Here is a 72,089-nt window from a genome sequence, read left to right as displayed (position 1 = left end):
ACTTGGACTTCAGTTTTGTGCAGGGTGATAAGTATGGATCTATTCTCATTTTTCTACATGTAGACATCCAGTTGGACCAGCACCATTTGTTGAAGATGCTATCTTTTTTCCATTGTATGGTTTTAGCGCCTTTGTCAAAGATCAGGTGTCCATAAGTGTGTGGGTTCATTTCTGGGTCCTCTGTTCAGTTCCATTGATCCACTATTCTGTTATTATGCCAGTACCATGCAGTTTTTAAAACTGTTTCTCCATAGTACAACTTAAGATCAGGGATAGAGATACCTCCAGAAGATCTTTTATTGTAGAGGATTGTTTTAACAATTCTGGGTTTCTTGTTATTCCATATGAAGTTGAGAATTTTTCTTTCCAGGTCTGTAAAGAATTGTGTTGGTAATTTGATGGGAATTGCATTGAATCTGTAGATTGCTTTTGGTAAGATGGCCATTTTTACTATGTTAATCCTGTCAAGCCATGAACATGGGAGATCTTTCCATCTTCTCATATCTTCTTCTAATTCTTTCTTCAGAGACTTGAAATTTTTTTCATACAAGTCTTTGACTTCCTTGGTTAGGGTTACTCCGAGATACCTTATGTCATTTGTGGCTATTGTGAAGGGTGTTGTTTCCCTAATTTCTTTCTCAGCACTTTTGTCTTTTGTATACAGGAGGGCTACTGATTTTTTTGAGTTAATTTTGTATCCGGCCACTTTGCTGAAGGTGTTTATCAGCTGTAGGAGTTCCCTGGTAGAGTTTTTGGGGTCACTCACGTATACTATCATATCATCTGCAAATAGTGATAATTTGACTTCTTCCTTTCCTATTTATATCCCCTGGATCTCCTTCAACTGTCTTCTTGCTCTAGCAAGGACTTCCAGAACTATGTTGAAGAAATATGGAGAGAGTGGGCAGCCTTGTCTTGTCCCTGATTTCAGTGGGATTGCTTTAAGTTTCTCTCAGTTCAGTTTGATGATGGCTATATGTTTGCTGTATATTGCCTTTACTATGTTTAGATATATCCCTGATCTCTCCAATACTTTAAACATGAATGGATGTTGAATTTTGTCAAATGCTTTTTCAGCATCTATGGAGATTATCATGTGGTTTTTTTTCTTTCAGTTTGTTAATATGGTGGATCACATTGATGGATTTCTGTATATTGAACCACCCCTGCATACCTGGGATGAAGCCTACTTGGTCATGGTGGATGATATCTTTTATGTGTTCTTGTATTCGGTTTGCGAGTATTTTGTTGAGTATTTTTGCATCAATGTTCATAAGGGAGATTGGCCTGAAGTTCTCTTTTTTTGTTTTGTCTTTATGAGGTTTAGGTACCAACGTGACTTTGTCTTCATAGAATGAGTTTGGTAATGTTGCTTCTGTTTTGATTTTGTGGAATAGTTTGAAGAGAATTGGAGTTAGCTCTTTTTTGAATGTTTGGTAGAATTCTGCCCTGAAACCATCAGGTCCTGGGCTTTTTTTTTTTTTTGATGGGAGACTTTAGAAGACTGCTTCTATTTTCTTGGGGGATATAGGACTATTTAATTGATTTACCTGGTCCTGATTTAGCTTTGGTAAGTGGAATCGATCAAGAAAATTGTTCATTTCATGTAAGTTTTCAAATTTTGTTGCATATAGACTTTTGAAGCAAGTCCTAATGATTGCTTTGATTTTCTCAGTGTCTGTAGTTATGTCCCCCTTTTCATTTCTGATTTTGTTGATTTGGATGGTGTCTCTCTGCCTTTTAGTTAGCTTGCCTAAGGGTTTGTCTATCTTGTTTATTTTCTCAAAGAACCAGCTCTTGGTTTCATTGATTCTTTGAATTGTTTTATTTGTTTCTAATTGGTTGATTTCAGCCCTGAATTTGATTATTTCCAGCTGTCTGCTCCTTCTTGGTGTGTCTGCTTCTTCTTTTTCTAGGGTTTTTAAATGAGCCATTAAGTTGTTTGAATGCACTGTCTCAAATTTCTTCTTGAAGGCACTAGTGCTATGACCTTTCCTCTTAGCACTGCTTTCATTGTGTCCCACAAGTTTGGGTATGTTGTGTCTTCATTTTCATTGAGTTCTAGTAAGATTTTAATTTCTTTCTTTATTTCTTCCCTGACCCAGCTGTCTTTTAGTAGCAAGTTGTTAAGTTTCCATGTATGTGTAGCATTTTTGCTATTTGTGTTGTTACTGAGGTCCAGCTTTATTCCATGGTGATCAGACAGGATACAAGGGATTATTTCAATCTTCTTGTGTCTGTTGAGGCTTGCTTTGTGACCAACTATGTGGTCTATTTTGGAGAAGGTTCCATGAGGTGCTGAGAAGACGGTAAACTCTTTTGTGTTTGGGTGTAAGGTTCTGTAAATGTCTGTTAGGTCCATTTGATTCATGACCTCTGTGAGAGATATTGTTTCTTTGTTTAATTTCTGTTTTGTTGACCTGTCCTGTGTTGAGAGTGGGGTGTTGAAGTCTTCCACTATTAGTGTGTGTGGATCTATGTGTGGTTTAAATTTTATCAATATTTCTTTCACAAATGTGTGTGCCCTTGTATTTGGGGCACAGATGTTCAGGATTATGATGTCTTCCTGGTGGAATTTTCCCTTGATGACTATGAAGTGTCCTTTCCCATCTCTTTTGATTAATTTTGGTTAAAAGACTATTTTATCAGATATTAGAATGGCTACTCCTGCTTGCTTCTTGCGTTCATTTGCTTGAAAAGCTGTCTTCCATCCCTTTACCCTCAGGTAATGTCTACCTTTGTGACTTAGGTGTGTTTCTTGTATACAACAGATGGCTGGGTTTTGTTTACGCATCCATTCTGTTAGTCTGTGTCTTTTTATTGGAGAATTAAGTCCATTGATATTGAGAGAGATTAATGACGAGTGGCTGTTAGATCCTTTGAATTTGATGTTGGCTGTGGTCATACGGTTGTGTGCTTGGTTGCTTTTTGTTTTACTGTAGTGGGGTTATTTATTTTCTGTGTTTTCTTGAATATAGCTAGCTTTCTTGGGTTGTATTTTCCCTTCCAGTGTCTTCTGTAATGCTGGATTTGTTTGTAGGTATTGAAATTTGTTTTTGTCATTGAATATCTTGTTTTCTCTGTCTATGAGGACTGAGAGTTTTGCTGGGCATAGTATACTGGGCTGACATCTGTGTTCTCTTAGGGTCTGCATGATATCAGTCCAGGCCCTTCTGGCTTTCATAGTCTCTGTTGAAAAGTCAGGTATGATTGTAATGGGTTTGCCGTTATATGTTCCTTGGCCTTTTTCTCTTGAAGCTTTTAGTATTTTTTCTTTGTTCTGTATACTTACGGTTTTGATTATTATGTGGCGGGAGGATTTTCTTTTCTGGTCTAATTTATTGGGTGTTCTATAGGCCTCTTGTATTCTTATTGGTCTCTCCTTTAAGTTGGGAAAATTTTCTTCAATGATTTTGTTGAAAATATTTTCTGGGCCTTGGTGCAGGGAATCTTCTTTTTCCTCTATTCCTATTATTCTTAGGTTTTGTCTTTTTATGTTTTCTTGAATTTCTTGGACGGTTTGTGTCAGGAATTTTTTAGATTTAACATTTTCTTTGACAGATACATCTATTTCTTCCATTGAATCTTCCACACCTGAGATTCTTTCTTCCATCTCTTGTAGCCTATTGGTTATGCTAACCTCTGTAGTTCCTGCTTTCTTTCCTAAGTTCTTCCTCTCCACAATTTCTTCCATTTGTGTTTTTTAAATTTTTCCAATTGTATCTTCAGGTCTTGAGCTATTTTGTTGGTTTCCTTCCCCTGTCTGACTGTAGTTTCATGTTCTTCCCTCAATTCCTTCAGCTGTTTGTTTGAACAATCCACTGTTTCTTTTATTTCATTCAGTGATTTAAGCATTTCCTCTCTAAAGGCCACAGACTGCTTGGCTGCATCTTCCTCTATTTCTTTTCATATTTTATTTGTTTCCTCTGTTATCTTCTTCATGAGCATAGATGTTATGTCATCTCCTTGAATTTCATTTATGCTGGGGTGTCTAGGGCTATTTGCCCCTGGATATCTGGGTTCTGGAGATGTCATATTGTTCTGGCTTTTGTTGGTTGAACTTTTACGCTGTCCTCTACCCATTGGGCTATCTTAGTTGTTTGAATTTAGTTTCTGGTTGTTCCTGGACTCTTGTAGTGGAGGGAATCCCTTTGGCAGGAAGATGTTTTTTTTCTGAAGGAAGCCTTCCCAGCTTTTTGGGTATAGTCACTGGATGTCCAGTGTTTTTCAGGAGTTGCTACAGCTCACCTCAGTCATAGAGACCTGGGTAGTAACTGTGGTCCTGATTAGTTGAGAGGGCTCTCCTCTCACTGGGAAAAGTCCTGGAGACAGCTGCCCTCATTCTGGGTTTCTTGCTGTAAATTTAGTAATCAACTGCTGTAACCTGTGTGTCCCGTGGTTTGGTCGGTTTTGTTAGGGATAACTGGTTGCCCCTTGGAGCAGTATCTGGGCGTTGATATCAGAGTTCCTGGTCTTTTGTAGGTCTGAGGTTGGGGCTGTGTGCCCCAGAACCCAAGAGGTAATCTGTGGCAGGTGAGTACTGCTCTGTTGTCTTGGGACGCACAGTTCTGCCTGTAAGGTGTAGTTGGTACAAAGCAGGCCTCTGGACTGGTGGAGCGTGCGCCCACCTGCTAGTCTGCGGGAGCTGAGTTTCCAATCACTCTGTGCTCCCTGTTTGGGCCCAGGTCTGTGATGGCTTGGCGTATTCACCTGTTTGCGATCTGCAGGCTTCTAGACTTTCCCTAGGTGACCCCAGCAGCACGGTTTCTTCCTTCACTCTGTGGTCCTCTCTGGACAGGGGTTCCCAGTCCCTGTTGTACTGGGGCGCGCAGCTTGTCTGTACTACTGAGCTGAACGCACAGCTCTCTGCTTGTCAGGAGCTCAGTTGTGTTGGCGGTGGGTACCTGCAGTCCTAGAGACCTTCCGGGGAAAGACTGGATGACCCATGATCAGACTGGCAACTTTGCTTCCCCGTGGGGTTTTCTTGCGACTTGGACTCCCAGTCTCAGGTACCCTTGTGCCCAGGGATCAGCCTGGGAAAGTGATTGGCCACGCACGCTTGCGGCTCCAGCCTGGAGACACAAAGCCCGTGTTACCCGGGATTTCTTCCGGGTTCTGGCTGGGTAGCCGTGAGTGGACCCGACCAAATCCCACACCGTGGGAGCCTCCCCTCACCTGGGAAACACCATTGATGTAGTTTCAGGGCCCAGAGTTCAGTCTCCTGGTCTCTGCACGGAGAGTGCTGTCCTGCTTCTCAAACACGGTGCTCTCCCGGCGCCGCCATCTTGGCTCCCCCTAATTATTTTCTTATATATTTGTATTTTTAGTTAATTAAGGCTTCATGTGTTCGGGTGTAAGATTTCATAATTCCACAATTGGTCAAATCATGTAAATCATTAGTTTAATGATATCCCAACTCCAGAGCTTTATATATATACATAGGTGCTTGCCACTGAGCTCTACATGCAGTACGATGTTTATTATGCAAGCAACTGACAAACTTCAATGAAGTTTTGGCTTGAGTGTCATTGCTATATTTATTTTTTTAATTAAATTTTTATGTTTTATATTAATTACAGGTTATTTATTTTGTGTCCCAGCTGTAGCCCCCTCTCTAAGTCCACTGATAGGGGAGGTCCTCCTCCCCTTCCATCTGATCCAGCTTATCAGGTCTCATCAGGACTGGCTGCAATGTCTTCCTCTGTGGCATAACAAGGCTGCTCCTCCCTCAGGGTGTGGGACGGGAGGTCAAAGAGCCAGGCATTGAGTTCATGTCAGAAACAGTCCCTGTTCCCCTTACTAGGAAACATACTTGGAGACTGAGCTGCAGTCTTGTGGGGGGTGGTCATGGGGTTATCCTGTACAAGGAAGCTGGCAAGGGGACCTTTGCATCTACTGTTTTTATCTAAACTCCAATCATTTGTCAATATCCATAATCAGACTAAGGGAAAGCTTTGTCACTCTCATGAGTCTGACACAGAGAAGGCCCTGCCATTATTGTGATTCTGAAGCTTTGGTATTTTTCATGGTTCCATTGCTATATTTATATTTGACAACCTGATGCAGCCTAACCTTATACTCTGTCCCCATTCCCATCAGATCATGCAGACATACAGCCTTTCTCTACCACCCATCCTTTTATCATAGCCACAAACTCCTGTAGCTACTACCTGGGAACACATCAACCATGCTGTCCATGGAAACACATATAGTATATGCACTCTCACTTTTCTCTTCCAATTCCCATCCCCAAATATTACCCTCAGATTTGTAGTAGAACTCTTGCTGTGGTCTCTTATTTTTAACATATCCCCAAGGGCCTATACAGATCCTGTAGGTATATTAAGTTTTCCTCCTACCTATTGACCCTCTATCCCCTCCCCATTTCTTAGTGTCAATGCCCAATACTGAGAAATATTATGTACCTAGTCACCACATCTATTAGGATCCCAGCCAAAAAATATTTTATAACCAAGCAACACACACCAATAACTTATCATTTACTGTTTATGTATTGAGTTTGTCTGCTTCTTATTTGTCAGGAAAATGACTAGAGTCTAGCAGGAGAATTTTAACAATTTTACACTCTATGTAAAAAAAAGGGCAACCGAAACCAAGAGACAAAACAGATACTCAATCAACACAATACCAGATATCATTATCTAAAAATATAATCATTCCAAACTGATGCCTAGTGCAACAAATGACAGTGTAAAATCAAAATCAATAGCAAGCATGACAGTAAGTCCAACAACCCTGTTACCAGAGGCCCTGAGAAATGCAATAAAGACAAAACACAAGGATTGCAAAATAGCTACTACGCTCAACCATCTTAAAAAAGTTAGGAATATATCTATTAATGAAATCTATGAAAACACAAGCAAAAAGTATAATGAAAAGAACAAAAACTCAAAACACAAAGGTAGGAAATAATTAAAAAGAAGAAGAAAAAAACTTAAGGAGAACGGGTAATAAAAATTTAGGAACTTGAGCAAGACCCTCAGAGGCAAGCCTCACCAACAGAATACAAGAGATGAAAAGTAGAATCTTGAGCATTGAATACAAGATAGAAGAAACTGGTACTTTTGGCAAAGAAAATATTAATCTAAAACAGTTCAAACATAAACAATCTGTGGAGTTTGTGGAGACAGTACATTAGAGTTCTGGAGAACAATATAGTTCTGTGTTGTTCATTTGAGTGGATTTGAGTTCCTGGAATTCACTTCAAGGAGTTCAAGAGGCAGTTTTTTCAAGCAGAGTAATTCAGTGAGAAGGAAAGAGAAGGCAGTTTGAATCACTCATCTTCTAGAGGAGTTTTGAGTCAGAACAGTGTTGAACGAGGCAGCCAGAGTTAAGAAAGGACTAGAAAGGGGAAATTTATTTAGCAATATGTATGGGAGGCTGAAAGCATTGTAGGCCAAAGTTAGCAGACAAAACCTTTCAGGTCTGGTCTTTAGAAGATTATGTTGTACAAAGGCTAGAAGCTTCCAGACCTAGGGATAAGAATAGTTAAATAGAAATGCTGTAGACTTAGTCCAAGATATGTATTAGGAAAGCTTGGATATGGTTCTCATCTCATGCCCTCATCAGAGGAAATAAAAACAAAATTTACACCTTTAGATATGAATCCTCAATTGCCTGAAAATACCCTTTAGTATGGAATTAAAAATTTGATAATTAATCTAATCTTTAATCCCTTCTACCTCCTGATATGGTATTAAGAGAAGCTATGAAAAATGCTAACTTTGCAACCTAAACAATCTAAGACACAGCAGGGAAAAGGAATTTGTTTACTAATTCCTCCTTAGCCTCACAAAGCATGGATGGTATTTCCAATGCATTAACCAATATATTTAGAATTTTAGAAGAATATTGAACAGTCCTTCAGTATTATCTTGAGAGCCAAGAAAACTACAGCTGTTTTAATCCACATTAAAATAGGCATTTGAGTGTCAAGTAGATTCTTTTTTTTTTCCTTTAAATTTACTTACTTTTCACACTAAATTGTCTCCTACAGGTATAACACAAAGGGATAAACCTAGGGAATGAAATGATTTACACCATAGGGGCCAGGAAATAATAACTTCTTACCTCACTCTTTTTCAACTAGTAAATCAAGGACGGGCCTGATGTCAACAATTATATGGATTAGACCATTGTTGTATTACATTTAACATAATCAGTTTATAAGAATGTTAAAAAACTCTATGAATTTTCAAATTTTCTTTGCAGATTTTTTGATTACAAAAATTGTTCGACCTTCCCTCATTCCAAAGGCAGATACTTATTTTATTGATGGCCTATTCAATAGTATAGGACAGACTAATGGTTGAAGTATTCATGAATATCTTAACACTTCTTTTTCTTTAGATCAACAGGTAGAATTGGCTGTTTTAATTATCTATTATGGTTAATTCATGAATCCTTAAATATCATTTCAGATTTTACTGATGTTGTAGGATCATGTCCAGCAATAGACTCAAGAACAGTACAATGGCCCAGGTTTTATTACAGAAGGAAATAAACAAGCTGATGCATTAACTTTCCCTATTTTTACCTCTCAGAAGAAATTGAAAAAGTATATGTGTCTGTCATTGAAGATGTAGCCACTGAGACATTCTAGGTCCATTTTCAGCTGCTCAGGACCTGGACCATCAAAAATAACAGTGTAGGGTAAATAAACAGTGGTAGTCTCCAGAAAGATAGCAAATATCCAGCTAAAGTGCAAAGGGAGATATTAATCATATCATCAGAAGTCAAATCTGCCTACCTAGAGCAAACATAAGGCCCTGTGCACTAAGGGAGAAGTTATACTACAAATCACACAGAACGCTATGTCACCTGAGATTTCTTTTTTTATTCTAGTGATATTAGCTGTGCATCTGCAGTGAGTGCCTCTGAGTACTACTTTTCATTTTATGTTCCTTATCCTGCTTTGTTTTAACTTGTAGATTGAATGTACTGAGCTGTTATTATCTCTATGTTTATGCCTGGACCTTGGGACCTTCGGACCTTCTTCATTTGCCTGAAGAAGGCCTGTTTTTGAGTTTTCCTTAGAATTTAAATTATTTCCTAATTGTATCAGACATCATAACATTTATACTACTATTTTGGGGGTGAGGATAAACTATTCAAATGGCCAAAATTTATTGAGCTATCTCATTCAAACCACCATGGTTATAGTCATTCATCACAGCAACAGAAAACTACTAGTAATAGAGAATATAGAAAAATATAGAATATAGAAAATAGTATAGAAATATAGAAAAAAATAGTAAAATATGATAGAGCAATATTAAAATAAATCAATAATAAGAAACACAAATATTAAATTATTGAGGTTATATAAATACAAACAACAGTAAGTAAACTCACCAGATTGCATTTATATATTTATATTATTATTAAAGGCAAATATTGGCTAACATGGTATAAGATATCAGAATTACTAATAATACGGGTGCTTTATCAAGATGTTCTCTAGATTTTCTGATCAATGCAATAATGTAACCAATAGTACTAAGCAGAATTTTGATTCTGGTGCCACAGATTGTCTTGTTTCAGAGTATTTACACATAACCCTTTTACTTCTCTAATATTATTATGTTTATGCCTTTGCTTACATATAGCTTTTAGGTTTACCTATGACATTTTAAATGAAAACCACTCCAGATATCCTGCTGTTTAAAATTTTTAAAAAGGGGGTGAGATACTGAAATACTGTCTAAGAATGAAGTCATATAAGGAGATGTCTGAATATTTGTGAGAAATTACCAAGCCAAGCATCCTATGACCTCAGTTTCTTCCAAACACATAATTGTTCTTAGAATGTGTTTTCATGCCATGTCTCATGTGTAGTAGATAAGAGGATAACACCTACAAATCAAGTGCTGATCCCATTCAGCCTGTTGCAAATGTTCATGGACTCAGGAGACTTGTTTCTCTGGGCCCTCTTGGACTGCACACTTCTACCTTAGCTTGCGTGGCTGATATAGAGGTCTGTTTGTTGTGTGAAAAGTTTTGGTGGGGGGGAATTTAAAACACAAACTGGGTGGAAATATTAACTGTCTCCTTAGTTCCTTGGTATTCACTGTGCTCGGCCTGCACATTTCATTGTGGCTATCTCTGTATAGCCTACTGCATTAGCCTAAAAAAATGTTATTTTATAACTTTTTGCACTATTGTTTAGTCTGGATTTGTAATACATACAGTTTTTAAAAAAATTCATGCTTAAAAAAATGGGATACAGAGATAAACAGATAATTCTCAGGAGAAGAATATCCAATGGCAGAGAAGCACTGAAAGAAATGATCAATGTCCTTAGTCATCAGGAAAAACAAATCAAAATGACTGAAAGTCCATCTTAATTGCTTCAAAATAGTTAAGATATCCATAGATGGTCCTTGGTTGACTTCTGCTCGGATATGGCTCATGGTAGCTCAGTAACCAAGTAGTTTTTCAAAGTAAGGGGAACAAGGACTATTTCTAACAGGATCTCAAGGGCAGGCTCTTTGACTCCCCACCCCCAGGGGAGGAGAAGTCCTTTTAGGCCACAGAGGAGGACTTTGCAACCAGCCCTGAAGATACCTGATAAAACAGGGTCAAATGAAAGGGGAGGAGGTCCTCCCCTGTCAGTGGACTTGGAAAGGGGCAGGGAGGAGACCAGGGAGGGAGTGTGGGGCTGGGGAGGGAATGAGGGAGCAGAATACAGCTGGGACACAGTGTTAACAAAATGTAAATAAAAAGAAAAATAAAATTAAAAAAAATAGTTAAGATAAAAAAACTCAAGTGACAGCACATGCTAGTAAGGTTGTGGATAAAGGGGAACATTCCTCCATTGCTGGTGGGAGTGAAAACTTGGACAACCACTTTGGAACTCAATCTGGTACTTCCTCAGAAAATTGAGAACAGCTCTACCTCTCCTGGGCATATACTCAAAAGATATTCCATCATATAAAAAGAACATTTTCTCAATTTTATTCATAGCAGCTTTATTTGTAATAGCCCCAAACTGGAAACAACTCAGCTGTTCCTCAACTGAAGAATGGATCAAGAAACTGTGATACATCTACACAATAGAATATTACTCAACTGTTAAAAAGGGGATATCATGAAAATTTCAAGAAATGAGTAGATCTGGAAAAGATCATCCTGAGTGAGGTAACCCAGACCCAGAAAGACATACATGGTATGGACCGACTTATAAGTAGATATTAGCCATACAATACAGGATAACCATGCTACAATTCACAGGCATAAAGAAGCTAAGTAATAAGAAGGACTCTGAGGAGGATATTTAATTCTCGTTCACAAGAGCAAATAATACAAACACTGGGCATGCTTTAAGAGAGGGAATATGTTGGAGGAGTTCCATAGACATCCTCTGAAAAACTCTACCCAACAGGGAATGGAAACAGATCTTCAGACTGCCCAAACTTTGGGCACAGACAACGAATCTTATGGAGGAACTGTAGAGGGATAGAAGACCTAGATAGGACAGAAGCTCCACAAAAAAACCAAAAGAGTCAATAATAATAAAAATTGTCCCAGGGGTACCAGCTACCAGCTGCAACTGATGCACCAGCCAGAGCTCACACATGGACTTAACCCAGGATCCCTGCTCAGATATAGCCTATAGACAGTTCAGTCACTAAGCAGGTCACCTAATAAGGGGACAAAGGGTTGTCTCTGACATGAAATCTGTTGTTTGTTTTTTGATCATCTCCCCTGGCCTGAAAAGACTTGATAATCTGGAGTTAGTTAGTCCTCTTTCTGAGGACTAGAGGACAGGGATAAGGGAGAAGAGGGAGGGAGTGTGGGACTGGAACTCCTTCCAGACCAGTGGGAGGAAAATATGATTAGGATGTAAAATTAATAAATTAAAATTTTAAAAGGACTAGAAAAAAAGAATGCGCTTATTTTCGGGTTATTCATTACAAACTGGCAATTGTTATGTGTTTGTAGGCCTTTATGGAAAAGCTTGTTTCTGCCATGTATGGGATGTGTGCCACATGCCTTTGTTATTGTTCACTTTACTCATGTGTCTCTCTTTAACCCTCATAATATAAATTGTGTGGGAGAATTGACTCAGTTCTTCCAGTTTCTACCATCTCTAGACAGCTCATATTTATTAAAAAATTAACACTTTCATAGAAGAACATACCTTTTTCTCAACACCTCAAAGGAAACAATAGAAAGCTTATGAACTCATGGAAAACAAACAGTCCACTACTAAATGAGAAATTGACCAAGCCAGAAATTAAGAAATTACAAACGTTTTAGAATTGAATAAAAATGAAAACACAACATACCATAACTTATGATTCATAAAGAAGGCAGTTCTAAAAGACAAGTTCATAGCACTAAGTACATTTAGAAAGAAGAAGAGAGCTAGAGAGCTCTCATATTAGTAACATAACTGTACGTAGGAGAACTCTAGTACAAAAATAAAAAATAACACCCAAAAGACTATAAGGCAGTAATAATCAAGCTCAGTGCAGAAATCAATAAAATTGAAACAAGGAAAGAAGGAAATAGAAACAATAAAAAGAATCAAGGTAACAAAATTGGTTCTTTGAGAAAATTATTCGGACTGACAAATCTTTAGCCAAGTTACCTAATAAGCAGAGCAAACACATAAAATTTCAAAGTTAGAGGTGAAATGGGAGACATAAAAACAGACACCAGGGAAAGCCAGAGCATCATAAGGACATATGTTAAAACCTGAACTATTTCAAATTGGAAATTTTCAAAGAAACTGATTATTTTCTAAAACCTTTCATTTATTTTAATTTTAATTCTTTTATTTATTACAACTTATTCATTTTTTATCACAGCTCTATCCCCCTCTCTAATACCCTCCAAATCACAACTTCTGTCCTTCTTCCTTCCCATACTTCTTTCCCAGTCCACTGATAGTATAGGTCCTCTTCCCCTTCCATCTGACCCTAGACCATCCCGTGTCATGAAGACTGGCTGAATTCTCTTCCTCTGTTGCCTGGTAAAGCAGCCTACTCCCCTCAAGAGCAGGTGATCAAAGAACCACCCACTGAGTTCATGTCAAAGACAATCCCTGTTCCCCTTACTAGGGTACCCATTTGGAGACTGTGCAGGGGTTCTAGGTTGTCTGTATGAATAGTCTTTGGTTAGAGTATCAGTCTGAGAAGAGACCCCTGGGTCCAGATTTTCTGTTTCTGTTGCTCTCCTTGTGCAGCTCCTTTCCCCTCCAGGAATTTCTGTCTGCCCCTTCTTTCATAAGATTCCCTGCACTTTGTCCAAAATTTGGCTATAAGTCTCAGCATCTGCTTCAATACCATGCTGCTTAGAGTCTTTCAGAGGCCCTCTGTGGTAGGCTCCTGTCCTGTTCCCTGTTTTCTCCATCTTGTGAGGTCTATCCCATCTGCCTTTTTGAATGAGGATTGAGTATCTTACTCAGGATTCTCCTTCTTGATAAGCTTCTTGAGGTATACAGATTTTAGAATGATTATCCTATATTATATGGCTAATATCTACTTGAAAGTGAGCATATACCATGTGTGTCTTTCTGCTTTTGGGATGCCTCAGTCAGGATTATCTTTTCTAGTTCCCACCATTTGCCTGCAAATCATGATTTCATTGTTTTTAATTGCTGAGTAGTGTTCCATTGTGTAAATGTACAACAATTTCTATATCTGTTCCTCAACTGAGGGACATCTGGGTTGTTTCCAGATTCTGGATATTATGAATAAAGTTGCCCCAAACATGATTGAGCAAAAGTCCTTGTTGTGCATTTGAGCATCTTTTTGATATTTGCCTAAGAGTGGTATAGCTGGTTCTTGAAGTAACACTATTCTTAATTTTCTGAGAAAGCACCAGACAGGTTTCCACAGTGGTTGTACAAGTTTACATTTGCACCAGCAATGGAGGAGAGCTTCCCTTTCTCCACAACCTCTTCAGTATGTGCTGTCATTTGAGTTTTTGATCTTAGTCGTTCTGATGGGTGTAAGATGGAATCTCATGGTCGTTTTGATTTGCATTTAGCTGATGACTAGCTAAGGATGAAACAGACTGGTGGATCAATGGAATCGAACAGAAGACCCAGAAATAAACTCACACACCTGATTTTTAACAAAGATGTCAAAACCATACAATGGAAAAAAAGATAGCATCTTCCACAAATGGTGCTGGTCTAACTGGATGTCTACATATAGAAAAATGCAAATGGATTTATACTTATCACCTTTCAAAAAACTAAAATCCAAGTGGATCAAAGACCTCAAAATAAAACCAGACACACTAAACCTGTTGGAAGAAAAAGTGGGGAAGAGCCTTGAACTAATTGGCACAGGAGACAACTTCCTAAACAGAACACCAACAGCACAGGCTCTAAGAGCAACAATCAATAAATGGGACCTCATGAAAATGAAAATCTTCTGTATAGCAAAGGACACTGTCAACAGAACAAAACTACAGCCTACATACTGTGAAAATATCTTTAGCAACCCTGTATCTGATAGAGGGCTAATATCCAGAATACATAAAAAATTAATGAAGTTAAACACCAAAAAAAAATCAAGTAATCCAATTAAAAAATGGTGTACAGAGCTAAACAGAATTCTCATTAGAGAAATATCAAGCGGCAGAGAAACACTTAAACAAACTGATTTTTTTTTTCTGCTCAACTCAAGGTTCAGTTATTTATTCTCAATTTCATGTAGGATACTCATTTTTTTAATTAATTGCACTTTATTCACTTTGTATCCCCCATAAGCCCCTCTCTCCTCCCCTCCCAGTCTCACCCTCCCTCCCCCTTCTTCATGCATGCCCCTCCCCAAGTCCACTGATAGGGGAGGTCCTTCTCTCCTTCCTTCTGATTTTTAGTCTATCAGCTCTCATCAGGACTGGCTGCATTGTCATCTTCTGTGGCCTGGTAAGGCTGCTCCCCACTCAGAGGGAGGTGATCAAAGAGCAGGCCAATTAGATTATGTCAGAGCAATGAAAAATAAGGAAATCATGAAATTTGCAGGTATATGGTGGGACCTGGAAAGGATCCTGAGTGAGCTCTCCCAGAAGCAGAAAGACACGGTATATACTCACTCATATAGACATGTACTATAGGATAAACCTACTAAAATATGTACATCTAAAAAACTAATCAAGAGAGATGACCCTGAAAATGCTCAATCCCCATCCCAAAAGGCAAAGAGGAAGGACATCAGAAGAAGAAGAAAAAAGCAAACAAGTTAGGAACCTGCCACAGAGGACCTCTGAAAAGCTCTGCCCAGCAGACTATCAAAGCAGACACTGAGACTTATGGCCAACTGTTGGGCAGTGTGCATGGAATCTTATGAAAGAAGTGGGAAATAGTAAGATCTGGAGAGGACAGGAACTCTACAAGGAGAGCAACAGAACCAGAAATTTGAACACAGGGGTCTTCCCAGAGACTCATTTTCCAACCAAGTACCATGCATGGAGATAACCTAGAACCCTTGCACAGATGTACCCAATGGCAGTGTAGTGTCCAAGTGGGTTACATAGTAATGGGAAGAGGGACTGCCTATGAAACAAACCGATTTTTAAAAATATAGTCTGCCTCACAATCAAGATCAGATTAGCAATTTAAACAATTCTATAAACTTTATGGAAATAGAAGTAGTAATTAAAAGTTTACCAACTGTCTTCTCACCCAAGAAAAAGCAAAAGAAGTCCAGGGCGAGATGGTTTTAGAATAGAATTCAGAATTCTACCAGGCATTTAAAAAAGAATGAGCACCAATACTTCCCAAATTATTCCACAAAATAGAAAGAGAAAAACATTAGCTATTTTTTATGAGGCCACATTATAATATACCCTAACCACATAAACACTCAACCAAGACAGAAATTTACAGACCAGTTTCTCTTATGAACATAGTAGCAAATATTCCCAGTAAAAATACTTGCAAACAGAATATAAGAACACATCAAAAAGATCATCTACTACAATCAATTAGGCTTCACCCCAGAGACTTACTAATGTTCAGTGTATCTAAATCACTAAATATGGTCTACCATGAATACAGACTGAAAGAAAAATAATACACGACCATTTTATTAAATGCATAAAAGTCCTTTTATAGATGGTTAACACTCTGTCATGATAAAAGTTCTGAGGAGACAAGAAAAATAAGAAATTTACCTAAAGGGAGAAAATAAAAAGTCATTTACCTCAGACCTACAGCAAACCTCAACCCAAATGGAGAGGTTTGGAGATTACCTCAAAGAATTTTGACTAAAATTAGGAATAAGACTTTCAATAAAGTGACTAGCTGGATACTAAATTAATATACCAAAATTAGTATACTTCTTTTATACAAATGACAAACCAAGAAAGAAATTAAGATAATTTTATTATATTGGCCTCAAAATAATACCATGGGATAACTCTAACCAATCAAGTGAAAGACTTGTAGATTAAAAACTTTAACACAGTGAAGAAAGTAATTTAGAAAGATATCAAAAGATAGAACTATCTCCCATGCTCATAGATTGTTAGCATTCATAAAGCAAAAATGGCCATCTTATCAAAATCAATCTACAGATCCAATGCAATCTGTATTAAAATTATAACATAACTTGGATGGACAATTTTTAGCTTCATATAAAACATAAAAAAATAATAGCTAACATAATCTTGAGAAATACAAGAACTTCAAGAGGTATCACTTTCCCTTATTTCAAATATACTGTAGAGAGAGACTCCAAGATGGTGGTGAGCAGAGCACACCGTTTTGTAGAGGCAGAAGACATGAATCTCCGTAATTGGTGAGTGGAGAGTCAATGAAAGCTAGAATTTGGAATTTGGGCTTTCTAAAGGAGAGGGGCCACCACAGAAGCATGGAGTGCTAGTAGATTTAGATCCGGGGAAGACTTCTCTGGGAAGGAAATAGGACGCTTCCCATGTCCAGGCCTCCCGCGGGAAACCCGCACAGAAGCACCAGGCAGCTGAGCACAAAGCTCACATCCAGGAGATCAAGGCAGCAGAGACAGTGCTTCGGGCCCCTTACAGCAGCGGTCTGCTGTAACCACCCATTGAACACCCGTCCCCTCCTTGGACACACTTCCCACTCAGGGCCCTCTGGACCCGCGGAGCGTCCCCTCCATCCCACTGACATCATCCCGAGCTAGACCGCAGCAGGAAGTGCAGCGGAGCTCATGTCCCAAGCGGCCAGAGCGCAATAACCCCAGAAATCTCCTCACAGGAGGAGCACAGGCCCAATCACAGAGCTCCAACTACTAAGCGCTAACCAAAGAGACTCAGATCCACAATACAATTCTTCCTGGATACCAAAGCCGCAAAGCTCAGTGTCTGGGACCCAAGACGGGTGGAGGCAGGGAGGCAGGGCTCCAGACCCCGCTGCTGCAGCAGAGAGCAGTAACGACCTGCTGAACGCCACCACTCAGAGGAGAACACACCCCACCTAGAGCCCTCTCTTGGAGCTCTTGACCCGCGGAACACACTCCCCACTACCAATACCACCCGGCTCTGCAGGAGTGCACGCACCACCGAAACTCCACCCTGCCAGAGCGCACGCCCAATACGGTGCTAGCCATAGAGACTCAAATCCACAGTACAACCCTTCCCAGATCCCAAGTCTGCAAGTGGCAGCACAGACTACACAGGGCTGCCCAGCCAGTGATTGTATGGGCCATCCAACCCCTCAGTGGCAGAAAACCAGCTGAATAGACACCAAAGACCAGCAGACCTGTAAAATCAATACACAAGCACATTCTTTAACAGCGCTTGCGATCCCTTAGCACTTGCAACAACTTCAGTGCCTCTCACACACTGAAGGCCTCTTCATTCACCAACACCCTGTCCCTTAGGACACACCCAGATCAAACACACACTACCCCGCATTTGCCCTTCTGCGCCTGCGAACTTTCCTTCTACAGGTATAGCTGAATAACCAACACACACATTGAAACCACTAGACCTCACTAGACCTTCATTTTCCTGAAGAATTCTCCAGATACCAGAGAAAAACCAGTCTGACCTGCAGAATCCAGGAACAGACAGTAAACAGGACAGATAACCAAATGGTCAGAGGTCGGCGATAAAACACAACCAATGCAAATCAAGATATCATGGCTTCACTGGCAACCTCCAAAATTATTGGACACTCCAACTCAGCAGAAACAGAAAAAGAAAATTATTTTAAAGCTATGATTATTCAGTTATTTGAGGCACATAAAGAGGAAACCAACAAATCTCTCAGAGAAATAGTCATAGAGATTCAAACAGTTAAAGAGGATACAAAAAAAATCCCTTAAAGATTTGGCCACCCAAATAGAAACAAAGAAAAACGAAGTGAACGAAGAAGCTCTTAAAGAAACACATGCAAATATAGCCAAACAATTGGAGGCAGAAGCAGAGGCACTAAGAGAGGAAACAAACAAAAAAATAGAGACCATCTTGGAGACACAGGAATCCACACTCAAACAGATGAAGGAAATGTTGCAAGACATGAAAACAGAATTAGAATCAATAAAGAAAACACAAACTGAGAAAACCCTGGAACTGAAGAACTTAGAGAAAAGAGAAGGAATCACAAAGGTAAGTATCACTAATAGAATATAAGAGATGGAAGAGAGAATCTCCGGTGCTGAAGATACACTCACAGAAATTGATACTTCTCTCAAAGCAAAAATAAAATCAGAAAAATCCCAAACACAAACCATCCAAAAAATCAAGGAAGCCATGAAAAGGCAAAATCTAAGAATAATAGGAATTGAAGAAGAAGAGGAGTCCAGGTAACAAGGTCCAGAAAATATTTTCAAGAAAATCATAGAAGAAAATTTTCCCAACCTAAAGAAAGAGATGTCCACAAACATACAAGAGGCCTACAGAACACCAAATAGACAAGAAACTCCTTACGCCACATCATAGTCAAAACACTTAATCTACAGAACAAAGAAAGATACTAAAAGCAGCAAGGGAAAAAGGCCAAGTAACATATAAAGGCAAACCTATCAGAATCATACGGGACTTCTCATCAGAAACTATGAAAGCCAGAAGAGCCTGGGGAGATATCATGCAGGCCCTAAGGGACTACAGATGCCAACCTAGACTATTTTACCCAGCAAAGCTTTCAATAAACATAGACGGAGAAAATAAAATAAAATATTCCATGCCAAAACTAAATTTAAGCAACATTTGAACAGCAACCCAGCCCTGCAGAAGATACTAGAAGGAAAATTCCAATCCAATGAAAACAAATACACCTAAAAAAACATAGGTTAAAGATAATTTCCAACAAAAATCAAAAGCAAACAAGCAATGATACACAGTAACATCGCCAACTCCACAATAATAGGAAATAACAGTCAATGGTCATTATTATCTATCAATATCAATGGACTCAACTCTCCAATAAAAAGACACAGATTAACAGAATGGGTGCTGAAACAGGAACCAACATTCTGCTGCATCCAAGAGACACAACTACGCAACAAAGATAAACAAGTCAAGATCAGATAGAAAGACTGAATAGCCCTATATCCCCCAAGGAAATTGAAGCAGTCATTAACAGTCTCCTCTCCAAAAAAAGCCCTGGGCTGGATGGTTTCAACGCAGAATTCTACCAGACCTTCAAAGAAGTGCTAATACCAATTCTCCTCAAACTATTCCACAAAATAGAAACAGAAGGAACATTACCAAACTCATTCTATGAAGCCACAGTCACCTTGATACCCAAACCACACAAAAACAAAACAAAAAAAGAGAACTTCAGACCTATCTCTCTTATGAATATTGATGAAAAAAATACTCAATAAAATACTTGCAAACCAAATCCAAGAACACATCAAAGATATCATCCACCATGACCAAGTAGGCTTCATCCCAGGCATGCAAGGGTGGTTCAACATACAGAAATCCATCAATGTAATCCACCACATAAACAAACTGAAGGAGAAATACCACATGATCATCTCCTTGGATGCCGAAAAAGCATTTGACAAAGTCCAACACCCATTCATGTTTAAAGTATTGGAGAGATCATGGATACAAGGCACATACTTAAACATAGTAAAGGCAACATACAGCAAGCCTACAGCCAACATCAAACTGAATGGAGAGAAACTTAAATCAATGTCACTGAAATCAGTGACAAGAAAATGCTGCCCACTCTCTCCATACCTCTTCATCATAGGACTTGAAGTCCTAGCCAGAGCAATAAGACAACTAAAGGAGATCAAGGGGATACAAATCGGAAAGGAAGAGGTCAAAGTGTCACTATTTGCAGATGATATGATAGTATACATGAGTGACCCCAAAAATTCAACCAGAGAACTCCTTTAGCTGATAAACACCTTCAGCAAAGTGGCTGGATACAAAATCAACTCAAAAAAATCAGAAGCCCTCCTGTATACCAAAGACAAAAGGGCCGAGAAAGAAATTAGGGAAACAACACTCTTCACAATAGCCACTAATAACATAAAGTACCTTGGGGTGACACTAACCAAGTAAGTGAAAGACCTGATTGAGAAAAACTTCAAGTCTCTGAAGAAAGAAATTAAAGAAGATCTCAGAAGATGGAAAGATCTCCTGTGCTCATGGATTGGTAGGATTAACATTGTGAAAATGGCCATCCTGCCAAAAGCAATCTACAGATTCAACGTAATTCCCATCAAAATACCAACTCAATTTTTACAGACCTTCAAAAAAAGATTCTCAGCTTCATATGGAGAAACAAAAAACCTAGAATCTCCAAAACAACCCTGTACAACAACAGATCATCTGGAGGTATCTCCATTCCCGATCTCAAGCTGTACTACAGAGCAATAGTAATAAAAACTGCATGGTGTTGGCATAGAAATAGAAAGGAGGATCAATGGAACCGCATAGAAGACCCAGAAATAAACCCACGTACCTATGAATACTCAATTTTTGACAAAGCAGCCAAAACCATTCAATGGAAAAAAGACAGCATCTTCAACAGATGGTGCTGGTCTAATTGGATGTCTACATGCAGAAAAATGAAAATAGATCCACATTTATCACCCTGCACAAAACTGAAGTCTACGTGGATCAAAGACCTCAACATAAAACCAGATACACTAAATCTGTTAGAAGAAAAAGTGGGGAACAGCCTAGAACTCATTGGCACAGGAGACAACTTCCTGAACAGAACTCCAACAGCACAGGCTTTAAGAGCAACAATCAATAAATGGACCTCATGAAACTGAAAAGCTTCTGTAAAGCAAAGGACACTGTCATCAAAACAAAACGACTGCCTACAGATTGGGAAAGAATCTTCACTAACCCTTTATCTGACAGAGGGCTAATATCCAATATATATAAAGAACTAAAGAAGCTGAAAAGCAGCAAACCAAGTAATCCAATCAAAAAATGGGGAACGGAGCTAAACAGAGAATTCTCTGTAGAGGAATATAGAATGGCAGAGAAACACTTAAAGAAATGCTCAACGTCATTAGCCATTAGGGAAATGCAAATCAAAACGACCCTTAGATTTCACCTTATACCCATCAGAATGGCCAAGATGAAAAACTCAAATGACAACACATGTTGGAGAGGTTGTGGAGAAAGGGGAACCCTCCTCCACTGCTGGTGGGAATGTAAACTGGTACAACCACTTTGGAAGTCAATCTGGCGCTTTCTCAGACAATTAGGAATAGTGCTTCCTCAAGACCCAGCTATACAACTGTTAAGCATATACCCAAAATTTGCTCAAGTAAACAATAAGGACATTTGCTCAACCATGTTTGTAGTAGCTTTATTTGTAATAGCCAGAATCTGGAAACAACCCAGTTGTCCATCAACGGAGGAATGGATACAGAAATTGTGGTATTTTTACACAATGGAATACTACTCAGCAATAAAAAAGGAAGAAATCATGAAATTTGCAGGCAAATGGTGGGATCTAGAACAGATCATTCTGAGTGAAGTATCCCAGAAGGAGAAAGATAAACATGGAATATACTCGCTTATATAGACCTAAAAGATAGGATAAACATAATGAAATCTATACACCTAAAGAAGATAATCAAGAAAGCAGACATGGGGTATGATGATCTATCCTCATTTACAAAGACCAATGGGATATGCATTGAATGTATGACAGGAGTCTACCGCAGAAAGCCTCTGAAAGACTCTACCAAGCAGTGTTCCAAAGTAGATACTAAGACTCATAACCAAACCTTCGGCAGAGTGCAGGGAATCATATGAAAGAAGGGGAGTTTGATGTGGAAAGGATAGGAGCTCCACAAGGACCAAACATATCTGGGCACAGGGTCTTTTCTGAGATGGACACTCAACCAAAGACCAGGAGAGGATAAAACCTAGAACCTCTGCTCGGATGTGACCCATGATAGCTCAGTAATCAATTGGTTTTCCATAGTAAGGGGAACAAGGACTATTTCTCACAGGAACTCAATGACTGGCTCTTTGACCTCCCCACCTCCCAAGGGAGGAGCAGTACTGTTAGGCCACAGAGGAAGACTTTGCAGCCAGTCCTGAAAATACCTGACAAAAGGGAGTCACATGAAAGGGCAGGAGGTCCTCCCCTATCAGTGGACTTGAAAAGGGGCAGGGAAGAGATGAGGGAGGGAGGGTGGGATTGGGGAGGGGATGAGGGATACAGCTGGCATACAGAATGAACAAAATGTAAGTAATTAGAAACGTAAAATTTAAAAAAAAAGAAAAAAAACAAATATACTGTAGAGCTGATAAAATAATAATAATAAATAATAATAATAAAGGCAGACACATTGACAAATGGTTCAAACTGAAGATCCACACATAAATCCTCATATCTATGGACAGCTTATTTCTTATAAAACAAATCCAGAAATGTGCACTGGAAAAAAGATAGCAACCTCAACAAATGATCAGGTTAGACTAGGTAGATGCATAGAGCATAATCTAAATAAATTCATACTTATCGCCCTGCACAAAAGTCAACTCTGCGTGAATCAAAGACTTCAACCTAAGATCAGAAACACTGAATCTAACTGAAAAGAAAATGGAGAATAGTTTGGAATCACTGGCACAAGAAAATACTTTCTAAATTGAGCACAATTAGTTCAGATACTAAGATGAAATGGGATCTCATGAAACTGAGAAGCTTCTGCATGGCAAAGGCACTGCCATTAAGTATGAAGATGAAGATGAAGATGAAGACAAAGTATGAAGATGAAGAATAGGAAAATATTTTTCTGACTATGTATATGATTAAAAGCTAATGTCTAAGATTTATAAATATATTAATATCTGAACACCAAGAAAACACATAATACAATTAAAAGTGAGCTACAGATATAACCAGAGAAATCTAAAAAAAAAAAAAAAAAACATAAATAGTTGAGAAGTGGTTAAATAAATGCTCATCATCCTTATTCATCAAGTAAATGCAAACCAAAACTACTTTGAGATTTCATCTTACACCATTCAGAATGACCAAGTTTAATAAAACCAATGAAATCCAATGTTGATGAAGTGGCAATGTAAGGTCAACAATCATTCTTTGCTGCTGGGAATGCAAACTTGTACATCCACTGTGGAAATCAGTGTGTCAGTTATTAGGAATCTGGGTATAGGACTACATCAAAATCCTGTTCTACCACTCTTGGGCTTATATCTTGAAGATGCTTTATCCTATTTCAGAGACTTTGCTTAACTATATTCATAATAGTCAGAAATTAGAAACAGCCTAGATGCTCACATCAGATGAATGAATATAAAAGTGTGGAATTATTACTAGAACATTAAGAAAAGAAAATAATGTAATTTGCAGGTAAATGGTTGATACTCTAAAAGTCAGCTTGAATGAGGTGATCTAGATTTAGTAAAACAATTGTGTTTATGCACTACTTTATCTATTAAGTCTCTGGCAACTAATATAATACACACACACAGAGAAGTTAGCTATAAAAGAAATGTATAGTGGAGAGTGACTGAATCTCTGTAAGAAAGAGAAATAGAATAGATAACTGGACATACACTCAACAACTGTGGCAATATGGAGAGGCTCCACACAGGTCTGCACTAATACATCTCAGAACTCAGACTAGAAGTGGACACAAGCCTTCAGCCTAATCCAGAAAGTTATCTCTAGTTAATAGCCACTTGCATATAAAAATAGTCTCACTTTGTGTACAAATCTCTATTAAATTCAGACCCCATGCCCAGCAGTTCATGGCCAACAGAACATGTACTCAATAACAGTTTTTGAGGTTTTATGTTTCCTGTAGCTCTGTTAGAACATTGTTTCACTTTTTCTCTTTATTAACCATGAAGATCCTGTATGCATATTTTATGGCTTCCAGTTTTGTGGAACTGATTCTACTGTGGAAGTGATTCTATTGTGTTCATGTGAAGATGTGTGTCTGCATCTATGTGTTTCTTACACATTTTTGGCTTTTTTCTTCTGTTTGTTTATTTTGTTCTATCCAGTTTGTTCTATAATTTCTTATTTTTTAGTTCTTATAGTGATGATGATAATGATGATGCTTGTTTTCTAAGGTGAGTCTGAAAGGGTGTAGATTCAGATGGGAGATGTGGTGTAGAGGAATTGGGAGTAGTTGGGCGAGGACAAATAGGAGGTAGAATATGTTGTTTGAAAATAATATAATTTCAATATATGAAAATAGAGAAAAGGGAAATTTCTACGTGTGCCAGCTACTAAGGAAAGAAGGAATAAGGAAAGAAGGAAGGTACTTTTTGCACATGATAGATCCTCTCCACACACTTGTCAGGTCATTCTTGGTTCTGCTTTTCAACTTGGAGTAGAGCTGCTAACCTGTAAGTTAGGTTCCCTGACTTAGCTTTGTATACCAGTTTTAATCTTTTATGTTTTGGACCAAAGCAACAAGGAATTTGATAGCAAAAATTCCTCTGAGAGGCTGGCATGATATGTCAAAGGTTGAGAAAGCTTAATGCTTTTCCAGAGGACCTTCGTTGTGCAGGCAATGTCCACAGGGAAGCTTAACAACTGTCTGTAATCCAATTCCAGGGCTCTTATTCGGTCTTCTGGTCTTCATGGGCACGTCATTTGGGTGTAAACAGATATACATGCAGAAAAAGCATCCATGAACATAAAATAATATGTTCAGCATTAAAATTTTTTTGCCTCTGCTATGCCTGTGTAGAGGAGCATAGCATAGCTGTCTGTAGAGAGGCGCCACACAGCAGCAGATCAAAACAGATGCTGACACTGAGACTCATAGCCAAACATTAGGCAGAGTGCTGGCAGCCTTGAAGAGTGAAAGGATAGATTCAGGGAACAGGGTCTCCACAGAAGACCAACAGAGCCAATTAACCAGGGCCACTGGGGCTTGTGGTGCACCAACCAAGAACCTGAACCTTGCATGACCTGAACCTAGGGCCCCAGCATATATGTACATGGTGGACAGCTTAGTCTTTATGAGGGTTCTCTAGCAAGGGGAGCAGGGGTTGACTCCGACAAGGACTTCCTTTAATCCCTTTAGATTACTTTCCTCTGGCTGGGCTGTCTTACTGGGCTACAGTGGTAGAGGATGCCCTCAGTTCTGTTACAATTTGATGCACACTGGGTAAGGTAGGTAGGGTGTCTCCTCTTTCTGAGAGGGAGGAGATGTTGAATACAGAAAAGAGGCAAGGAGGGTGGGATCAGGAGAAGAGGAAGGAGGGTGCTATGATTAGGATATAGAGTGAATAAATAAATAAAAATTTTAAAAATCTCCTGTGTCTAGAATAAGGAGTATGTGGATTAAAGAGATCTATCAGATTGTTTCCTACAAGGAAATGTTTCAAACTGTAAAAAAAACAAAACATAACACATATCTGTCAAACATACATGTGTGATAATAAAAATAAATACATGAATTACTTTTTAAAATAATGAATGATTCCAAATTGGTTATTTTTAAAACATAATTTATCTTTTCTAATTCTACTTTATTGCATCTAATCCTACAGAACAGATATTACATATTTTAGTACTACTTTGTTGATACTACACACAAGAAATATATGAATGTTTATTTCTATATTTCTGGATTTCTTCCACAAATATTTGTAATTTATGGAGGATTAGGTGTCTGATGACTAAGTGGCAAGTGTAATCTGATCACACAATGTACAGTCCAGTGTTGACAGTGAAAAGACAGACTGCAGTGTGGATACATCCCTTCTGCCTTTTGGTCTTGATCTCACCTTATGTTTATATAGATAAACGTGGCAGAGCTGTTGTGACTAAATAAAGACAGTCAACTCAACCTTTACTCACCTTTGGTTTTCCCTGAAAAAGTTATTTCCATGAGGTCTGTACAGCCTGATGAGGCAGTGTCTCTTAGCATACTCTAAAGCTGCTTGTGTATAGGCTTATGTCTCTGTTCTGAATATATGAAACAAAAATTAGATCTACTCTGCCAGTCAATTGAAAAATTGACCCCATCCCTAGTTGTGGAAAAGGTTCATGGCTAATTATTCTGCATCTGTATCTTCAATAAAGTTTTTTATTCTACAACAAAAAATACCTTAGATTTTCTGAACAGCTATTCAGGCACAGCTCAAAATGTTTAATTATTGTTTTAATCCATAATTCAAAGGAGATCAGAGATACTGTCTTGGCTAACTTCAACATTCTTGTAAATCAGCCTTCTTATTAAAAGTTTTAAACCCAAAGGCCTCATACAAACTGTTACTTTAATATCAGTTTTGGAACATTGCTTCCTCTTTCACTAAGCCATCTGAAAAATTGATATTTTTGTTAATCTCAGCTCTGCCTCATTCTTATTGTTCTGAAAGTACATTGAACAGCTCTTTCCTACAGCGTGAAAATTAAAGTAAGATATAGTAACCATCACCTTCCCTTTTATGCCACACATAAACAGTAGATACCAACATGAGACGATGAGGTACATTTAAACAAATGTTTCAGCTAATTGAAAGAAATTTTCTGATATGTACCAATATAAAAATAAATGGATCACTCTATAAATGCACTGTCTTCTAAAATTTTATGTACATAAAGTGAATATGAGACCTATTTGCAAATAACATTACGTTAGTCTATATGAAAATATGGGTTAAATTATGTTTGTTGCATAGAGCAGTTTTCAAATTTTCATCACAATACTATTTTAGAAATAGTATATTTGTGATATCAGATGAATCGTTTATAAATGGTTTTTGTTTATTACCTTATCCTCCTGTCTTTTGGATTTTTAACATTCGTGCTTGCCCAACACCTTTGCTCTAAATAAAACTGTGATATTGAAATTTACCAGATGTGAGCTATTTTATAACCAGTATTACATGAGACTATTCATGATTTTTCTCAGTACAAATTCTCTTGATAATTTGTGGATTGTTTTCAGTCTCTCTTAAAAAAAATTGTGTGTTGTCTATGTGTGTGGAGTGGGAAAACATAGGAGTACTTTGTGAATATATACCACCATTAAGGGGCCAGAGAAATTATTTCCTAAAGGTGGAGAATTTTAAGATTATGTCCTACTCTATTGCATTTATTAACATTAAGGAAGATCCCTGTTTACATGAATTTCTAGTTTATGATTTCTGTCCCCTGACAACATAACTTTTGAGATCTCAGCATTGTTGCATTGACTCAAGGTTTTTTACTCATTAGTTCTTCATTATGATAAACACTGGTTCAAAAATATTTTAATATGGGATGGTGAAATAGATCATTTGACTTGCCTGCAGATTCCTCATACAAAAGCCATGGAAAAAGTAGCTTGTCTGTAATTCTGTGATTGAATAATTCCAATGCTGGGGTCATGAAGACAGATGGATTCTGTACCTCACTGGCCAGCCAACCTAGCTGACTTGACAAGAGAGTGACAGAGTCTTAGAAATGAAAAGGTGGGCTTGTTAGGAATGATAGCAAAAGTCGCCCTCTGACCTACACACACACACACACACACACACACACACACACAAACACACACTATAAAAGGATGCTTCGGACTGCCTGAATAAAAACTATCATCACAACCTTGAAGCCAAGAATTTTTTTTTCTTATGATGGACATACACAAGGATTCTTTATTTTATTTTATTTTTTTATTAGTAAACATTTTATTAACTCTGTATCCCAGCTGTATCCTGCTCCCTTATTCCCTCCCAATCCCATCCTCCCTCTCTCATCTCCTCCCTGCCCCTTTCCAAGTCCACTGATTGGGGAGGACCTCCTCCCTTTTCATCTGACCCTGTTTTATCAGGTATCTTCAGGACTGGCTGCAAAGTCTTCCTCTGTGGCCTAGCAGGACTGCTCTTCCCTTGGGGAGGTCAAAGAGCCTTCCATTGAGTTCCAGTCAGAAATAGTCCTTGTTCCCCTTACTATGGAAAACCAATTGGTCCGAGCAGACATTCTAAGTTATATCCATACATGGTCCTTGGTGGAGTATCAATCTCAGAAAAGACCTCTGTGTCAGATATATTTGGTCCTTGTGGAGCACCTATCCTTTCCATGTCATACTAACTCCCCTTCTTTCATATGATTCCCTGTACTCTGCCAAAGTTTTGGTTATGAGTCTTAGTATCTGCTTTGAAACACTGCTAAGTAGTGTCTTTCAGTTGTCTTCTGCAATAGACTCCTGTCATACATCCAATGCACATCACATCTGTCTTTCTAAATGAGGACTAATCATATTACCCTGTGTCTGTTTTTTTGTTTATCTTCTTTAGGTGTATATATTTCATTATGTTTATCATATCTTGTAGGTATGTATATACTATGTTTGTCTTTCTCCTTCTGGGATACTTCACTCAGAATGATCTTTTCTAGATCCCACCATTTGTCTGCAAATTTCATGATTTCCTCATTTTTGATTGCAAAGTACTATCACATTGTGTAAAAATATGACAATGTCTGTATCCATTCCTCCATTGAGGGACATCTGGGTTGTTTCCAGGGTTTGGCTATTACAAATAAAGCTGCTACAAACATGGTTGAGCAAAAGTCCTTGTTGTGTACTTGAGCAAATTTTGGGTATATACCTAGCAGTGGTATAGCTGGCTCTTGATGAAGCACTATTCCTAACTGTCAGAGAAAGCGCCAGATTGACTTCCAAAGTGGTTCTACGAGTTTACATTCCCACCAGCAGTGGATGAGTGTTTTCCTTTCTCCACAACCTCTCCAGCATGTGTTGTCACTTGAGTTTTTCATCTTGGCCATTCTGATGGGTGTAAGATGAAATATCAAGGTCGTTTTGATTTGCGTTTCCCTAATTGCTAATAAGGTTGAGTATTTCTTTAAGTGTTTCTCGGCCATTCGATGTTCCTCTACAGAGAATTCTCTGTTTAGCTTTGTTCCCCATGTTCCCCATTTTTTTTATTGGATTGCTTGGTTTGCTGCTTTTCAGCTTCTTTAGTTCTTTGTATATACTGGATATTAGCCCTCTGTCAGATAAAGGGTTGGTGAAGATTCTTTCCCAATTTGTAGGCATTCTTTTTGTTTTGATGATGGTGTCCTTTGCTTTACAGAAGCTTTTCAATTTCATGAGGTCCCATTTATTGATTGTTGCTCTTAGAGCCTGTGCTGTTGGTTTTCTGTTCAGGAAGTTGTCTCCTGTGCCAATGAGTTCTAGGATGTTCCCCACTTTTTCTCCTAAACGATTTAGACTATCTGGTTTTATGTTGAGGTCTTTGATCCACTTGGACTTTAGTTTTGTGCAGGGTGATAAGTATGGATCTATTTTCATTTTTCTGCATGTAGACATCCAGGTGGACCAGCACCATTTGTTGAAGATGCTGTCTTTTTTCCATTGAATGGTTTTGGCCTCTTTGTCAAAAATCAAGTACTCATAGGTGTGTGGGTTTATTTCTGGGTGTTCTATTCGGTATTCCTTTCTGTTTGTATGCCAATACCATGCAGTTTTTATTACTATTTCTCTGTAGTACAGCTTGAGATCGGGGATGGAGATATCTCCAGCTGATCTGTTGTTGTACCGGATCGTTTTGATGCCAAGAATTTTTTAAAATTTATTTTCTGACATTGTCATATCATGTTTATCAGATATGATTAGTTATTTTATGTCCCTAAAAGAACTATGACACAAACAAATAGTTACACTTATTTATCTTCTGTTGATTTATAACTAAAGCATGCCTGGTTTGTATTTTAGCTCCAGATCATTTCTCTAAAAATAAGAATCAAAATCAAAGCCAGTCTAGTCATCAATTTTCTCTTATTGTAACATCATAAATTAACTTCAATCTGTGTATTCTTTTCCATCCCATTTTCAAATTTTGTTTGTTTGTTTTACCTTCTCCTTTCCTCAATAGAAAAGTTAATTACATTCCTTGTGTTTTCTTAGCTTGCTACACAGTGTGAATACACATCAACTTTTGAATAATTGAATTGTGGTTCTTTGGATCCTCTTTGATTGTATAGAGTATAGTTGTCCTTGCAGTCGCTGACAAATTAATGGACTGCAATGGATGCATGGTAGAAATACACATGTATAGTATATACATATACAAATACATATGTATAATGTGTATAATGTGACAACTTTTCCCCTCTATGTTGCTTTTCTATTATCTGGTATTTTAATTTTCCATTAAAATGTTGTAGAACAAGAGCATGTCTGAGTATCACAGTATCTGGGGCGCTGCTGATGAAAAAAATAGGTATAGTCTAAATGCAAAGAAATAGAGAATTATGAAATAAGAAAATCGAGAATTAATTTTGAGTTTTTTATTTTCATTATTTATTATAAAATGTAACAATGTTGTTTTTGATTCAATGGTGAATTTCTATGTGAGTTAATGTTCATTTATTGATTAACCGCTAAATTTTAATGTTAGTGTCTGATTTATGGAAATCTAATGTGAGCTTGTAAGAATGCATAACACCTGCCTGTTCTGGTCACCAATAGAAAGGGGACACGGGTTAACTTTTTTTTAACACATTCTTTTTCTTGTTATTGTTAATATTCTGCCTCTGACAAGTTTAGGCCTATAGAACTGTGAAGTTTGATTGAAGATAAGATTCAAATGCATACCTTAAATACTTAAAATAAACCTTTCCTCAATAACTAAAATGTAAAGGTCTTTGTGCATGCTATTCCTTTTTTTTTTTTTTAATTTTTTTTTTTTTATCAGTTACATTTTATTAACTCTGTATCCCAGCCGTGTCCCGATCCCTCATTCCCTCCCAGTCCCTCCCTCCCTCCCTCCCTCATCTCCACCGTGCCCCTTTCCAAGTCCACTGATGGGGGGGACCTCCTCCCCATTCATCTGATCCTGTTTTATCAGGTATCTTCAGGACTGGCTGCAAAGCCCTCCTTTGTGGCCTAACAGGACTGCTCCTCCCTTCGGGGGTGGGGAGACCAAAGAGCCAGTCATCGAGTTCCTGTTAGAAATAGTCCCTGTTCCCCTCACTTTGGGAAACCAATTGGTTACTGAGCTACCACAGGCTACATCTGAGTGGAGGTTCTAGGTTATATCCATACATGGTCCTTGGTTGAATGTCAGTCTCAGAAAAGACCCTGTGCCCAGATATATTTGGTCCTTGTGGAGCTCCTATCCTTTCCCCATCAGACTAACTCCCCTTCTTTCTTATGATTCCCTGTACTCTGCCAAAGGTTTGGTCATGAGTCTTTGCTTTGAAAACACTGCTAGTTAGAGTCTTTCAGATGCGCTCAGTAGACTCCTGTCATACGTTCAATGCACATCCCATCTGTCTTTCTAAACGAGGATTGATCATCTTACCCCATGTCCGCTCAATTGATTATCTTTTTTAGGTGTATAGATTTCATTATGTTTATCATATCTTATAGGTCTATATAAGTGAGTATATCCCATGTTTGTCTTTCTCCTTCTGGGATATTTCACTCAGAATGATCTTTTCTAGATCCCACCATTTGCCTGCAAATTTCATGATTTCCTCCTTTTTGATTGCTGAGTAGTATTCCATTGTATAAAAATACCACAATTTCTGTACCCATTCCACCGTTGATGGACATCTCGGTTGTTTCCAGGTTCTGGCTATTACAAATAGAGCTGCTATAAACATGGTTGAGCAAGTGTCCTTTTTGTGTACTTGAACAAACTTTGGGTATATACCTAGCAGTGGTATAGCTGGGTCTGGAGGAAGCACTATTCCTATTTGTCTTAGAAAGCGCCAGATAGCTTTCCAGAGTGGTTGTACCAGTTTACATTCCCACCAGCAGTGGAGGAGGGTTCCCCTTTCTCCACAACCTCTCCAGCATGTGTTATCGCTTGAGTTTTTCATCTTGGCCATTCTGATGGGTGTAAGGTGATATCTCAGGGTCGTTTTGATTTGCATTTCCCTGATGGCTAATGAGGATGAGCATTTCTTTAAGTGTTTTTCTGCCATTCGATATTCCTCTGTCGAGAATTCTCTGTTTAGCTCTGTTCCCCATTTTTTAATTGGATTACTTGGATTGCTGCTTTTCAGCTTCTTTAGTTCTTTGTATATACTGGATATTAGACCTCTGTCAGATAAAGGGTTAGTGAAGATTCTTTCCCAATCTGTAGGCAGTCGTTTTGTTTTGATGACGGTATCCTTTGCTTTACAGAAACTTTTCAGTTTCATGAGGTCCCATTTATTGATTGTTGCTCTTAGAGCCTGTGCTGTTGGTGTTCTGTTCAGGAAGTTGTCTCCTGTGCCAATGAGTTCTAGGCTGTTCCCCACTTTTTTTTCCAATTGATTTAGGGTATCTGGTTTTATGTTGAGGTCCTTGATCCACTTTGACTTTAGTTTTGTGCAGGGTGATAAATATGGATCTATTTTCATTTTTCTGCATGTAGACATCCAGTTGGTCCAGCACCATTTGTTGAAGATGCTGTCTTTTTTCCATTGAATGGAATTGGCTTCTTTGTCGAATATCGAGTATTCATAGGTGTGTGGATTTATTTTTGGGTCTTCTATGCGGTTCCATTGATCCTCCTTTCTGTTTCTATGCCAGTACCATGCAGTTTTTATTACTGTTGCCCTGTAGTACAGCTTGAGATCAGGAATGGAGATACCTCCAGATGATCTGTTGTTGTACAGGATCATTTTGGAGATTCTAGGTTTTTTGTTTCTCCATATGAAGCTGAGAATCTTTTTTTCAAGGTCTGTAAAGAATTGAGTTGGTATTTTGATGGGAATTGCATTGAATCTGTAGATTGCTTTTGGCAGTATGGCCATTTTCACAATGTTAATCCTACCAATCCATGAGCACGGGAGATCTTTCCATCTTCTGATATCTTCTTCGATTTCTTTCTTCAGAGACTTGAAGTTTTTCTCAAACAGGTCTTTCACTTGCTTGGTTAGGGTCACACCAAGGTACTTTATGTTATTAGTGGCTATTGTGAAGGGTGTTGTTTCCCTAATTTCTTTCTCAGCCTTTTTGTCTTTGGTATATAGGAGGGCTTCTGATTTTGTTGAGTTGATTTTGTATCCTGCCACTTTGCTGAAGGTGTTTATCAGCTGAAGGAGTTCTCTGGTTGAATTTTTGGGGTTGCTCATGTATACTATCATATCATCTGCAAATAGTGACACTTTGACCTCTTCCTTTCCGATTTGTATCCCCTTGATCTCCTTTAGTTGTCTTATTGCTCTGGCTAGGACTTCAAGTACAATGTTGAAGAGATATGGGGACAATGGACAGCCTTGTCTTGTCCCTGATTTCAGTGGGATTGATTTAAGTTTCTCTCCATTGAGTTTGATGTTAGCTATAGGCTTGCTATATATTGCCTTTACTATGTTTAGGTATGTGCCTTGTATCCCTGATCTCTCCAAGACTTTAAACATGAATGGGTGTTGGACTTTGTCAAATGCTTTTTCGGCGTCTAAGGAGATGATCATGTGGTTTTTCTCCTTCAGTTTGTTTATGTAGTGGATTACATTGATGGATTTCCGTATGTTGAACCACCCTTGCATGCCTGGGATGAAGCCTCCTTGGTCAGGTTGGATGATATCTTTGATGTGTTCTTGGATTCGGTTTGCAAGTATTTTATTGAGTATTTTTGCGTCAATGTTCATAAGAGAGATAGGCCTAAAGTTCTCTTTTTTTGTTGGGTCTTTGTGTGGTTTAGGTATTAAGGTGACTGTGGCTTCATAGAATGAGTTTGGTAGTGTTCCTTCTGTTTCTATTTTGTGGAATAGCTTGAGGAGAATTGGAGTTAGCACTTCTTTGAAGGTCTTGTAGAATTCTGCGCTGAAGCCATCTGGTCCAGGGCTTTTTTTGGAGGGGAGACTGTTAATGACTGCTTCGATTTCCTTGGGAGATATAGGGCTATTCAGTCTTTCTACCTGATCTTGACTTAGTTTTGGTAGATGGAATCTTTCAAGAAAATTATCCATTTCATTTAGATTCTCAAATTTTGTGGCATATAGGCTTTTGTAGTATGACCTAATAATTGTTTGGATTTCCTCAATGTCTGTGGTTATGTCCCCATTTTCATTTCTGATTTTGCTGATCTGGATAGTTTCTCTCTGCTTTTTAGTTAGTTTGGCTAAGGGTTTGTCTATCTTGTTGATTTTCTCAAAGAACCAGCTTTTTGTTTCATTGATTCTTTGGATAGTTTTATTTGTTTCTAGTTGATTGATTTCAGCCCTTAGTTTGATTATTTCCAGCCGTCTGCTCCTTTTGGGTGTATCTGCTTCTTTTTGTTCTAGGGTTTTCAGTTGGGCCATTAAGTTGTTTGTATGTGATCTTACGAATTTCTTCTTGCAGGCACTTAGTGCTATAAATTTTCCTCTGAGCACTGCTTTCAGTGTGTCCCATAAATTTGGGTATGTTGTGCCTTCCTTTTCATTGAATTCTAGGAAGTCTTTAATTTCTTTCTTTATTTCTTCCTTAACCCAGCTGTCATTGAGTAGTAAGTTGTTTAGTTTCCATGTGCGTGTCGGCTTTTTGTTGTTTCTGTTGTTGTTGATGTCTAGCTTTAGTCCATGGTGGTCAGATAGTATACAAGGGATTATTTCAATCCTTTTGTATCTGTTGAGGTTTGCTTTGTGGCCCACTATATGGTCTATTTTGGAAAAGGTTCCATGGGGTGCTGAAAAGAAGGTGTACTCTTTTGAGTTTGGGTGAAATGATCTGTAGACGTCTATTAGGTCCATTTGATTTAGGGATTCTGTGAGTGCTTTTATTTCCCTATTTGGTGTCTGTCTAGTTGATCTGTCCCTTGGTGAGAGTGGAGTGTTGAAGTCTCCCACTATTAAGGTATTAGGATCAATGTATGATTTAAGCTTTAATAATGTTTCATTTACGAATGTCGGTGCTCTTGTATTTGGGGCATAGATATTCAAGATTGTGATGTCCTCTTGGTGGATTTTTCCTTTGATGAGAATATAGTGGCCCTCCTTATCTTTTTTGATTAACTTGGGTTGAAAGTCTATTTTATTAGATATTAGGATGGCTACTCCAGCTTGTTTTCTGGAACCGTTTGCTTGAAAAACAGTTTTCCAGCCCTTTACTCTGAGGTAGTGTTTGTCTTTGTTGCATAGGTGTGTTTCTTGGATGCAACAGAATGTTGGATCCTGTTTCCTTAACCATTCTGTTAGCCTGTGTCTTTTTATTGGTGAGTTGAGTCCATTGATATTGATAGATAATAGTGACCAATGCATGTTAGTTCCTTTTGTAATGGAGTCGATGATCTAACCCTGATTCATTGCTTGTTTTCTTTTCATTTTTGTTGGGATATTATCTGTATGCCCTGTTTTCTTGGGTGAATTTGTTTTCATTGGATTGGAGTTTTCCTTCTAGTATCTTCTGTAGGGATGGTTTGCTGTGTAGATATTGTATAAATTTAGTTTTGTCATGGAATATTTTGTTTTCTCCATCTATGTTGATTGAAAGCTTTGCAGGGTATAGTAGTCTGGGTTGACATTTGTGATCTCTTAGAGTCTCCATGATACTTGCCCAGGCCCTTCTGGCTTTCATAGTTTCTGATGAGAAGTCCGGCGTGATTCTGATAGGTCTGCCTTCATATGTTACTTGGCCTTTTTCCCTTGCTGCTTTTAATATCTTTTCTTTGTTCTGTAGATTTAGTGTTTTGACTATGATGTGACGTGATGTGTTTCTTTTCTGGTCTAGTCTATTTGGAGTTCTGTAGGCCTCTTGTATATTTATGGACATCTCTTTCTTTAAGTTGGGAAAATTTTCTTCTATGATTTTCTTGAAAATATTTTCTGGACCTTGGAGTCTGGAGTCTTCTTTTTCGTGAATTCCTATTATTCTTAGATTTTGTCTTTTCATAGCATCCTTGATTTCTTGGATATTTTGTGATTGGAACTTTTCTGATTTTACTTTTTCTTTGAGAGAAGTATCCATTTCTGCAAGTGTGTCTTCAGCTCCAGAGATTCTCTCTTCCATCTCTTGTATTCTGTTGGTGATGCTTACTTTTGTGGTTCCTGATCTTTTCTCCAAGTTCTCCAGCTCAAGGGTTTTCTCATTTTGTGTTTTCTTTATTGATTCTAATTCTGTTTTCATGCCTTGCACCATTTCTTTCATGTGTTTGAATTTGGATTCCTGTCTCTCTACGATGGCCTCTATTTCTTTTTTCATTTCCTTCTTATATGCCACTAATTTTACCTCTACTTGTGTATCTATTTGTTTGGCTATGTTTGCCTGTGTTTCTTTAAGGATATTGTCTATTTCTTCTTTCTTTGCCTCCAATTGACTGGCCATCTCTTTGAAAGACTTGTTCATTTCCTCCTTATGAGCCTCAAATAATTGGGCAAGCATGGCTTTAAAATCATTTTCCTGTGCTTCTGCTGAATTGGTGTATCCATCGATTTTGGGGTTTGCTGGTGAAGTCATGATGTCCTGATTTATGTTGGAAGTGTTCTTTCGCCTACCTCTGGCCATTGGCTTATCTGAAACCTTCCCTGTTTGTTTTTGGATTCTGCAGATCAGACTGGTGCTGTCTCTCTCTGGTGTCTGGAGAGTTCTTCAGGAAGCTGAGCACTCTCAGCGTGTGCTGAGGACTAGCTGTACAGGCAGGTCTCTTGGCCGAGATCGTGGTATCCGGGGCTCTCTGCTCTCTGGTTTGGCCCTGCTTCTTTGATGTGTTCCGCCAGTTCTGTGCTGCTGTCACTGCCAGGTTCTGAGGTCTTGCTGCAGCTGGAGATTTCAGGGTGGTCACTTCAGCAGGGATGGGGTAATCAGGCTCTCTGTTCTCTGGTTTGGCCCTGGTTAGTCTTAAACTGGAGGGCTGTGGTGCCCCGCCAGTTCAGTACTGCTCCGCTGCCACGTCCAGCTGTAACTGGGGACTGGCTTGCTAGTCCCAATGCTTTCTGGGAAGTCCTGGGATCTCTTCGTTGTGCTCTCCAAGCTTGGGAGGCCCAGTGCCTGGTGTGTCCAGGTTGTATGACGTTTCTGCCTGGTTTTGGTGAGTATATAGCGTATTCTCTGTCACTGTGGGATTGGGCGGGTCTTACGTCAGTGATGGCGATCCTGCGGAGCTAGTATGGTGTCTAGCAGATTCGCGCCCTGGGAGGATGGTGCAGCCGCTGCGCGAATCTGGGACTCCGGGGTACGTACTGTTGGCTTTTGTCTGCCGCAAAAGTGGTTGGGGCTCCGTCTCAGCGGTTGTATACCCCAGGCAGTTAGGTCTGCGCTGAGAAAGATCCGCTGTGCCGCTGCGCTGAGGAGGAAGGAGGTCTGGGGGAAGGGAGTGCAGCAAGAACAAAGGATCTTTTCTCTCCCTCCCCAAGCAAGTCTCCGGGTGACCGGAGGCCAAAGTTTTCACCTCCTGCGATGTTCTCTGGTGTTCAGAAAGCCTCGCTGTGGTTTTCCTGGGTTGGGGGTCCTTCCATTCTCCAACTCAGAAGATCAGGTATCCCACTGCTCAGAAACTGTGTGTGCTAGTCGCCATCTTGGCTCAGTCCATGCTATTCCTTAATGGGAGGTTTGGTTTTATTTTCACAGGGTATGTGAAGTGTATGTGAAATGTATGCAGGGAATAGAGAAAGACATGTAACTAGCACTTGTCTGAGGAGACAGAGTTAAATGATTTCCTATCCTCGAGGCTAATAAAGTTATACTAGATTTAGAGCAGAAAAATGTAAGCAAATGTGGTAATGTCAAACAAGAAAATATTTTAGTAGATTAAAAAGTTAAAACCCTGAGAAAAGGAGGATGTGGAATTAGCAGTCACTCTCTGAGAGTGTGAACTAAGGCTTAGAGGATGCTCCCTCTACCCCAGGATTTAGGACAGACAACTTGGAATTCGTGAGTAGGACATAGCCCTCAAGCTAGGAACCTTGTACGTGAGAGACTGAGAGACAAGAAGGCAGGGCATGGACTGAAGGTCAGTAATGCGTAGCCAGGTTATCACTTGTGTCCACAGTACTTGTCAAGTAAAAAAGAGAGAATTTGAAGAAAGTAGCTGAAATAGTACTTTAAAATAATTTTAAGATTATAAAATTTTAACTGCATATGCTCTTGCTTGGGTTTAAAACTGAAAATAGTAATATTTCTTTAATCTTAAAACTTTAAGTATCAGTAGAATTCTCAGTAGAAGAATACAGAATGGCAGAAAAACACTTAAAGAAATGCTCAATGTCCTTAGCCAACAGAGAGATGCAAATCAAAATGACGCTGAGATTTCACCTGACACCCACCAGAATAGCTAAGATAAAAAACTCAAGTGACAACACACACTGGAGAGGTTGTGGAGAAAGGAGAACCCTCCTCCATTGCTGGTGAGAATGCAAACTTGTACAACCACTTTGGAAATCAATCTGGCACTTTCTCAGACAGTTAAGAATAGTGCTTCCTCCAGATCCAGCTATCCCACTCCTAGGCATATATCCAAAAGATGCTCAAGTACACAACAAGGACATTTGCTCAACCATGTTTGTAGCAGCTTTATTCATAATAGCCAGAACCTGGAAACAACCCAGATGTCCCTCAGTTGAGGAATGGATACAGAAATCATGTTAGTTTCACACAGTGGAATACTACTCAGCAATTAAAAATGAGGAAATCATGAAATTTGCAGGCAACTGGTGGGAACTAGAAACAATCATCTTGAGTGAGGTATCCCAAAATCAGAAAGACACACATGCTATATACTCACTTATGTAGACCAAAAGAGGATAAACGTGGTGAAATCCATACATCTAAAGAAGATAAACAAGAGGACCCAAGGCAAGATGATTAATCCTCACTTAGAAAGATAAATGGGATGGACATTGGATGTAGGAGCAAACAAATAACAGGACAGGAACCTATCACAGAGGGCCTCTGAAAGACTCTACCCAGCAGTGTATCAAGTCAGATTAAGACTCATAATCAAACCTTGGGCAGAGTGCAGGGAAACATTAAAAAAAAAAAGGAGTTAATATGACCTGGAGAGGACAGGAGCTCCACCAGGTCCAAATATTTCTGGGCATAGAGGTCTTCTATGAGACTATTTCTCCAAACAAGGACCATGTATGGATATAACCTAGAACCTTTACTCAGATGTAGCCCATGGTAGCTCAATATCCAAGTGGGTACCCTAATAGGGGGAACAAGGACTGTTTCTGACATGAACTCAATGGCAGGGTCTTTAACCTCTCCCCCACCCCTGAGGTAGGAGCAGCCCTGATAGGGCACATTGGAGGACTTTGCGACCAGTCCTGAAGATACCTGATAAACAAGTATCAGATGAAAGGAGAGGACATCCTCCCCTATCAGTGGACTTGGAAAGGGGCAGGGAGGAGATGAGGGAGGAAGGGTGGGGTTGGGAGGGAAAGAAGGAGCAGGATAAGGCAAGGATACAAAGTTAACAAACTGTAACTAATATTAAAAAAATAAGAAAAATTAGAAAAAAATGTGCTTTTTTAAGTTAAATTACTTGTTTTACAAATCATACATATTTACATGACAATAAGCATTTCATATAACAACTTAACTCATTCAGAAAAATGTGCACTGAGATAATATAAAACTTCTCATATTTTATCTAATTCTATTGTTGACATTAGATAAAAAAGTTTTTGCAAAGAGAAACAAACAAAACAGAAGGCATCCATGCAAGAACACATAGAAAATGAGTGTAGTGACTTAAGAATCTATGTCCTACCACAGAGGGCCTCTGAAAGCCTCTGACCTACAGACTATCAAAGCAGATGCTAAGCCTGATGGGCAACTGTTGGGCAGAGTGAATGGAATTTTATGTAAGAACTGGGAAATAGTAAGAGCTGGAGAGGACAGGGTCTCCACAAGGAGAGCAACAGAACAAGAAAATTTGAACACAGGGAACTTCCCAGAGACTCATACTCCAACCAAGGACTATTCATAGAGATAACCCAGAACCCCTGCACAGATGTAGCCCAGGGCAGTTCAGAGTCCAATTGGGTTACATAGTAATGTGAAGAGGGGCTGCCTCTGACATGAACTGACTGGCCTGCTCTTTAGTCACCTCCTCCTGAGGGGGAGCAGCCTTACCAGGCCATAGTAGAGGACAATGCAGCCACTTTTGATGTGAACTGATGGACTAAGATCAGAAAGGAGTGGAGAACCTCCCCTATCAGTGGACTTGGGGAGTGGCATGCATGCAAAGGAAGGAGGGAGGGTGGGATTGGGAGGGGAGGGAGGGGCTTATGGGGGGATGCAAAATGAATAAAGTGTAATTGATGAAAAATTTTTTAAAAAAGGGAAAAAATAATTTAAGAACCTTAAATGACTTTCAAAAGTGGAGGAAAACATGGAGTTAGTCAATTTACATGGAGTATATCTCACCCATGGGGGCAATGGTCTCCTGAACCTACTAAGACCTCGGACACCACCACTGCTAGTTCTAGAACGATGCAGGATGTTCCAACGAGGGGGTTAAGGCTTCTCATAATATTTCCTATAAGACCACACCTGTTTGTTTATATCCCCCATTTTTATTCATTATTAGCCAGATAGAGCCAAGTAATTGTGGTAATGATACTTGCTTTTTTGCCCAATGCTGGAATGCTAGTAAATTTACTAGCTGGTTACTCGCATGCCTGGCTGGGTGCCTGTGCCTGTTGATGCCCCTCACGCTATGACTCTCTTCAGACAGAAAAGGGATCTTGGAATTACAGCTGCCATTGTTACTGCCATCTCATTGGCGGCTGTTGGAGCTACCACCACGGCATTAGCTATGAGTCATACTGGGCAGACTGCTCAGACCCTGAATAACCTTTTAGCCAATGTAGCTCATGCCTTAGATGTACAAAAAGGAATTAATGCTCAACTAAAAGGAGGTTTGATGGTGCTCAATCAGAGGATTGACCTCGTGCAGGAGCAAATTGATACCCTATGGCAAATCGCTCAACTTGGCTGTCAATGAAAGTATGCTGGACTTTGAGTCACTAGCATACAACATGAGAATTTTCCCTGTGCTGCAAATCTGTCTAAACAATTGTCTAGCTATATTTTAGGTAATTGGACTGGAGAATTCAATACTACGATGGAGCAGCTGAGAGTGGCCATTGTCATGGTAAATTCTACCAGAGTGGACGCAGGACTAGCCACAGGATTATCATCATGGATTGCTGCAGCCATGAATCATCTGAAGGAATGGGCGGGCATGGGAGCATTAGCAGGCCTTCTGGTGTTGGTCTCCTTGGTTTGCCTGTGGTATATATGCAAGATTAGAGTTTCACAACAGCGTAATGCAGCCATGACCATTCAGGCCTTTACAGCCATTGAAGCAGGACAGTCTCCCCAAGCATGGTTGGCTACCATAAAAAGACAAAATGTTACGCTCAGGATGCGAGGCTAAGCATTGCACTCAGGGTCAGCCGCTTTCAACCCAGAGAAGAGCATGTCTGGTTGCATGCGGGTTGATGCCCCAGGTCCCGCCTCTGAGAAAAAGGTATCGGACGGGTCTGATGCTCTTTGGGTGGATGACACCTAAATGAACATCAGTACAAAGTCCCAAGTTATTACTAATATCAGAGATCAGACCTCTACTCTTGCCTGATGCGTCTAAAACAAAAAGGGGGAACTGTAGAGAGCTGCGTAATGCCATGCCTTAAAGATGGAGCTGGTTTCTGCCTTCCACCTTCCCGATGGTGAGTGCTCTCTGTCACAAACAACTCCACATTTGGCTAAAGCTGAGAATCTGGCTTGCGTCTATGTATGTGGACCTATCTGCATTGCCCACGTGGCATGCTGAGGTTGGCTACCCAGAGGCTATTTAAAGTGGGCTGGCTTTCCCCAGGGTCAGATGATTGTTCAAGGTTCCTGAATAAACTGCATTGAAAAAAAAAAAAAGAATCTATGTTTCTCTTTACATTTAAAAGCAAAAGCAGTGCTTCTCATTAGCATATCCTAGCCTACTGTACTGCCGAAATGCTGTAAATATATGATAATCATAAAAATAAATAGTAACCATTCCAAAATTTGGGTATAAATTCAGCCCACTTTCAAAATGAATGTTACAGCACCAAATAATATTGGCATGAAGGATAGTATTTAAATAAATTTTAGGTGTGGCCTAATAAATTTTATAACTTTACTCCATCAAAAGTTAGGTAAAATTCATATTTTAAGAATGACTATTTGAATAAATTTAATGAGAAATTGAAAATAATTTCATAGAAATTTTGCCATGCAAAAATTATATGATTTTTACATTTAATGAAAAAGAAAACCTTAACTTAATGAATTACAGTAATTTATGAAGGCCTTCTCACCCAAACAGAAAACACAGAGGTGACAAAAAAAGAGCCCATTTTTAATATTTAACATTTTAATATTTACTGAATGTGTGCTCTTATCAGCCTCTTCAATTTTAAAGAAGTGTCTGTCTCCTATAAAACGTTTAGACAGAGTTCTCTTCTCTTTACTCACCCTCACCTGACAATTTTTGGTTTTTACATCATTGTTTATAAATTGTGAAAGTTTATAAAGTCCATAAGAGTTTTGCAATTCTTATTTTTAGATATGCTTGGCGTTAATTTTATTTTTAAATGGATTCAGTGTTCTCAACCAGATCTTTGGTGAAAGGTTTTCCATTTCAGATTTTATTTTTCTTTGCTTCATCACTTATCAAGTTTGCATTTTTCTTCAAAAATTGTCCCTAAATATCATATTCCCACATTTTCTGCATGCCTGAAAATATTAGTCGTTTTGTAGTCATTAGTCATTTTACCCTTATTTTACTTGAAGGACAATTTGCTTATGTATAAAATCTTGGCTCAGGTTTTTACTTTTTCTCAGAATTGTGTCAACCATTGCATGGTTTTCTTTCCTTTCCTTTTGTTTTTTTAAATTGATGCTTCCAGAAAAGAATAAATCTAAGGTGAAACCATTTTTTTTCTGATTTTATTTTTTGCTTAATTGCCTCGATGATTCTTTTTCTTTGAAAGTAGTTAATTATATGTAGTACCAATTATTATTTCATTACCTTTTTATTAACATATGTCATATTACATTTATTTTTGTTTTTTTTCTAGACTGCTGATTTTTTTATTTTTATTTTTTATATTAATTACAGTTTATTTACTTTGTATCCCAGCTGTAGCTCCCTTCCTCATTCCTTCTCAATCCCACCTTCCTTCCCTCATCTCCTCCCTGCTCCTCTCAAAGTCCACTTATAGGGGAGGTCCTCCTCCCCTTCCATCTGACCCTAGCATTTCAGGTCTCACCAGGACTGGCTGCAATGACCTCCTCTGTGACCTAGCTAGGCTGCTCCCTCCATGGTGGTGTTGGGGGAACATCAAAGAGCTAGCCATAGAGTTCATGCCAGAGACAGTCCTTGTTACCCTTTCTAGGGCATCCACTTGGGTACTGAGCTGCCATGGGCTACATCGAAGCAGGGGTTCTAGGTTTTATCCATGCATGGTACCTGGTTGGAGAATCAGTCTCAGACAAGACCCTGTGCCCAGATATATTTGGTCCTTGTGTAACTTCTGTTCTCTCCAGGTCTTACTAGCTCTCTCTTCTTTCATGTGATTTCCTGCACTCTGTCCAAAGTTTGGCCATGTGTCCCAGTATCTGCTTTAATACACTGCTATGTAGAGTCTTTCAGAGGCCCTCTATGGTAGGCTCCTATCCTGCTTCTCCTTTTCTCCTACTTCCATTGTCCATCCTATTTGTCTTTCTAAGTAATGATTGATCTTCTTACCCTGGGTCCTCCTTCTTTTTTAGCTTCTTTAGGTGTACAAATTTTAGGATGTTTATCCTATCTTATAGGTCTAGTATCCACTTATAAGTGAGTATATAGCATGTGTGTCTTTCTGCTTCTGTGATACCTCACTCAGGATGATTGTTTCTAGGTCTCATCATTTGTCTGCAGATTTGTCATATTATATTTAAAATCTCATTTTCTCTCCTATTCCTTTTATTAATAAATTCAATTTTACTGTTGAGATGTTTTTATTATGTTTTATTTTTATTGATTACACTTTATTCACTTTATAACCCACCTGTAGCAACCTCCCTCCTTTCCTCCCATCCCAACCTTAGTCTATTCTACCTATACCCCTCCCCCATTCCACTGATAGGGGAGGTCTGTCTCCCATTCCTTCTGATGCTAGTCTATCAGGTCTCATTAGGAGAGGTTGTATTGTCTTCCACTGTGGCCTAGTAAGGTAGCACCCCACTGAGGGGAAGGTAATCAAAGAGCAGGCCAATCAGTTCATGTCAGAGACAGGCCCTGTCCTCATTGCTATGGAACTCACTTGGACACTGAACTACCATGGGCTACATCTGTGCAGATGTTCTAGGTTATCTCCATGAATGGTCCATGATTGTAGTATCAGTCTCAGAAAAAAACCCTGTGCCTAGATATTCTGGTTCTATTACTCTCCTTGTTGAGCTTCTGTCCTCTCCAGGACTTACTATTTCACAGTTCTTTCATAAGATTCCCTGCTCTCTCCTCAAAGTTTGGTTATAAGTCTCAGCATCTGCTTTAAGACCATGCTGCATAGTGTCTTTCGGAGCGCTCTGTGGTAGGCTCCTGTCCTGTTCCCTGTTTTCTCCCTCTTCTGATGTCCATCCCATTTGTCTTTCTGAATGTGGATTAAACAACTTCAGGATCCTCCTTCTTGAGTGGTTTCTTTAGGTGTACAGAGTTTAGTATGTTCATTCTATATTGCATGTCTAATATCCACTTATAAGTGAGTAAATACCGTGTGTGTGTTTCTGCTTCTGAGATACCTCACAAAGGATGATCTTTTCCAGTTGCTACAATTTGCCTGAAAATTTAATGATTTCCTTATTTTTAATAACTGAGTATTATTCCATTGTGTAAATGTACCACATATTTGGTATCCATTCATCAACTGAGGGGTATCTGGGTTGTTTCCAAGTAATGGCTATTATGAAGAAAGATGCTACAAATATGGTTGAGCAAAAGTCTTTGTTGTTTACTTGAGAATATTTTGGATATATGCCTAGGAGTGGTATAGCTGGATCTTGAGGTAGCACTATTCCTAATTTTCTGAGAAAGCACCATATTGATTTCCAGAGTGGTTGTACAAGTTTATATTCCCACCAGCAATAGAGGAGGGTTCTCCTTTCTCCACATAATTTGCATTTCCCTGATGGCTAATGAGCATTTCTTTAAGTGTTTCTCTGCCATTCAATATTCCTCTATTGAGAATTCTCTGTTCAGCTCTGTTCCCCATTTTTAATTGATTACTTGATTTGTTGCTGTTTAACATCTTGAGTTCTTTATATATACTGGATATTATCCCTCTGATATAGGGTTGTTGAAGATTCTTTCCCAATATGAATGCAGTCATTTTGTTCTGACAACAGTATCCTTTGCTTTAAAAAAGCTTTTCAGTTTCATGAGGTCCCATTTATTGATTATTGATCTTAGAGTGTAAGATATTGATACTCTGCTTAAGAAGTTGTCTCCTGTGCCAGTGAGTTCAAGACTCTTACCCATCTTTTCTTCTAACAGGTTTAGTGTGTCTGGTTTTATTTTGATGTCATTGATCCACTTGGATTTTAGTTTTGTGCAGGGTGTTAAGTATGGATCTATTTACATTTTTCTACATTTAGCCATCCAGTTAGACCAGCACCATTTGTTGAAGATGATATCTTTTTTTTTCCATTGAATGGTTTTGATATTGTTGTAAAATATCAGGTGTCCATAAGTGTGTGGGTTTATTTCTGGTTCCTCTCTTCAATTCCATTGATCTACCAGTCTGTTTTTATGCCAGTACCATGCAGTTTTTAGTACTGTTGCTCTGATTGAGAGCAATCAATACTGTTGTACTGATTGAGATCAAGGACGGAGATACCTCCTGAAGATCTTTTATTGTAGAGGATTGTTTTAGCAATTCTGGGTTTCTTGTTATTCCATGTGAAGTTGAGAATTTTTCTTTCAAGGTCTTTGAAGAACTGTGTTGGTAAGTTGATGGTAAATGTATTGAATATATAGATTGCTTTTGGTAAGATGGCCATTTTTACTTTGTAAATTCTGCCAAACCATGGGAATGAGAGATCTTTCCATCTTCTGATGTCTTCTTCAATTTCTTTCTTCAGAGACTGGAATTTTTTTCATGCAAGTCTTTGACCTTCTTAGTTAGAGTTACACCAAGGTACTTTATGTCCTTTGTGGCTATTGTGAAGGGTGTTGTTTCCCTAATTTCTTTTTCAGCCCTTTTGTCTTTTGTATACAGGAAGACTACTAATTTTTTTTTTTTTAGTTAATTTTGTATCCAGCCACTTTTCTGAAGGTATTTATCAGCTACAAGTGTTCCCTGGTAGAATTTTTGGGATCACCCATGTATACTCTCATATCATCTGCAAATAGTACTTTGACTTCTTCCTTTCCAGTTTATATTCTCTTGATCTCCTTTAATTGTCTTATTGTTCTAGCAAGGAATTCAAGAACTATGTTGAAGAGATATGGAGAGAGTGAGGAGCCTTGCCTTGTCTCTAATTTCAGTGGGATTGATTTAAGTTTTTCTCCATTTAGTTTGATGTTGGCTATAGGCTTTTTGTATATAGTCTTTACTGTGTTTAGGTATATGCCTTGTATCCATGATCATTCCAATACTTTAAATATGAATGGGTATTGGACTTTATCAAATGCTTTTTCAGCATCTAAGGATATTATCATGTGTTTTTTTTTCTCTTTCAGTTTGTTAAAATAGTGGATCACATTAATGGATTTCCATATACTGAACCACCCCTGCATACCTGGGATGAAGCCTACTTGGTCATAGGGGATGATATCTTTGATGTGTTCTTGGATTAAGTTTGCCAGTATTTTATTGAGTATTTTTGCATCAATGTTCATAAGGGAGATTGGTTTGAAATTCTCTTTCTTTGTTGGGTCTTTGTGAAGTATATGTACCAGGGTGACTGTGGCTTCATTGATTGTGTTTTGTAGTGTTCCTTCTGTTTCTTTTTTGTGGAATACTTTGAAGAGTATTGGTGTCAGCTCTTCTTTGAAAGTCTGATAAAATTATGGTTGAAACCATCTAGCCCTGGGATTTCTTTTTGGATAGGAGACTTTTGGTGACAGCTTATATATCCTTAAGGGATATGGGATGATTTAATTGATTTACCTGGTCTTGAGTCAGCTTTAGTAAATGAAATCAATCAAGAAAATTGCCAATTTCATTTTGTTTTCAAATTTTGTGGCATATAAGCTTTTCAAGTAAGACCTAATGATTGTTTTGATTTCCTCAGTATCTGTTGTTATATCCCCCTTTTCATTAATGATTTTATTGATATGGATAGTGTCTCTCTGACTTTGAGTTAATTTGGCTAAGAGTTTGTCAATCTTGTTGATTTTCTCAATGAAGCATCTCAGCATCTCTTGGTTTCTTTGATTCTTTGAATTATTGTATGTGTTCCTAATTTATTGATTTCAGCCCTGAGTTTGATTATTTCCAGCTGTCTACTACTCTTGGGTAGGTCTCCTTTATTTTTTAGGGCTTTTAGGTGAGCCATTAAGTTGGTTGAATGAGATGTTTAGAATTTCTTCTTGAAGGCACTTAGTGCTATGAACTTTCCTCTTAACACTGCTTTCATTGTGTCCCATAAGTTTGGGTATGTTGTGCCTTCTTTTTCATTGTATTTTAGGAAGACTTTAATTTCTTTCTTTATTCCTTTCCTAACCCAGCTGTCATTGAGTAGAGAGTTGTTCAGTTTTCATGTATGTGTAGGCTTTTTGCTATTTATGTTGTTGTTGAGGTCTAGCTTTAGTCTATGGTGGTCAGATAGGATACAAGGGATTATTTCAATCTTCTTATATCTGTTGAGGCTTGCTTTGTGACCAACTAGATGGTCTCTTTTGGAGAATGTTCCATGAGGTGCTGATTGAGATATTTTCTTAAAGACAAACATTTAAATTTGATTTCCCAACACTTCTGAGAGATGGGCTGATTTCTTTGAGTTGGATCCCAGCCTGGTCTGCCTAGTGAATAGAATCAGAAAGAACGTTACACATTTGTATGTGGCTATAGTTACCCTGAACTCTGAACCACATAATGACCAAACAAACAAAAAGATTGCAGATCAATTTCCAGTGTGAAAATACATGCAAAATTTTCCAATAAAATACCTGAAAACTGAATCCAAAATTATTTCTTAATGACTGTCCACCATTATCAAGTAGGCTTCATCAAAAAGATACAGTGATGATCCAACACATGTAAGTTGATAAATGTAACCCACCATATAAGCAGCCTGATAGAAAAAGCCATATGATCATCTCATTTGATGCAGAAAAGTCTATTGACTAATCCAATACTCCTTCATGATAAAAACAGTAAAGAGACTATGGGTACAGGGGAAATACCTCAAAATAATCAAGGCAATTTACAGCAAGCCCACAGCTACCATCAAAATAAAGAGAAATGAAAAGTTTTGCCATGAAGATCAGGAGCAAGACATGGTGGTCCACTCTTCTGCATACCTATTTTACATAGTATTTGCAATCTTAGCTAGATCAATAGACAACTAAAGGAGATTAAGGGAATAAAAACATAGAGGGAAATAGTTAAAGTATTTTCATTTGTAGATGCATAATATTTGGAAGAAAAATTCTTGGAAGAAATAATCATACTTTCAGCAATGATAAAATTTAACTTACAAAAATAATAGCTCTCTTGTATACAAATGACAGCTACTGAGAAATAAATCACAGATATAACACCTTTCATAATAGATTTAATAAAACTTCAGGTGATTCTTCTAAATCAAGTGAAAACTTGTATCATATGAAAGTAGGGAATGAGGGAGGGGGCTATGGCTGAAATACTAAGTAAATAACCTGTAATTAATATAAACAATAAAAGTTTATATATATATATCACAAAATAGCTAAAATTTCCTGAATAATAAAATAACTGCAAGAGGTATTACCATCCCCAATTTCAAACTGTACTACAAAGCTAAGTAATAAAAACAGCCTAGCACTGTATTAAAAACAGATATGTTGGTGGGTGGAATTGTATTGAAGACACTGACGTAAGTCTAAACACTTATAGACACATAATTTCTATAAAGAACCCAGATATAAATATTGGAAATAAAACAGCATCTTTAGCTAATGGTTAAACTAGATAGCTGCATGTAAAAGAATACAAATAGATCTGTATCTCTCACACTGTAGAAAACTCAGTTTCAAATAGATCAAAGATGATAACATAACACTGAATCAAATATGAGAGAAAATGGAAAATAACATAAATTCATTGTCATAGGAAAAACTTTCTGAGCGAACACCATTAGCACAGGCACTAAGACCAATAATTAATGAATGGGACCTCACAAAACTGAAAAGCTTTTGTATGACCAAATATACCATCATTTAGATGAAGGAAATATCCAAAATATGTAATTGTTAAGTCTCTAAGAAACCAGGGAAAAATTGCCAACTGAGGTGCCTATTAACAAACATATCAAGGCAGAGACTGGCTTCCAGGTTCTTCCAGCTTCTCCCAGAATCTCAAGTATCTGTTAGAGAGCTCTGCCTCCTCTTTGTACTTCTGACTCCTGGCCAAAGCCACTCTTGATCATGAGCTTCACTTCTTTAGGTCCTGTTCAACCTTTTTGTTCTATATTCTTCCTCTCTGTGCTCTCTCTCTCTCTCTCCAACAAAAACATCCTTGAACATCTGGGGGTGCTCATGTCCTCATTTTCATTCAAAAATACCTTAAAAACTGCAAAACAAGAAAATAAACTAATTAAAATGGAGCACATATCTAAACAGGGAATTCTCAGAAGTAGAACACAAATGACAGAGAAACACTTAAATAAATGTTCAACAACCTTAGTCATCAAGAAAATTCAAATCAAAACTACTTTGATATTTCATCTTTTCCCTGTCAGAATATCCAAGATCAACAAAACAAATGACAGCCTATGCTGCTGAAGATGCCAAGTAAGCAGAACAGTCATCAACTGCTGATGAATGTGCAAAATTTTATATCCACTATCAAAATCAGTGTTGTGGTTCTTTGGGCAGATGGGAATAGATCAACCTCAAGATCTAGCCATACCATTTTTAGGCATATTCCTAAAAAACTATTACAAAGACTCTAGTTCAACCATGTTTATTACTTTTTTACTCATAATTACCAGACATTGGAAAATACCTAGGTGCCCATCAGTGAATGAATGTATTAAAAATGTGGTATATTTATACAATGGAATATTACTCAGGTGTTAAAACCATAAAATTAGTGAAAATTTCAGGTAAAGGATAGAATTAGAAAAAAAATTCTGAGTTAAGTAACCCAGAGCTAAAAGGGCAAATATTGTTTTATTTGCATCTATGTGAATATTAGCTGTTATATCTTCAGTAAGCAAGACATAATCTGAATAACTTCAGAGATTAGGTATAGGGTAAGAGAGTTGAGGAAGGATTTGTTCACCCAAGGAAAGGGAAATGAAATAATTATGAATAGTTGGGGGAGCAGGAATAAAATAGAAGGACCAATGAATGGAGTGAGTAAGGGAAGAAGAGGTTGAAGTAAGAAATAGAAAGATGATCAATTAAAACTAAGAGCCATTGTAAACCTGATATAGTATAAGCTTCCTAGAATACATCCTTATATGAAGGTGATCTATGTGGAATCACCAAGTAACAGAGGGGACAGAGCTCCAAATGAATATCTCCCATTACTAAATTAGCCTCCATTCCTGGAAATGGGTTACATCAAGCAAAGCTGATAGATCCATTAGAACCCATAAGCAACCCATGCTACTGCCCCAAAACTGGTGGGTCTCAACAAACTAGGCCCTATTTCAGAATACAACACCTACATAAAACAATGAACAGTAAGAAGTTGAGCTGGTGCCTATTTATATTCTTCTCTCCTATGGACTATAGTTCATGATTCATGGTTTTGTATCCTACCAAAGCAGAAAAGTAAACTTGAAACTATCTATAAGGACTTCTATAATGATTAAGTGTCTGCATGATATGCATGATGTGCTAGGGGCTCAAAGCATTAGGCGTGCAACTAACCAACTTTTGATTGGATTTAAGGCTGTCTCCATGTGATGGAACCCATCCCTAACACTTCTCTGGTGGTCCAGAACCCAAGACTAGATATGGCAAGAACATAGGGAGAAAACAAACAAGCAAATAAATACTGTTGTTCTGTTAAAACAACATAGCTATAAATGACTCCTAGTGGTATCCTTTTATCCATCAGTCAAGAAGCTTTCTCTTGCAAGTAGGTGGGAACAAACACAGACACCCAGAGATGGACAATGTGATAAAATGTGAGAGACCGGGAAACACTTGGTCTTAAATGGGATATCTCCATTAAATCCTCCCCCTGTTGGTTTAGGGAACTCTGTCTGTGAAAGAGGAAGGAGAAAAATCTGAAGAATCATAGAGGATGAAGGACATAAAGGAAACAAAGTTTTCTAAGCACTGCAGGACTGAGTCAAATATGAACTCACAGAGGTGTTGGTAGCTTGCACAAGTCCGGGCTTGAGGATATCTCAGTGTGGAGGAAAGAAAAATGGATACAAGTGCCCCATTCCTAATCCAGAGCTATCTCCAATTGAAACACACCTGCAAATGTAAAATTAGTTGTTTTTTTTTTTCTAATTGAGGCTCACTGAGGATACAATCTACTCTAAGGACAGATTCAATTCCCAGCAGTAGCTAGTCAATAAAAAATGAATTCAGTTGGATTTTTGTAAGTTCTTTGCCTCATAATGCTTAGTCGGGGCTTTTTATCTTGTTTGTTTTAACTTACAAGTCATTTGGATATATATTACCGTGGTTTCTGGTTTTGCCTTTTTATGAGATTTTTGTGTAAGTGAACCTGTGTCTCTTGTGTTTCATGTGATTTTTCTTGGCTCTTTTTTTTATCAGTTACATTTTATTAACTCTGTATCCCAGCCGTGTCCCGATCCCTCATTCCCTCCCAGTCCCTCCCTCCCTCCCTCCCTCATCTCCACCGTGCCCCTTTCCAAGTCCACTGATAGGGGGGACCTCCTCCCCATTCATCTGATCCTGTTTTATCAGGTATCTTCAGGACTGGCTGCAAAGCCCTCCTCTGTGGCCTAACAGGACTGCTCCTCCCTTCGGGGGTGGGGAGACCAAAGAGCCAGTCATTGAGTTCCTGTTAGAAATAGTCCCTGTTCCCCTCACTTTGGGAAACCAATTGGTTACTGAGCTACCACAGGCTACATCTGAGTGGAGGTTCTAGGTTATATCCATACATGGTCCTTGGTTGAATGTCAGTCTCAGAAAAGACCCTGTGTCCAGATATATTTGGTCCTTGTGGAGCTCCTATCCTTTCCCCATCAGACTAACTCCCCTTCTTTCTTATGATTCCCTGTACTCTGCCAAAGGTTTGGTCATGAGTCTTTGCTTTGAAAACACTGCTAGTTAGAGTCTTTCAGATGCGCTCAGTAGACTCCTGTCATACGTTCAATGCACATCCCATCTGTCTTTATAAATGAGGATTGATCATCTTACCCCATGTCCGCTCAATTGATTATCTTTTTTAGGTGTATGGATTTCATTATGTTTATCATATCTTATAGGTCTATATAAGTGAGTATATCCCATGTTTGTCTTTCTCCTTCTGGGATATTTCACTCAGAATGATCTTTTCTAGATCCCACCATTTGCCTGCAAATTTCATGATTTCCTCCTTTTTGATTGCTGAGTAGTATTCCATTGTATAAAAATACCACAATTTCTGTACCCATTCCACCGTTGATGGACATCTCGGTTGTTTCCAGGTTCTGGCTATTACAAATAGAGCTGCTATAAACATGGTTGAGCAAGTGTCGTTTTTGTGAACTTGAACAAACTTTGGGTATATACCTAGCAGTGGTATAGCTGGGTCTGGAGGAAGCACTATTCCTATTTGTCTTAGAAAGCACCAGATAGCTTTCCAGAGTGGTTGTACCAGTTTACATTCCCACCAGCAGGGGAGGAGGGTTCCCCTTTCTCCACAACCTCTCCAGCATGTGTTATCGCTTGAGTTTTTCATCTTGGCCATTCTGATGGGTGTAAGGTGATATCTCAGGGTCGTTTTGATTTGCATTTCCCTGGTGGCTAATGAGGATGAGCATTTCTTTAAGTGTTTTTCTTCCATTCCATATTCCTCTGTCGAGAATTCTCTGTTTAGCTCTGTTCCCCATTTTTTAATTGGATTACTTGGATTGCTGCTTTTCAGCCTCTTTAGTTCTTTGTATATACTGGATATTAGTCCTCTGTCAGATAAAGGGTTAGTGAAGATTCTTTCCCAATCTGTAGGCAGTCGTTTTGTTTTGATGACGGTATCCTTTGCTTTACAGAAACTTTTCAGTTTCATGAGGTCCCATTTATTGATTGTTGCTCTTAGAGCCTGTGCTCTTGGTGTTCTGTTCAGGAAGTTGTCTCCTGTGCCAATGAGTTCTAGGCTGTTCCCCACTTTTTTTTCCAATTGATTTAGGGTATCTGGTTTTATGTTGAGGTCCTTGATCCACTTTGACTTTAGTTTTGTGCAGGGTGATAAATATGGATCTATTTTCATTTTTCTGCATGTAGACATCCAGTTGGTCCAGCACCATTTGTTGAAGATGCTGTCTTTTTTCCATTGAATGGAATTGGCTTCTTTGTCAAATATTGAGTATTCATAGGTGTGTGGATTTATTTCTGGGTCTTCTATGCGGTTCCATTGATCCTCCTTTCTGTTTCTATTTCTTGACTCTTTTTTGTTCTGTATTATTATTATTATTATTATTATTATTATTATTATTATATACCTATTTGTTCTAATAATAGAGAACAAGAAAGGTGTAGGTTTGGGGAGGTGGGGAAGAAGGAAGCAACTAGGGGATATGTTATGTAAAAAATCTAATTTCAACAAAATTACAAATAAAAATAATATAAGAAGAAATTAAAGAAAAATATTTGTTTTCTTGAAACACATACAGAACTTCCATGCATTTTTCTTTAATACTAATAATGCTTAAAGCAGGTATATTGAGCTTTCATATTTGCATTGAGTACAGCAGGTTAAATTTCCATTATTTGCATGAAAATATGAGCTATGTCTTGTTTGCAGCACCAGCATTCTGAATACATGTTCTGTTATGGTTCTGTAGCTTGAGAAGTTAAGTTTTGTAGCCAGTCCTTCTCTGGAGTTTTATGGTAGGATGGAGGGTCTGGAAAAGGGAATCAAGCATGATTTAGATTAATTACATGTGTTCGTCTACAGGAAAAAGACTTCTTTCTGTAATATCTGACCACTCTACTTTCAAGGACAATATATTCTTAATTCAGAAGTTCTTTATTTAATGAAAATTTAGTTCTCATATTCCTAATATGAAGAATTAATTCTTTCCTAATATTTACATTCACTTATTTCTACCCAACAGTTTTTGATTTTCATTCTTTAAAGGGCACTCTGTACTCTTAGCAGTAGGAAAAGAAGAGAGATAAATACAGTCCTTTATCCCACTTCTCTCCATTTCAGGGAGTGTGTCCTGGTTCTCAACATTTATGTGTATCCACAAACAAATGTTGAAGTATGGTGAAACTTAGCGTGATGAATACTATGCCTCTTTAAGATGCTAAATTCTTTTGTGAGTGGTGGGCATGAAGACAAAAGCCATATAAAATAGCATGCCTTTTAATTTTCTAAGAAAAAAAATTAATGTAGATTTTAAAAACTTAATGTACTATATAAGCAAATGTTGGGATATGAAGATAAAATAAAATAAAAAATAAAATACAGAAAATATTTTATAAAGAAAATATATAGAAAGTTATAAGCTATGATTTCAATAAGGAGAACAATTTGTTTACACATTTTTAGCCAAAAACTCTTTTTTGAGGTATCCTCTAGCCTCAGCAGATTTCACAATTTACTCTTTTTCCTATCATGAAAAAATACATTTTCATAGATAGGGTCAGTATTAGTAGTATAGAATTCAGGTTGGTTTGAAGGAAAGCTTCAGTCACACACTGTTCAAAAGCTCTCTCCTCTCCTCTTCCTACAGTCTGGACACAGTGCTGTGAGCTTTGATAGGGACAGGAATACATTCCCTTTTCATACTGTCTTCACATATGTTTTACTTTGGTTCTTCTAGAATATTTAAAGAAAAAGTGGTAATTGTAGCCTTTGCTGTCATCCTGATCAACCTTTTTATTTGGTTAAGAGCCTAGAAGTCCTGGTAAGTTTCTTGGATATAGTCTGATGGAGATTATCCAACACATTTACCTAACAGGTAATCCTCTTATCCCAAGAGAAACAAACATGATCACTGGAAACACTGCTACTGGTGTTCCCTTCAGGTTGTGGGATGTTGTTATCATATAAAGTCCTTCCAATAACTTCCTATTATCTCTAATCTCAAGAAAAAAGTAGACTCTTCTTTTCTGGATTTATGTACTCCTTTATTTCTAGAGGACACTTTATGAGATTTACTACTGCAATCTTCTTTTTGTCTGAAGATTTTTTAATTTCTTTTTTTATTTTTTATATTAAATACAGTTTTTTTAGCTTGTATCCCAGCTGTAGCCTCCTCCCTCATTCCCTCCCAATCCTACCCTCCCTCCCTCACTTCCTCCCTGCCCCTCTCTAAATTCACTGATAGAGGAGGTCTTCCTATCTTTCCATCTGACCCTTGGTTATCAGGTCTCATCAGGACTGGCTGCAACATCCTACTCTGTGTAGGGCCAGGCTGCTCCTCCTTCACGGTGGGGGGAGGTCATTAATTTCTTATTATGATTGTTTAATTTTAAATTATATCTTTCTATTTTCTGATATTATAAAATAATTAGACCATTTCCTGCTTCCCTTTTCACTTTCAATACTGGCCCACATACCCCCTTCTTGATGTATCTACATCTTAAATATCTGAAGTTATACCCACAGGTAAGTATAGTTTTCATTTTCATCAAGATAACTACTATTTGCAACAGAAGAAGAACACCACAGAAAACTACAACCATTCAAAATGAAGAGCTGTGTACCCTAATCTCAATGAAAATATCTGCAGCAGTACCTAAGGGTCAGCATCACCGTGGAAGAAGGGGATGGAAGATTCTAAGAGCCAGGGAACAGGAATTTGCTAATTAACACTTTTTATACAAACCCATCATTCTTAAAATAAGGCTGTGCACTCCTCCAAACACACGTGAGCAGACGTTACATATATACGTATATTTCCTAAAATAAAAATTTCAAGTACATATGGATCAAAAAGTACTTTATAAAAGAATTTCATACACATTTTAAAAATTAATTGTTATGAATGCCTATTTATGGCAGTTATGAGAAATGTTTAATTTTTAAGTCAATATTGTAAAACCTCAGAAATTACTTCATTTATAGACACATAGACAGTAAGTCAGAGAATGAAGAAGTATTACTTTTGTCTTGTGTTTTTCATTTCCGCTAAATGATCTTTTGTGTAACCTAGGGAAAGTAATTACTGATAATAGTTTTACTGACTAACATAACATTCTTTACTATAACATTACCAAAATGCTCCTTTAAGTTAAGAATTCATCCTGTAGTTTATCCTTCAGAGTTTTGTTTTCTTCACTTCTAAGGAGAAGTAAGATAATAGCAGCAAGAGTTGTAATGATTAAAGACAAATTAATTTTATTTCTACTTCTACCCATATAAATATTATTCAATTATTCATCAGCACCAGGGAACACTCAAACAGCTCTCAAGTTTTCTTTTCCACTTTCTAGTACTTTACTGTGGCTGGGCATCAGTTAACATGCTACTGTTGACTTTGAATTGGATAGTCAGGTTCAACAGAACATGGGTGTGCTCAGATCAGTCTCCATTGTTTCTTCTTGGCATTATACTTTAGAACACAGACATTTTTCTTTCCTCATGAGACAAAAATCTCCATAACTGATGGTGATCATAGATGAAGTAGTTAGAGAAAAAAATTAATTAAATAGAGTACAGAGTATTGGTCCACTCTCCAAGAACCCTTAAAAGTTAATCATAAGTGGATTCAGAGTTCAAAACAGACACATGAAGTTTCAGGTATTCTGTGATTCAAGGAAGTTTATTCCTAAGTTCTGTATACTATCTTGCCTATACATCCTGATTTTATACAGTGTGATATTTTTGAAATTTCCATCCGTCTATGGAAATTTTATCTTTTGGCTAGTATGTATGCATGTGACTTTGAAGCTTCATGTACCCTAGCCAAAAACAAAAACAAAAACAAAAAAAAACAAAACAAACAAACAAACAAAAAACTAGCCAAAAGGATTTGATCTTAAAGTGATATAACAAGGTGTGCTCTACTTTATCAAAACCAAGTTTCAATGTCCCAGTTTTGAATTAAGTAGCTGGAGAATGGAATGGAGTAAAAGATAAAATTGAAACTAAGTGTTATTAATCATTAGGGAGAGACTCACTTTTTTGCTTTTTTTTCATTTTATTGAAAATAGATTCTTTTCTTATACAATATATCCTGATTATAGTTTCCTTTTCTAGTCCCAGGCCCACTCCCTTCCCATCTGGATCCATTCCTTTTCTGTTTCTCCTTAGAAATGGATTCTAAGAGATAACAGCAACACATGACAAAATAAAATATAAAATGATGACTCAAAACTATCATATTGAAGTCAGATATAGCAAACCAACAGGAGAAAAAGAGATCCAAGGGCAGGCAAAAGAGTCAGAGATCTACTCATTCTCATATTTAGGACTCCCATAAATTTCTATACTAAAAGCTATAATATATATGCAGAAGACCCAGTTCAGTTGTATGTAGGCCCCGTGCCTGCTGCCTTAATGTCTGTGGGCTCATTATGCACCTTGATTAGTAGATTCAGAAGGTCTTGTTTTCCTGGTATTCTTAGTTTTCTCTATTGACAGTTTTTCAAATAACTCTGTAAGCTGCTATTTTAAACTGCCTGTCAATAAAGTTTCCTGCTACTGATAATATTGTCTGTCCATGATATAGGTCTTCTGTTATATCTGATTTACCACAGGAAGAACTGGATGGTCAAAAAAACCAGTAGCCCTCCTATATACAAAAGACAAAATGGCTGGAAAAGAAATTAGGGAAACTACACCTTTCACAATAGCCACAAATAATATAAAAAGTATCTTGGTGTACCTCTAACCAAACAAGTCAAAGACTTGTATAAAAAAAAAAATCAAGTCTCTGAAAAAAGTACTTGAAAAAGATATCAGAAGATAGAAATATCTCTCAGGCTCATGGAAAGGTAAAATTTACATAGTAAAAACAGTCATCTTACCAAAAGCAATCTATAGTTTCAATGTAAACTATAAATTCCCATCAAACTACCAACACAATTCTTTACAGGCCTTGAAAGAAAAATTCTCAACTTCATATAGAATAACAAAAATCCCAAAATAGTTAAAACAATCCTCTACAATAAAATAACTTCTGGAGATATCTGCATCCCTGATCTCAAGCTGTACTATTGAGCAACAGTAATAAAAACTGCACAGTACTGGCATACAAACAGACTGGTGCATCAATGGAATTGAATTGAAGACACAGAAATAAACCCACACACCTACGGATGCCTGATTTTTTACAAATATGCTAAAACCATACAATGGAAAACAGAAAGCATCTTCAATAAATGGTGCTGGTCTAACTGGAGTCCACATGTAGAAAACTGCAAATAGATCCATATCTATCACCCTGCACAAAATTAAAGTCTAAGTGGATCAAAGACCTCAACATAAAACCAGACACACTAAATCTATTGGAAGAAAAAGTGGGGAAGAAAATTGAACTCATTGGCACAGGAAACAATTTCCTGAAGAAAACACCAACAGCTCAAGCTCTAAGATCTATAATTAATAAATGGGACCTTGTGAAACTGAAAAATGTCTGTAAACAAAGGACACTATCAACAGAACAAAATGACAGCCTAAATATTTGGAAAAGTTTTCATTAACCTTATTTCTGATAAAGGGCTAATATCTAGAATATATAAAGAACTCAAATATTAGATACCAACAAACCAAATAATCCAATTAAAAATGGGGTACGGAGTTAAACAGAGAATTCTCAACAGAGGAATATAGAATGGCAGAAAAATACTTAAAGAAATGTTCAGCATCCTTCATCGTCAGGGAAATGCAAATCAAAACAATTCTGAGATTTCATCTTACATTGATCACAATGGTTAAGATCAAAAACTCAAGTGACAACACATGATAGAGAGGATGTAGAGAAACAGGAACACTCTTCTATTGCTGGTGGGAGTGCAAACTTGCACAACAACTTTGGAAATTAATCTGATACCCTTTCAGAAAATTGAGACTAGTACTGCCTCATGATCCAGCTATACCACTCCTGGGCATATACCTAAAAGATACCCCACCATTCAATAAGGACATTTGCTCAACTATGTTCATAGCAGCTTTATTGAGCAACCTAGATGTCGCTCAATAGAGGAATGGGTACAGAAATTGTGGTACATCTACACAATGGAAAACTAATCAGCTATTAAAAACAAGGAAATCATGAAATTTGCAGTCAAATGGATGGAATTAGAAAAGATTATCCTGAGTGAGGTAAGCCAGAAAAAAAAAAAAAAAAAATACGGGCATGGTGTATACTCACGTATAAGCAGATACTCGCCGTATAATACAAAATAGCCATTTTCAGACCTAAATAAGCTAAACCCTAAAGAGGACCCTAGGGAGGATGCTTAACTCTCATTCGGAATGGCAAACAGGATAGACACCAGAAGCGGTGGAAGAGAGGAAACAAGATGGGAGCCTACTATATAGGGTTCTCTGAAAGGCTCCACCCAACAGGGGATCGAAGCAGATGATGAGACTCACAGCCAAACTTTGGGCAGAGCTCAGGGAGTCTTATGGAAAAAGAGAGAGGTGTGTATAGAAGTGCAGGGGACAGGAGCCCCACAAGGAGACCAACAAAGCTAACCGATCTGAGTCCAGGGTGTCCTGTAGAGTCTGATGTACCACCAATGACCATGAATGGAGAGGACCTAGACCTCCTGCTCAGGTGTGTCCTATTGACAGCTCAGTCTCCATGTGGATCTCCTACTGAGTGATCAGGGACTGCCTGTATCATGAACAGAGTTGCCTGCTCTTTGATCACTTGCCCCTGTTATGCAGCATTTCCAGACCATGGAGGAAAAGGATCCAGGCAGTCCTGATGAAACTTGATAAGCTATGGACAGATGGCAATGGTGGAGAACTCCCCTTTTCATTGGAGATGAACACAAGAGGATGGGGAGGAGGGAGGACTGGAAAGGAAGGGAGGGTGAGACTGGGGAGGGAGGGAGGGAGGGAGGGACTGAGAGGAGTTGGAAGAGGAGGTTTGAATCAGGATAGATAACCAAAAAGTTGTGAAAAAAATTAAAATAAAAAAAAACATGAAAAAAAAAAAAAAGAAAGCATTGAAACCATCTGGCCCTGGGCTTTTTTTGGATGGGACTATTTGATGACTTCTATTTACTTAGGGTATGCAGGACTACTTAATTTATTTACCTGATCTCGATTCAACTTTGGTAAGTGGAATTAATCAAGAAAATTGTCCATTTCATTCACATTTAAAAATTTTTTGGTGTACAGGCTTTTTTTTCTATTTAAATAATTTTTATTATTTAATTATTTTGATTTTTATTAGTTAGTTTATTCACTTTGTATTCCCTTGTACCTCCCTCCCTCCTCCCCTTCCAATCCTTCTCTCCCAATCCCCTCCTCCCTCTTCTCCACCCATGTCCCTCTCCCAGGCCACTGATAAGTAAGGTCCTCCTCCCCTTCCCTTTGATCCTAGTCTATCAGGTCTCATCAGGAGTGGCTGTATTGTCTTCTGTGGCCTGGTAAGGCCTCCCCCCTCAGGGGGAGGTGATCAAAGAACAGGCCAATCAGTTCCTGTCAGATACAGTCCCTGTCCCCATTACTCTGGAACCCACTTGGATACTGAACTGCCATAGACTACCTCTGTGCAGGGGTTCCAGGCCATCTCCATGAGTGGTCCTTGGCTGGAGTATCAGTTTCAGAAAAGGCCCCTGTGCCCAGACTTTTTGGATCTGTTGTTGTCCTTGTGGAGCTTTTTGGATCTGTTGCTGTCCTCTCCAGGTCTTACTATCTCCCCTTCTTTCATAAGATTCCTTGCATTCTGTCCAAAGTTTGGCTATGAGTCTCAGCATCTGTCTTGACACCCTGCAGGGTAGAGCCTTTCAGAGGCCCTCTGTGGTAGGCTCCTGTCCTGTTCCACATTTCTCTCTCTTCTGATGTCCATCCTCTTTGCCTTTCTGAATGGGGATTGAGCATTTTAGGGAAATAGAAATGTACAGGCTTTTGAAGACTTAATGATTCTTTTGATTTCCTCAATGTCTGTTATTATGTCTCCCTTTTAATTTTTGTTGATTTGAATAGTGTCTCTCTTCCTTTTTGTTAGTGTAGCTAAAGATTTATCTACCTTGTTTATTTTCTTTAAGAACCAGCTCTTGGTTTAGTTCTTTAAATTGTTTAAATTTAATTAAAGCAATTCTTTAAATTGTTTTCTTTGTTTCTAATTTATTGACTTCAGCCCCAAGTGTGATTATTTCCAGCTATCTACTCCCCTTTTGTGTGTCTGCTTTTTATTTATTTTTCTAAGGCTTTCAGGTATACTCTTAGGTTGCTTGTATGATATGTCTCTAATTTCTTTATGAAGGCACTTACTTCTACGAATATTCCTCTTAGCACTGCTTTCATTGTGCCCCACAAGTTTGGGTATGTTGTGCCTTCATTTTCATTGAATGAAGTTTTAATTTCTTTCTTTATATCCTCCTTGACCCAGCTCCCATTGAATGGAGAGTTGTTTAGTTTCTACGCATGTGTAGGCTTTTTACAATTTCTGTTATTGTTGCGGTCCAGCTTTAGATCATGGTGGTCTGTTAGGATACAAGGTATTATTTTATTCTTTTTGCATCTATTGAGGCTTCCTTTGTGCCTGACTATATGATCAATAATTGTAGAAGGTTCTATAGAGTGCTGATAAGAAGGTATATCCTATTGCGTTTGGGCAAAATGTTCTGTAGACATCTGTTAGGTCCATTTGATTCATGACCTCTGTAGGCTTCATTATTCCACTATTTAGCTTCTGTCTCAATGATCTGTCCCTTAGTGAGAGGGTGTGTTGAAGTCTCCCACATTGGGATCACCGTGTGATCTTAGCTTTAATAATGTCTCTTTTATGAATGTGGGTGCCCTTGTATTTGAGGCATAAATGTTCAGGATAGTGATGTACTCATGGTGGATTTTTTTCTTTGATGAGGATAAATTGTCCTTAAACAAATTGTCCTTTTGATTAATTTTGGTTGAAAGTCTATTTTATCAGATATTAGGATGGATACTCCAGCTTACTTCTTGGGTCCATCTGCTTGATAAACCTTTCTCTGGCCTTTTACTCTGAAGTAGTGACTATCTTTGTTGATGAGGTATGTTTTTTGAATGCAGCAGAATGTTTATCCTGTTTCCACAACCATTCTGTTAATCTGTGTCATTTTATTGGAGAGTTTAGTTCATTGATATTGCTAGATATTCATGGATAATGATTGTTATCTCCTTTTATTGTGAAGTTGGTGGTGATAGTTTGTGTGCTTGTTTTCTTTTGATTAGTTTGTTGGGAAATTATCTATATTCTATGTTTTCTTGAGTATAGTTGATCTTGTTGGGTGTGACTTTTCCTTTTAGTATCCTCTATAGGGCTGGGTTGCTACATAGATATACTTTAGATTTGGTTTTGTCAAGGAATATCTTGTTTTCTCAATCTATGTTGATTGAAACTTTTGCTGGGATTAATAGTCTGGGTTGACATCTAAGGTATCTTGGTGTCTGCATGACCTCTTCTCAGGCCCTTCTGCTTTCATAGTTTCTGTTGAGAAGTCAGGTCTGATTCTGACAGGTCTATCTTTATCTGTTGCTTGGACTTTTTTCCTTGCTGTTTTTAATTATTTTTCTTTGTATTGTAGATTCAGTGTTGTGCTTATTATGTGATGGGAGAAATTTCTTTTCTGGTTTAGTCTATTTGTGTTCTGTAAGCCTCTTGTAGGTTTCACATCTTTTTCTTTAGGTTGTGGCAATTTTCTTCTCTGATTTTCTTGAAAATATTTTCTGGGCCTTGGAGCTCGGAATCTTTTTCTTCTATTCTTATTTTTCTTAGGTTTCATCTTTTCATGGTTTTCTTGATTTCTTTGATGTTTTGTGGCAGGAACTTTTCTGTTTTTCTGTTTTCTTTGAGAGATGTATTGATTTCTTCAATTGTATCTTCAAGGACTGTGATTTTCTTCTCCATCTCTAGTATACTGTTGGTTATGCTTACCTCTTTGGTTCCTGATCTCTTCTCCAAGTTTTCCATCTTCAGGGTGTTCTCTGTTTGTGTTTTCTTTATTGATTATAATTCAGTTTTCAGGTCTTGAACAATTTTATTCATTTCCTTCACCTGTTTGACTGTGGTTTCCTGTGTCTCTACGATGGCCTATATTTGTTTGGTTGAATTTGCCTGTATTTCTTTGAGAAATTTGTTTTCTCTTTATATGGCTTTAATAAATGCATAAGCATAGATTTAAGGTTATTTTCCTGTGTTTCAGCTGCATTAGAGTAGCCATTGATTTGGGGGTTTTCTGGTGGGACCATGATGTCCTGTTTTTTGTTGTTGTTGTTGCTATTGATTGTATTCCTATGCTGGCCTTAGCCATTTGCTTGTCAGTAGCCTTGGTTGTTTGTTCTTGGAACATTCACTGAAGACTGGATCTGCCTGTTTTTTGAAGTCTGGAGAAGTCTTCAGGAAGAAGAGAGAGGTCCAGGGACTCAAGAATGCATTCTGCCTCTTTGGATGTGAGTGTCTTGAAAGACGGGATACAGTTGCAGGATCCCAAAAGGGCTGTGTGCAGGTGAAGGTGTAGGATGCAAGTGTGACAGGAGATTACAGGTCCCCCAAAGGACTCCAGGAGATGGTGGTGACTTTAGGGTACCATAGAAGGAAGCTGGGCTGTCCTTAAAGCCCTGCCCAACAATGTACTCCTGATACACAGATTTGTCTGGGTTCCTGCCATCTTGTATCCAGGATCCCTGTGATTCTGTTGTTCACCTAATCTCCATAGGATGACCAGAAGAACCATGTCTTGGAGGATGGGCCACTGTCAAAGGAATCCTGACGCTGCCCAGGGGAGGAGACAGGATCCAATGTCTGGCTGCTAAAGTGGATGGTCCCTGGATCTAGAGGGGATGTGTACTGTTGAGAGTGCCACACAGTTCAATACTCCTGGACCGGGGAGATGGCCACGGGGACTATGAAATTGATCAACGCCAATTCCTGGGATGTCCTTTCCAGTCTGGGAAGCCCTAAAGTTGATGCTCTAGATCCAGCTACCTGTCTACCAGCAAGTCTCAGTGTCTCCAGTCCTCTGCCCTCAGATACTTTGCATACTCGTTTGCTTTATTTTTGTCCCATCTAAATTTAGCCAAGTCCTTTTCTAAAAGTACAGTGAATTCAACTACTATATTTCTGATCTTGTCAACTACCTTTCATATTTTTAACATAAAGAGTTTTAATGTTAGCAATGTTAATATTTAATGTTAGTTAATGTTATTTTCTATGAAAGTACTCAGTATAAATTGTTATTTATCTTAAGTATATTGTTTATTTATTGATTAAATAAATGAATATTAGTTTAGTTTTATAGCGAAGAAACAACTGATATTCAAATGCTAAACTTCCAAAATAAATGGGTGTAATTTTGTCCTGAAATCGCCAACCATGGTCATATATTAAGTTCAACTAATATTCTCTGTGATCTTCTTATCTGGAATGACTCCCTTTCCTGCTGCTTTTCTTCATTTATGTGTTCCAGGAACTGGGTCATCTCTCTAGTGTAATTTTCCACATTCTATAAAATCGTGTACTGTTAAACATGGTCCTCCAGCTCTCTGAGAGCTTATAAATTGGGGGATAAATCAAAACATATGTTTGGATACAGACAGATATTTTAATAAATTTATATTCTGAGGGTTTCCATTTTAAATTTATAGTAAATTTAATAATTCATATAAATTGTACTATATCTATGCCCTCATTTCAAAGTGCTAATCAACTTGTAATTAATTATTTAATAAATATCACCTGTCATTTTTTCTAGCTTATGTCATGGTCATCATTTGAGATACATAATTTATTTCTTATAGACTGTCTATTTTTTATTCTGTAAGGACATTTTTCTCTAATTGTTTTTTGTTTGTTTGTTTGTTTTTTGGGTTTTGGTTATTCTAGAAATTATTCTTATAAAACAGATCAAGCAAGTAATTGCTTCTGTTTATGTATATCTCTTGGATGATGTAGCCTGTTTTTCACACACAAAAAAGGAAATACATTACTATGTGATTATTCAAAACAACAAAAAAAGAAGATTAAGAATTTAGGGCATATGTCATGTAACATGCCTGTAATTCTAGCACTTGAAAACGGGGTAGAAGGATCAAGAAAATGAATTCATGCTCAGCCACATAGCGAGTTTGAGGGCAGGTTAGACTGTGTGAGACACTGTCTTTAAAAAGAAGCAAACAAACTTGTAGTCATTTGTAAAACTTTTATCTTCTTTTGGCCACTATTGAAACTTATACCCCAAATACAGAACTAGATTAGAAATAAGATGTACAAAAAAAAAAAAGGAGAACAAGAAAATAAATCTCAAATCCAGAAATCAAAACTAGCTGTATAAATTTAAAAAAAAAAAACACAGATTGGAGTTTAAAAAAAAAAAAAAAAAGCAAATTTTCCTCAAATATGACAATGAGTATTTTCTTAAGCCTAAGCTTGCAAATCTACCACCACCATGGTTTTCCATGACATAAATATTTGAAGAGAACATTAACAACAAGTTCAAGAAAACACAAAAACAAAACACATGCAATGTAGAATTGGGCAGCAATTAAATATTCACAGTAAAGAAAGATAATAATTTATGAAATCATATAAAATAGCTTAAAGAGAAAAGAAAATTTAAAAAATAAATTATAAATTGTCTTGAATTTGTAATAAACATGTTACAATTATTTTTGAGTAGGCAGAAACTTTTAAAGTAAGATCCAGTAAAGCAATAACATTCCAATTTAATGAATCATGAGTGAATCTTATAAGTTTTTTTTTTAGCACATGCATGTGTGTGTGTGTATGTGTGTGTATGTGTGCCTGCCTGTGTCTGGTTGTGCCTGGGTATGTGTGTATATGTGTATAGCACATGACTGCAGGTAACCTCAGTGACAAGAATTGGGTACAAGATGCCCTGGAGTTAGAGATACAGGCAGTAGTGAGCCACCTGACATGGTTGTGGTGAATTGAGCTCAGGTCCTCTGGAATAGCAGCAAGAACTCTTTAAGTGTTAATTCATCATTGCAGACCAGTAGTGACTCTTTTTAAAAAGGTTTCCCACAAGTGAATAATTGTTTATCACCATATCATATACTATGAAAATAAATTTCATTAAGTGTTTTATATTTCTCTCAATGTCTTAACTCATATTTATATGTGTATATATATTATAAATTATATATAAATCAATTTTGAATTTTTAGAACTGCATTCATGGCCAGCATAATATAAGACTAGACACAAGGGATTTTCTCTGTAGATAGTGGAAACTGCCAGATCAAAATCAACCAGACAAATAAAACATGAACAAGCTGCCCATTTTCACTATTGGTTCCATGTTATGTAACTTAGAGCTTCTTGCTTTAATTTCTAAATTTTTATTTTCTCCATGTAAAAAATAAGAAAGAGATGCTATCTTTTTTCCATTGTATGGTTTTTGGCTTCTTTGTCAAAAATCCATAAGTGTGTGGGTGTATTTTTGTTGGAAATAGTTCTACCTCAAGACACAGCTTTACCACTCCTGGTACGTATCTAAAAAGATGTTCAACCATACAACGAGTACATTTGCTCCACTATGTTCATAGCAGCTTTATTCATAATAGTCAGAAACTGGAAACAACCTAGATGTCCCTCAACTGAGGAATGGATACAGAAATTGTGGTACATTTACACAATGGAATACTACTTAACAATTAAAAATAAGGAAATCTTGAAATTTTCGGGCAAATGGATGGAACAAGAAAAGATCATTCTGAGTGAAATAACCCAGAAGCAGAAAGACACACATGGTATATATTCACTTGTAAATGGATATTAGCCATATAATATAGGATAAACATACTAAAATTTTTAGTCCTAAAGAAGCTAAACAACAATGATGACCCTAGAGAAGATGATTAATCCTCATTTAGAAGGGCAAGGAATATAGAAATCAGAAGCAGGGGGAGAAGACAGAGAACTGGATAGGAGGTTATCACAGACAGCCTTTGAAAACTCTACCCATCAGGGTATCTGAGAGTCATAGTCAAACGTTGAGCAGAGTTCATGGAATCATATGGAAGAAAGGGGAGATAGAAAAATTATCATTAACAAATATGTATACACACACATATACACAATGTATATATACACACACATATATATACATATACACAAATGTGTACTTGTATATTCATAGATAGAGAAAAATATCATTCTTCTTTGAATGAATATAATACCTGATGTATATGGAAAGAAAAATTGCATTTAGATCACATTTGGAGGTTTAATTTCTCAGAATGGGCTGTTCATATGTATAATGTCCTAAGATGATGGCAGTACAATGGACCCTATCATTAGTAACAAAAAAGTGTTAACTTGCATATCTAGGGAGAGAAGAGAGAGACAGAGATACAGAGAAAGAGGGGGATGACAGAACAGGAGGTGGGCATAGTTTTGTATCATTTCCCACAATCTTCTGAGAATAAATAAATGGTTCTGTGAAACAATCTTGTGCTGACAGTAGCTTAGATATCACGTCCCAAAGGTCCTGTCACTTTGCAGCAGTGCCATTGTACACTTGGACCAGGGTTGAAATGCAAGGATTCTAGAGGGACATAAACCATATTCTGCCATTGCTCTAATGGAATTGGAAAAGTAGACTTATAGGGCTGATCACTGTTAATACATGGGAGTCATATCAATGATAACAATAATAAATTCTTGCTATGCCTTACTATAATAGGTTAGTTGACAATCAGTGAAGTTCTTGCATTATAGACCTGCATGAAGGTTTGCTGTGGAAAGGAGTCTAAGGACTTGAGAAAACTGCACGGCTTTTTACTGATGACTTCAAGTCTGAAAGCCACTTCTCCAATGTCATTATTACTGTCCAGATACCTGTTTAATATGAAGATAAACATCAGGTGAGGCCAGAGTGATGGGGAGAAGGAAGATTCATGGCTGACAGACTACGAGGTGTTGTGATATGTAACACACACAAACAGATGCACAAACGTACAGAAACACATACACAGAGAGAGATAGAGAGCCTGCCTTTCTTCACCTCACACCCGAATTCGCAGTAATTCTGGACAGCCATTTGTCCTAGAAACTCCTTGATGCTAGTAGAACAGATTTGCTCTCTGAAGCAAACTTCTTTCATTGTTCTGCTTGAGTGAACTAGAGAAGGCTCCTGAAAGATAAAAGTGCAGTCATCACTACTACAACCAGCAGAAAAAATAGGATTTGGAGACTTTATAGTAAGCCTCAAAAAAGTGAAAATACCTACTAGGAAAACAAATGTTAGAGATTTCAAAGCTCCTCCAGTAGGTCCTTCTGTTTATTTTAATTTACTGTTAGTATATATTTTAGTCAAATAAAAAATGTGCCTACAAAGTTTGCTAGGTCCACTCACTCTCTTTTTACCTTTAAGTTTAATTAAGATACTAATCTTAATGTTTCTTCTATATTTGGTAACTGTCATAATACTGACCATAATAATTGAGTATGAACCTGTGCTTGGACTCAAATGAGTATGTAAATGAATACATGACATTAAGCAGCTTTCTAGAACAAGTCTAGAACATAGTCTTTTTTTTCGCTTTTTAAAATTCTTTATTAATTACACTTTTTATTCACTTTGCATACCCCTTGTGGTTCCCTCCCTCCTCCCATCCCAATCCCTTTCTTCCTCCACCCTCTGCATGCATGCCCCTCCCCAAGTCCACTGATAGGGTAGTACAATGCAGCCATTCCTGATGAGACCTAATTGACTAGGATCAGAAGGAAAAGAAGAACATAATCTTTTTCAATCTGGTGACAAGAGCTGAAGATTATCTCACTAACAAGGTAAGAGAAGTGATTACTGTTGTTGTCAAGGTATCTTTACTCAAACATTTGGCTCTTAGTCCTCTCATATCTAGGCTGAAACCAGTTTCACATGTTTTTAATAAGTATAACACCAGTATTTCAGGTTCTCAGCATTAGGAGCTCAAGGGGTTTTATCTAGTAGTGGTAACTCCAGGCTTACTTCAGGAAAGCTTACTTACATCAAAGTAACCAAACACAAAAATCTAGATCTCAATATTTGTGAATAGGGTGAATGCAACTATCTTAAAGCATCTTGTTGCTATTTGTCAGATGGAAATGCTTTGAGGACAACACCAAAAAATGAGATGGATATTGCTGTTTTGGATTCTTCAAACTTCTAAATAAGCATTTAGGACTACTGGATGTAAAATTATGATGTTATTTGGGTTTAAATATTATAGAGAGGCTTTTAGCTGATCTGTAAATGACCGAGATTTAGTTTTCTTCACCTAGAAATCATACAAATGAGAGTTCTCAGCCTCAGTAAACACTGAAGAAATAGGGAGAGATTGATACAACATGGTGATGAGAAACTGCCATTCTGATTATCCAACCTCAAGAAGAAGATTCTGAAATACAGTACACCAGAAGAGAACCCTATATTTTCTTTGTTCAATGAAATAAGCCAACCACAGGAATATTAACAGCACAGGACACTACTGACAAAAGTGATTAAAGTGGTCAAATGCATAGAGATGTAAAGTACAATAGTCGTATAAGAAGAGATATAGTAGTTGATGCTGAAAACTATAATTTAAGGCTTGTAATACAGAAAAATTCTGCAATATGGGTGTATAACAATATAATCACATTTATCACACTGATTCATTTGAAAATGGTTTGGCAATGATTTTATTATCAATAGCATAGTTAAAAACATAAGAGGTCATTAGAAAAGTAAAAAAATACCATTCTTATTTTTAAGTCAAAGTAATAAAATAAAAATTACATTTAAGATAGAGTTGTATAATGAATGACAATTTTTTTTTTTCAATGCAGTTTATTCAGGAACATTGAACAATCCTCGGACCCCGGGGAAAGGCAGCCCACAGCTTAAATAGCCTCTGGGTAGCCAACCCAGGCGTGCCACGGGGGCAATGCAGATAGGTCCACATATATGGAAGCAAGCCAGATCCTCGGCCTTAGCCAAATGTGGAGTTGTTCGTGACAGAGAGCACTCACCATCGGGAAGGTGGAAGGCAGAAACCAGCTCCATCTTTAAGGCATAGCATTCCGCAGCTTTCTACAGTTCCCCCTTTTTGTTTTAGACGCATCAGGCAAGAATAGAGGTCTGATCTCTGATATTAGAAATATATTGGGACTTTGTACAGATGTTCATTTAGGTGTCATCCACCCAAAGAGCATCAGACCCGTCCGATACCTTTTTCTCAGAGGCGGGACCTGGGGCATCAACCCGCATGCAATCAGATATGCTCTTCTCTGGGTCCAAAGCGGCTGACCCTGAGTGCAGTGCTTAGCCTCGCATCCTGAGCGTATCGTTTTAGCTTTTTATGGTATCCAACCATGCTTGGGGAGAAGGTCCTGCTTCAATGGCTGTAAAGGCCTGAATGATCATGGCTGCATCACACTGTTGTGAGACTCTAATCTTGCATATATACCACAGGCAAACCAAGGAGACCAACACCAGAAGGCCTGCTAATACTCCCATGCCCGCCCATTCCTTCAGATGATTCATGGCTGCAGCAATCCATGTTGATAATCCTGTGGCTAGTCCTGCGTCCACTCTGGTAGAATTTACTGTGACAATGGCCACTCTCAGCTGCTCCATCGTAGTATCGAATTCTCCAGTCCAATTACCTAAAATATAGCTCGACAATTGTTTAGACAGATTTGCAGCACAGGAAAAATTCTCATGTTGTATGCTAGTGACACAAAGTCCAGCATACTTTCATTGACAGCCAGGTTGAGCGATTTGCCATAGGGTATCAATTTGCTCCTGCAAGAGGTCAATCCTCTGATTGAACACCATCAAGCTTCCTTTTAGTTGAGCATTAATTCCTTTATGTACAACTAAGGCATGAGCTACATTGGCTAAATGATTATTCAGGGTCTGAGCAGTCTGCCCAGTATGACTCATGGCTAATGCCCTGGTGGTAGCTCCAACAGCCGTCAATGAGATGGTAGTAACAATGGTGGCTGTAGTTCCAGGAGAGGACAGGGTCTCCACAAGGAGAGCAACAGAACAAGAAAATTTGAACATAGGGAACTTCCCAGAGACTCATACTCCAACCAAGGACTATTCATGGAGATAACCTAGAACCCCTGCACAGATGTAGCCCAGGGCAGTTCAGAGTCCAATTGGGTTACATAGTAATGTGAAGAGGGACTGCCTCTGACATAATCTGATTGGCCTGTTCTTTGATCACCTCCCTCTGGGGGGGGGGGAGCAGCCTTACCAGGCCACAGTAGAGGACAATACAGCCACTTTTGATGTGAACTGACAGACTAAGATCAGAAAGGAGAGGAAAACCTCCCCTATTAGTGGACTTGGGGAGTGGCATGCAAGCAGAGGGAGGA

The sequence above is a fragment of the Meriones unguiculatus genome, chromosome 1 (genome assembly GCF_030254825.1).
Source record: "Meriones unguiculatus strain TT.TT164.6M chromosome 1, Bangor_MerUng_6.1, whole genome shotgun sequence".
Classification (NCBI taxonomy): Eukaryota; Metazoa; Chordata; class Mammalia; order Rodentia; family Muridae; genus Meriones; species Meriones unguiculatus.
Note: the sequence above shows the minus strand (reverse complement) of the source record.